The 71,436-nt window shown below is 44.0% G+C and overlaps 2 protein-coding genes across 14 annotated transcripts; both read left to right on the forward strand.

The window, feature by feature from the left end:
• The first annotated feature begins 1,508 nt into the window (after window positions 1-1,508).
• Window positions 1,509-44,666, forward strand: HORMAD1 (HORMA domain containing 1). Of its 13 annotated transcripts, XM_033924445.1 has the most exons (16): window positions 1,514-1,598; window positions 9,948-10,009; window positions 10,099-10,149; window positions 13,746-13,890; window positions 15,159-15,222; window positions 15,925-15,961; window positions 16,502-16,522; window positions 16,610-16,636; window positions 22,944-23,011; window positions 24,480-24,631; window positions 24,821-25,071; window positions 27,566-27,629; window positions 33,812-33,891; window positions 34,057-34,137; window positions 35,759-35,848; window positions 43,807-44,666. In XM_033924445.1, the coding sequence occupies exons 3-16, from the start codon at window positions 10,117-10,119 to the stop codon at window positions 43,891-43,893; spliced, it is 1,200 nt and encodes a 399-aa protein (XP_033780336.1). In that variant the 5' UTR covers window positions 1,514-1,598; window positions 9,948-10,009; window positions 10,099-10,116; the 3' UTR covers window positions 43,894-44,666. The 13 variants fall into 13 exon arrangements, with proteins under 13 accessions (XP_033780335.1, XP_033780338.1, XP_033780344.1 ...); XM_033924444.1 differs by lacking the exon at window positions 9,948-10,009 and having other exon boundaries at window positions 1,509-1,598; XM_033924447.1 differs by lacking the exon at window positions 9,948-10,009 and having other exon boundaries at window positions 1,509-1,598; window positions 24,483-24,631.
• A 2,539-nt stretch (window positions 44,667-47,205) lies between these two features.
• Window positions 47,206-63,430, forward strand: GOLPH3L (golgi phosphoprotein 3 like). The gene is made up of 4 exons (XM_033924457.1): window positions 47,206-47,510; window positions 56,244-56,375; window positions 59,911-60,025; window positions 60,584-63,430. The coding sequence occupies exons 1-4, from the start codon at window positions 47,283-47,285 to the stop codon at window positions 61,009-61,011; spliced, it is 903 nt and encodes a 300-aa protein (XP_033780348.1). The 5' UTR covers window positions 47,206-47,282; the 3' UTR covers window positions 61,012-63,430.
• The last annotated feature ends 8,006 nt before the right edge of the window (window positions 63,431-71,436 follow it).

A 71,436-nucleotide genomic window follows, 5' to 3' on the forward strand; every position in this document is an offset into this window, starting at 1 on the left:
CGTCATGATCATTGGATTTCCACAGTTTCGTCTGTTTGGGTTGTCCTTTTTCTCCTGTGGAAATTTGGGTCTTTTCTTCTTGTTGTGACTGTAAATATTGAAACCAATGTTTTGCATTTGTTTATATAAGTCACTAAGGGATAGTTTATGGCCGTGCCTGTTAAGTGTAATAAATGAATGACACAAAAATCTTCAAAAGAGTATAGAGGAAATTAAATTTTGGACTTGCTGAATGACCTAACAGATGGCGCTGAGAAGATATTAAACACCTCGTATATAGGTTGTGAGTCATGCTTTTGATATATTGCCTTTCTGTGGTACAACCAACGTGGTTTACATTTTTAGGTTTGTTACATTTGGTACGATGCCCTATCTTGGAGAAGTTCAGGGTGGTGTACAATTTTTTTCTCTCTCTGTCTGTCCTGGTGGGTTCACAATCTAACTATGGGAGTTGAGGCATTGGAGAGTGAAGTGACTTGCCCAGGGTCACAAGAGTGGTCCCGGAATTGAACATTGGTCCTCACAGTGCTAAGGCTGCAGCTGTAACTTCTAGGCCACTCCTACACTCCATAGTATATGTGGGGACTTTCTCTGTTCCGAGTGAGCTTACAGTTGTTGTTACTGAGGTGACTTTGCATATTTTAAAGTCATCTGCCTTGATATCTTTGGGGGGGGGAAAAAAAACCCTAATATAAATGATAATTAACATTTTCTCTGCCTCTGCTTTGTGGGTTTTTAAAAAAATTTTATGAATTTTTTTGTGTGTTTTAAATTTTTATTGATTTTTTCTTCATATAACAACAAGTGTGTCATAAAGATTCATACAATTATCTTAAGTATACACTTGATATATCTATAACATATTGTACATACAATATATCTTATATAATCCTTACTATAATTAGACATCATATAAAAATTTTTTAATAATGTTATCAACTATTATTCAATTATGAATCCCTTTCCCTCCCCTTATTTTGTTAATTGTACACAATATAACAACTATTATAATAATTTATTGATGTATTTATGATAAAGAGAATAAACCAACCCCCCCTCCTTTATCCAGTATCTTATTATGGGAAAAATTTTATCAATCATTACAAAAATCTGTTAATGGTCCCCAAATCTTTTTAAACTTATTATTATGAATTAATAAGATATTGTGTGCACATGAAAAATGAATGGAAAAAATTGGGGGCGGGGCTGGTCTCGTCAGAGGCGCGTGCTGCTGTCGCTCAACCCAAAACGTCAGTCGCTCCTAAGGGGTGGAGCGTAGCCGTGCGCGAGAGGCACGCAGCGAGGAGTTGGGAAGGGGCGGGTGTACAAAGAGAGCGCGCTCAGGCTAGAGAAGGGGGGGGGGCGGGGCATGTCCTCGGCCGTGGCGCGTGCGTTTCCCACTCACGTTCCCGCGAGACCCACCTGTTTCCGCCGCCGTGCGCCTGCGCGGCTTTTTTTTTTTTTTTCTCCTCCCCCCGGGATGTTAAAAAGGCGGGGAAATCAAAGCGGCCGACGGTTTGGTTATTTTCGCGCTCTCAGTGGCCGCCGCAGTAAAGGTAGTTTTGGCTCGCTGGTTCGAGGGGGAGGTAGACAAGAAGGTGAGGAAAACCGAGGCGGGGCGGGGCCGGGCCTGCCAAAAATAAACTCGAGACGCGGAAATGAAAGCTCCTGAGGCGTTTGGGAGCATTTAGTAAACAGCAACAAAGGAATAAAATTCCTGGCCTATCTTTTCCCTCCCACCACAGAAATAATAAAATAAAAAAAGTACAGACTAAACCTGTAATATAGGGACAGAGGGCTGGTAGCTCCCAGGGTTGGGTTACTCTACCACCTGGATCACTGCAGAGGGCCAAACCAGATCTTTCCACAGTGTATCTTCCAAACGACCCTGTATAAAGGGGGAGATTTTGACCCTGATTTGTTTTCTCTTGCCTTTCCAAACAGGGCTGAGGAGTCGGTAGATGAATCCTCAGTTTTTGGGACCCATAACTCCGACTCCGGGTACCCAAAATTGTCTCTGTGACCAAAAATTGCTTTCACAAACTCTTGCCTCATTCGATCCGTAACCTCAGTTCTTGAACCCTCTTCGATTGAGATCTTGATCCGCTTTCTAATTATCTCACACATAGACTACTGCAACTCTCTTTACTACGGTATTACACAAAAAGAAATCCGCAGATTACAACTGATTCAAAATACCGCAATCAAACTCATTTATAAGGCCAAAAAAATATGATCCTGTTACGCCACTCCTCCGGGAGTTACACTGGTTACCCGTCTCACCGAACTACATATAAAATTCTCCTAACTTTTAAAATTAAGACTTCTCTTCCTGGCTTCTTAGACAAATATCTCACTCCACATACTTCCTCTAGGGTCCTCAGATCTATGAACCAAAATTTATAGACAGTCCCATCAATAAAAGATCTATACTACACCAGAAACTCCATTTTTTCAGTAGTTGCACCTTCTCTCTGGAACGTAATGCCATTCCATCTTCGCAACGAAGACTCCCTAATCAAATTTAAAACAAATCTTAAAACCTTTCTCTTTAAAGATGCCCATCAATAATTAGGAAATTAGTGAATGAGACAACAACAAAACACTTTCATGAAGCAATATCCCTACTTTCCTTATGTTTCCTCCCTCCCCTCTAGCCCCCCTTTTATTTATTATTGTAATTAATTACTTTTCTATCCCCAAAAATCCTCTCGTCTCCAATCAGTCTCAGTTGTCATAGTTTTAGGTTTACCCCATATTATTTTATTTTATCTATTCATATTAAATTTGTGATATTGTAAACCGCCCAGATACATGTGATGGTCAGTATATCAAGCTATGAATAAACTTGACTTGGAGTTGGTAGATAAATCCTTTGACTCCGACGCATCAGTTTCTGGTACCCATGACTCCGACTCTAGGTACCCAAAATTGTCTCCCGACTCCTCGACTCCAACTCTACAGCTCTGCTTTCACAGTGCACTATGGGGATTCATTGCCCATTTTCACGTCTCAGTTACACTCTTACAGCCCCTTTAACGATGTTATATGCATTTGAAGGCGCCTGTCATTCATTAAAAGTGTATTACTCTCATTTAAAAGCTCTCAACCTCACACAGTTCCTTATTTCATTATTAGGAGTGTGTCACATTCATTGAAGGCTCTCACACTCTGATCCCATTCAGGAGTATATTACACTTATTGGAAGGCTCTCACCCTTTCTGATCCTATTCTTTTACTTGTTAGGAGTGTATCACACTCATTTGAAGGCTCTGAGCCCCTTCTCTTGATCATTTTTTTTGGGCAATATAAAACAACGGATCAATTCATCATAGACTTGATTGTCCGTCTGTGGGGTTGCTGAGATTTTAATCTATACTCCCCAAATGCAAGACAGGATAAATTTTATAAGAATCTGCAGGGCAAGTTAACTAGTTTAATCTCTATTTTTTTTAATTTTTTTTTTGCACCACCAGTTGTATTTCTACCAGAACATAATGTAAATATTTTTCATTTATTTAATAATTTTTCTTTAAGAAATATATAGAAATAAAACAAAAAGCAAAGGAAATAAGGTACAATAGGTAAGACATTAGACCATTGTCCCGCACACTAAACCTGGTGCTGCAGCTGGAAGGCATCCGGAAGTGCGTGGACATTGACATAATGACATCTGTATATGTACCGAGGCCCTCCGGCCAGATCCTGAACCTGTCCCTTTGCTGGTGGAGAGGAGGAGAGTCGTCAGCCAGCTGACAGCCTATAGGACATGCCTCTCGCTGCGAGAGGCATGTCCTGTAAGCAGTCAGCCTTCCTCCTTGCCGGCGTCTCATGGCACACAGTTTGCGATACACTATTCTAGACAGTAGGGATATTTCCTTATAGCCATGTGCTGCTGAAGAAGGAATCCACTCTTGATTTTTCACTCTGCCTCTGTTATACTTCACTGGGCTCTCTAGCTTCACCTTCAGTTCTGCACGCATGCCTGCAGGAGTATTTGTTCTGCTCTCCCCATTTTATTATTTTTAATTTGATTTAATTTCATCTCCTTTTCAGGTAATTTCATGCTTGGATCATTTTTTTGAAGCTCTGCCAGCTTGAGAATTCACTGACTTTGGTCTGTAGCTGACAGGCCGATCCCACTGGGTACCTGTTAGCCAGCTTGCATAGTTTCTCTGGAGCTCAGAGCCGTTCCTGAAGTGGTCTCACTTCCTGTTGTTCAGGGGTTGAGCGCACAATGTTAGGCACCCTTAGGCTCAGCAGGGTCTCGCAGTGTGCCAGCTATTTCATTTGCCTCCGCTTGTCCCAGTGCACATCCATTGGTATACAGGGGTGGAAGTGTAGTCAGACACAGGAGTCTGACTGGCAGCCCGAAGATCAGCTTTGCAGAAGCATTCCCAGCATTGTGGCAGTGAATTTTCTCATCCAGCTACTTGAGAGAATGGAAAGCAGGTTGCAGCACAGATCCTCTCTGGTCACAATGAAATACACAGGCTGACAGTCTGTGAGAGACATCGGGGGAGGTTGGAAAAGTGAAGTTTTGAAGGTTTCTGGATGTTCCCCTTCCTGAAAAATCCTAAATTTGCTGTTTTTATAGTTTAGGAAGTGTGAAAAATATTGCAATTTTGGTGCAAATTTTTTGATGGCAGCCATCTTGGATTTTTAGCTATCTTTTTCTAAAGTTCCCTGCTTCAAAACTAAATTTTGACTGGAAACCTGCTGGGATGGAGTTCTTAGGCTCTCCTCATGTGGATTCTTGACAGGATCGCACAAATTTAGCGCTTTTGGAGCGTCTTTTTGCCACATGCTGTGTGGTGCAGCTGGGGAGGCTACAGTGCCCAAAATGGCATCTCTGCTGAAGCAGGTGACCAAATGCTCAGCTAACCAGGCGGGGCAGCTATCGTTATTGGGTCTCGGCACGACTGATACTTATGTCAGCCAGGTTGCGAATCCTCTGCAGCCAAAGAAACATGAATGTAAGTCTTCTGAGAGTGACTTTCCACTCCTGGACCAAGAAACCTTTTCCAAATTTATGAAATTTTTGTGGTCAGAGTTTCAGACCAAGTGTTCTTCCTCTGAACAGTCTCAGTCTGCATCCATGGCGTCTTAGTGGTATGGTGCCTCTGGGTACATCCTCACCTCAGCCAGCTGTGGCTTTTGCGCTGCCTAATCCTGATTTGGGGGACCTAGATGCTTATGTTTCCCTTACAAATGCCTTGTTTCCAGATACAGTGCCTCCGGGAGCGGGAGATCCGGGGCTGTGTGCCATATCTGTGGATCCCTCTGTGCTCTTGGATCCTGTGGATGATTCTACTGTTTTGCACTTATTTAAGTTTGTGACCCTCAGCTGGCTCCGTCCACTTCTTCCTCTTGGCTATGTGGTGTGCGCTCGCAGTCAGCTACCTTTCCCTGGCACCCTGATAATGAGTGTTCTGGTCTCAGAGTAATTTGACTCTCTGGAGGGTTCTCTGAAAATTGCTAGAGCTATGTCCTGCTTGTATCCTATGGCACAAGAGTGTCAGCAGCTTTTGGGTCAGTCCAGGGTGGATTCTTTGGCGCAGGTGACTAAGTGCACCTCAGTCCCCAGTGAGGGTGGTGTTGTGTTAAAGGGTTCGGTGCTGGGGCCGATCCTGTTCAATATGCGAGTGACATTGCTGAAGAGTTAGAAGGAAAGGTTTGCCTTTTTGCTGATGATACCAAGATTTGTAACAGAGTAGACATCGAGGAGGGAGTGGAAAACATGAAAAAGGATCTACAAAAGTTAGAGGAATGGTCTAATATCTGGATGTGTGCAGAGTTCTGTGTTATTTGGAGGCATTACTTGGAGTTTTGTCTCTGACCATTCAGTTAAGTGGGGCGCTCCCACTTCCAAGGCCATGATTTCCAGATGGATCTATAGGGCCATTTCGTCAGCCTACATTATTTTGGGGAAATAGTCTGCTGTTTCTGTTAAGGCGCATTATACCAGGAGTGTGACTTCTTCGTGGGCCAAAGCTAGATCTGTCTCTCCTGAGGGGATTTGCACAGTGGCAAAGTGGTCTTCTCTTCACATGTTTGCCAAGTTCTGCAGAGTGGACTTGGCAGCAAGACAGAACTCTACCTTTGGGTCCTCGGTCTTAAAGGTCAGCACAGCAAGCCCGCCCTAGCTGTTTGGGGACTGCTTTTGTACATCCCTACTGTCTAGACTCTCTCACCTATTGCACTGGAAAAAGAGTTTATGTACATACCCTGGTAAGCTGTTTTTCAGTAGATAGGTAAGACATTCTAGACTCCAGCCCTGTCTTTCTTTTGGCTGCTTACAGTTTTCAGTCTGCTTATGCTTCTCCAAGTTGATTCTTGGATGCCTGTCAGCCCTTGAGGACTGGGAAGAATTTGTATATATGTTTCAATTTGTTGGGGAGTAGTTTCTGAGCTCCTTTGAAGCCTGCGTTGGCAGTTAACGGTACTATTTAATTACTTTTGAGCAGAACAATTTGTTTAAGCCTGTTGCTACAGGTGCCTCTACTTCACGTGTATTGGGTGGCTGTTTGTGCTTGGGTACTAACTGAAGGTGGAGCTAGGGAGCCCAGTGAAGTATAACAGAGGCAGAGTGAAAATCCAAAGTGGCTATAGGGAAATAACCCTACTGTCTAGTCTTACCTATCTACTGGAAAAGAGCTTACCAGGGTAAGTACATAATCTGTTTTTATGATGAGCTTTCAAAGGTAACCCTTCTGCTTCAGATCAGAAATAAGCAGATGTTGACAAATATCAGTATATATAAGAAAGATATGAAAGCATGAAACCTACAAACAGATGCAGCTGCCTCCAGAATTCCAGCTTTCACCCTTCACATATTAAAAGAATCCATTATACATAGCCAAGCCACATGATTCCACTGCATCTGCTCTGACCCAAGAAATAGAGATAAACGCCTGACTGAATCCTTCAAACAAAAAGAATACAACCTTAAAATAGTCTCCAAGAATATTGCCTCATCCTTTAAAACTCCCAGAGAAAACTTACTACCTTACAAGGACAAGAAAACCACAGACAGGACCCCCTTGGTAGTGACATACAATCCAGAGCTGGAAAAACAACAACAAAAATGATGTGAGATCTACAGCCACTACTCCAGGAAGATGAATTACTAAACGAAATATTCCCAGCTCCACCTTGCTGGCCTTCCATCAGCCACCTAATCTGAAACAAAAATTGTTAAGCAAGCTTCCCATACAAACTGATGAAGAAGAGAATAGCACATATCCTTGTGGTGTGGCAAACTGTTCGAGCATATCTCAAAGGAACCCATGGTCACTCATATGGGAAAAACATTTAGCATAAAGGGATCCTTTACATGGTCATCTTCTAATATGGTATATATCATTCAGTGCAAAAAGTGCAAAGAAGGATGTTACATTGGTGAAACAGGCCAAATGCCAAAGACCAGAATCGACTTACATAGATATATTAAAAGTTGCAATACTAACCAGGATGTCACCTCTGTCAGACAACACTTTGGAAAAACTCGCCACCGCACCAACAATTTTATGGTAAGAATACTAAATAGGAGCTTTAAGACAATCCAAGAACATAAAAACTTTGTAATGAAAATTAGGAAATATTTTGACATCTACCAGACAGGACTTAACAAAGATCTGGATTTCTTTTCCAACTACAAAAATATTTAAAAGTGTTTTGTCATCTCTCTGTCTCTTGCTCACCCACCCATGCCTCCCTCTTCGTGTGAAACTACAGTATTCCTGAAATGCTTTCATGTCTTCCATATATTTACTAATATTTATCAACATTTGCTTATTTTTGATCTGAAGAAGACAGGTTACCTTTCAGAGCTCACAATAAAATGCATTGTATTAGGCCAATAAAAAAGGTATTGCTTTATTTTCTTTGGTTTTTGTTTTATTTGTACATATTACCTTAAAGAGTGAACTAACATGGCCACCACACTGTTTCACTAAAGATAAATTACAAATCACTAACAATAGCTCTGCAAGTTCATTTCTCAATTATATAATTACTCTGAGATGTATACCATCGTGACCAGGTGATTTGCTACTATTGTCAAATTGCCCCATTACATCTTCCAGTGTTAACAGAGATTGTTTCAGTTTCTCTTATCAGCAATCCCCCACATCTTCCTCGGTGAAGACCGAAGCAAAGAATTAATCTCTCCACTATTTGCCTTGTCTTCCCTGAGCACCCCTGAGTCAACTAGACCTTGTGATCTGAAACCTGTGCACCTATTTCTAGCCACTGAGTGGAGGACAGTTTTCTAGAGAATTTACCTATTTTGTCTTCACGCTGTTTCCTCCCTCATTGTCTCCGCATACCTTTGCAACACACACACTGTTAGTACAATTCTTCCCCCTACTGTTTCAATGCATTATTACACTTTGCAACAACTAAAACCATACAACTTGTACAGTAGTACCTTGGAATCCGAACACCCCAGAACTCGAATAACTTGGAATCTGAACTATTTTTTAAATTAAATTTTGTTCCGGAATCTGAACATACGGAAACTGAAAGCGTTGCTCAGCCCAAAGCTTCCCTGATGCAGCTTCCTGTTTCCGCCTGGGTGGTTCGCGATAGAGAGAAGCTTTGAGCTGAGCACCGCTTGCAATTGCCGTTGCCGATCTTGCTGTCTATGCTGGCAGGGGCGCCCAATCTTGCTGTCTATGCCGGTTGGGGTGCCCGATTTTGCTGTCTATGCCACAGTGCATTCTTCCTGCACAGCCCAAAACAAATCCAGTGTGTTTACTGTTAAATTTATTTGAAAATGTGAGTTTGTAGGACCAAGAAACGGATTAATCCAGTTTCTATTTTCAATGGGAAAAATTGTCTTGGAACTCGAACGGGGTTCTGGAAGGGATTAAGTTTGGATTCCAAGATACTACTGTATTAGTATATGCACTCCCATTATATTGTAAAGTTATTTCTTGTTATGTTTCTCACAATTCTCTGAAAAATCTCATTCTGGCCTTCAGTCTCCATCTTTGGGGCAGTAAATCTCATCTTTTGGCATGGTTCATCTTTGACATCTCTGAAAATCGAAAGGACATTGCCACTGCAGACAGCAGTATGCATAACAAATCTAGGATTGACTCATCTGTTCTGGAAGACACCAATAACATGAAACAGATTTTCCTACTTGGATCAGCAGACACTTCCAAGCTAGAGGTCTGCACGGGAACGGGGATCGCGGGAATCCCCACTAGTCCACGGGACTCCCACGGGACTCCCACGGGGACCCCCTCTAGCCAATGGGACTCCCACGGGGATGGAAGGCTTTGGAAGCAGGGTTCGTCCATAATGGACACATCAGCCTTAGTAAAAGAGGGGGTTTATAAGTTAATTACCTGAACAGAAAACAAAAAAAGGGTTCCACCAAAGAGATTCTACAAGGGAAACAGCAATAGAAACTGTGGAATTGATGATCCTGTCAGAAGAAATTGCCGCTTTTTATGGGGACGGGCGGGGATGGAGGTAATTCCTTGTGGGGACGGAGAGGATCCTGACGGGGACGGAGAGGATCCTGGCGGGGACGGAGAGGGGATGGGTGGGATTCTGTCCCCGCGCAACTCTCTATTCCAAGCGACCCAGATTGACCACTTTGGGAAACGGGATGCTGGGCTCAGTGAACAATTCATTGGTTTGATCTAACATGCCTCCTCTTAGGTTCTTATTTCCCTCTTTAAACTGGAGGGTAGTTACTTGGGTAATAACCCTTGAGAGAAAAAAAAGTCTCTAGATGCCATGGGTGAAAGGGCAATAAACTAATGCTAACACAGCTCCCCTATGGTGACATGGAGCGAGTTGGGTACCTCTGTGCATGCAGGATTCAGGGCTGATCTGCCTCTCTTGGGAAGTCATTGAGACTTAAGGTTCATAAATTATTGGACTTTTAAATTTGATACATTTTTAACAACTGAATGCTTTTTATCTAGTAAAGGCACATTTAAGGGGGCGCTCCTGGCTGTGTTAATAGGCTTTTGAAGAACAATTAAAGGTAAATACTTTGGAAAACCTCAAATTTTATTTTGCTTCTTTTACAAAGTAGGATTTCAGTGCTAAACTATATCTTTTATTGTTGGACAGAAATCAGCTTTGGTGAAAATGGCAACTGCCCAGATGCAAAGGAAAACTATGGTATGTTACTGCACAATCCCATAGTTTCTTAGAGTTGATTTATAATATATTCGTAGGTAGATTTATAATATATTCATAGGTGTACTTGGTGTTATAATGTAACAGGTTGCACAAGTTCAATCATTACCTGCAGTTGCCAGTACAGTGCTGCTTTGGCACCCTAAGGTTGTGGGATCAAATTCCAGCGCTGCTCCTTGTTATCCTGGGACAGCAGGCAGATATTCTCACAACCCGCCCACCTTCCCTAGTGGTCTTCTGCGCTTGGGCATAGAACTGAACCTCGTGAGCTGGCATTGGGCAGGAAGGCACTCGTGCATTCGCAGGGTGGGCAGTCTAAAAACTTGTTAAAACTGACTGGAGGGGTTGCTCATGCCCTTTATCTGAAAAAATTTGCAGATTGCGACTGGAGGGTACAGAGCTAGTCCGTTCCAGTTTTCTTTTCTGTGATTGCCAGCTCGTTTTACTGTTCGCTTTTGTATTTCCCTATTTTTGGACCTTGTGTCCTTGTATTGTTGGATTTCTGTACAATCTGTGTTGCATTCGTTAATAAAAATTATTTGCTAAAAAAAAAAAAACCAAAAAAGAAAACTTAAAGTGATAGCACACTTTCTACTGCTGTACCCAGAATAACACTTTTTATGGTAAGTAACTGTTCTTTATCTGAGGACATCAGGCAGGTATTCTCACAACTCTCCCACCTCCTCTAGTTAGCTTCTTAGCTTTATTGCCGAACTAATGGTCCTGCAAGCCAAAGTCAGGTGGGAAAGCACTATTGCATGCACGGTATGGGCAATCTCAAGATTCTGAATATTTTTTGACAGTACACTTTAACAGTGTCTGTACTGGGCTCCATAGATGACATCACCCACATGTGAGAATATCTGTCTGCTGTCCTCGGATAGCACCTGTTACAGGTAAGTAACTGTGCTGTTCAGATAACTTCCTAACAGAAAAGCCAATAAACCATTATTAAGAGAGACTTGGGAAATCCACTGCTTATTCCTAGACTACTACTACTACTATCCATTCAGTCGTGTCCAACCCTTGAATACTCTGTAGGCCAGTCTTTGCTATGCTTCCCTGTTTTCCACAGCTTCTTTCAATTGCTTGATGTTCATTCCTGTGTCATTCTTGATGGTATCCAGCCAACGGACCTTTGCTTTCCCCTGCTTCCTTTTACTACTGACCATTCCGGGTAGTACCTTCTTTTCTAGCGAATTTGCCCTCATCACATATCCAAAATAGGTCAGTTTCTGTCTGGTAATCTTGCCTTCCAGGAACAACTCTGGGTTTATATGATCAAGAACCTCTTTATTGGTGATCCTAGCTGTCCATGGGATTCATAGATGTCATGATTGGCATACTGGCAGTGATCAGTCTTTGTTTGATGGTGACTGAGATGTCCTTGCACTTCCATATTTGGTCCATGCTCACCATGGATGCACGCCCCATTCCAGAATATTATTCCTAGAATAAGCAGCATAAAATCTGTTTTACTCTTTGGGATCTTGCCAGGTACTTGTGGCCTGGGTTGGTCACTGTTGTATACAGGATACTGGGCTTGATGGACCTTTAATCTGTCCCAGTATGGCAATTCTTATGTTCTTAGACCACCAGAATTTTGTTTTAAGTTTAGGCCTAAAGAGAAGGGGGGAGTTGGTGAGTGGCCTGGGAAGGGAACTGGCTTTCTATTAGTGGGGGAGAGGCTGGATAGGGGGTGTGGGGGACATGACCACAGTTTTTTAAAAATCGGTTTTGGTTCCAACCAAAACTCTGTGGTGGATTTTGGCCATGGATTCAATTTCGTTCAGAATCAAAACTCCTGGTTTTGGTTGGCCTCTAATAAAAAGCAGTCCTAACTTTGTCTAGTTAGCTATGTGGGTGGTGACCCTGAATATTGGCCAGCTCTCACATAACTTCTGTTCTTTAGCATCTCTCCAGACTGGTACAGTTCACTGATGGGTAATAGCTCACCTTGACCAGCTGGTGAAGACTGAGAAAAAAACTCTTGGCTGTAATACAAGTAGCTGTGCTTCCATCTAAAATAACCAGTCTGCCGAATAGCCAAGCAGAACAAAGAAGTGCTAATTATAACAGGAGGAGGGGTCACAATAACCTATAAGGGAGTTCTGGTGAGATGTTTATCTGGCACCCTTTATGTAAAGTTCACAGCAGTGCACTCTAAGGTGCCCCACTGTTCTGTTGCCATGTCTGCATAGCCAATCCATTACAGGACTGGCCCCTCCTACGTCCAAATGGTCTTGTTCTGGGCGTTTGGGACTTGGATGAAATTTTGGTTGAAAATGTAGTATAAAGATAGATGTCCAGGCGGTCTGGGCGTCCAGAGAGAGGATTTGCCTTTCGAAAACAGGCATTTTCTTACTGCCGACTTTGGACATCTAGCGCCATATATCCAAATCGGACTTAGACGTATGTTTTAAAAATGCCCCTCCACGTAGCTAGAACTGTTTTGCTGTTCAGAATTTTTCTCTTTTTTTAACGGGGCCATAAACAGTATACCCAGAAACTAAGCTTCAAATCAGATCAGAACTGGGCTGAACAGGCACTCACCATCTGCTGGAGACTGAGAAATATTGGCTAGTTCAGGGCTGCACAGGACCCTTATATGGTGATGTCATAAGAATAGCCTTACTGGGTCAGACCAATGGCCCATCAAGCCCAGTAGCCCGTTCTCATGATGGCCAATCCAGGTCACTAGTACCTGGACAAAACTCAAGGAGTAGAAATATTCCATGCTACTGATCCAGGGCAAGCAGTGGCTCCCCCCATGTCTTTCTCAATAACAGACTATGGACTTTTCCTCCAGGAAATTGTTCAAACCTTTCTTAAAACCAGCTACGCTATCCGCTCTTACCACAACCTCTGGTAACGCGTTCCAGAACTTAACTATTCTCTGAGTGAAAAAAATTCCTCTTATTGGTTTTAAAAGTATTTCCCTGTAACTTCGAGTATCCCCTAGTCTTTGTAATTTTTGATGGAGTGAAAAATCGATCCACTTGTACCCGTTCTATTCCACTCAGGATTTTGCAGACTTCAATCATATCTTCTCTCAGCCGTCTCTTTTCCAAGCTAAAGAGCCCTAACCTTTTTAGTCTTTCCTCATATAAGAGGAGTGCCGTCCCCTTTATCATCTTGGTCGCTCTTCTTTGAACCTTTTCTAGCGTCACTATATCTTTCTTGAGATAGAGACCAGAATTGAATACAATACTCTAGATGAGGTCGCACCATGGAGCAATACAGGGGCATTATAACATTCTTAGTCTTGTTAACCATCCCTTTTTTAATAATTCCTAGTATCCTGTTGGCTTTTTTGGCTGCCACCACACATTGGGTCTCATTCTCCATCTAGTGATAGGAGAGCACATACCCATTCCCAGGACTGGTCTGGAGGGTCTCAAGGAAAGAAAACTAGCAGGTAAGACCTAATTTCTCCTTTCTTATTATTCAGACTCTTTGTATTTTGAGGTTTCAAGTGCTTATGACTCTTATTTCCCTCATCAATAGCATTTTAAAAAAATATCACAATCTGTGTTCTTCATGGAAAATATTTACTTAGAATTTTTTTAATATTTTAGAGTGCAGTGACATTTCCCAATCGAGTATCTACTGAGCAGCAGTCTTTGGTTTTAGTGAAAAGACTCCTAGCCATTTCAGTGTCCTGCATCACATATCTCAGAGGACTCTTTCCAGAGTGTGCCTATGGAACAAGATATCTAGATGGTAACTTATTGGTTTTTCAGTTTTCCTGTTTGTTCAGCTTTATCTTTAGACAAGCAGGCAACATATTCTCACATGTGGGTGACGTCATCCACAGAGCCCTGGTACGGACAGTGAAAAGTGTAGTATCACTTTAAGCTTTTAGACTGACATCGGAAGGAAGCCTTTTGGTGGAGGGGGGCGGGCATGCAATATTCTTGGCGGCAGTGGCCAGTGCCGCCTACCCTCAACAAGCGTCTTGCGTACCCCATGTTGAGAAACACTGGTGTAAATCTTTTTTTTTTTTTTTTAAGTTCTTTATTTATTTATAATTTACAACAAGTGTACAATAAATAACAAACTACCATAACATAGAATTTTTTTTTTTTTAGGGATAATTTTTTTTTTTTTCCAATTCTTTATTCATTTTCATTTCTTACAAGTGTATAATATTATATCATAGAACTCATACAAATCACTTGACAATCTTATCTAATATATTTTTGGGTTTTTCTTGATACACCTTTATAGTTTTCTTTGTTCCCCAGATGCACATTTGCACTTTATATTCATTCATCAAGGTTAAATGTATAAAATTAAGGGGACTATGATGTACGGGGCAGGATTTATTTAAACTTTTGTCTAAGTGCTAGTCACTCATGAATACTTGCCCGGGGCCTTTGGTTACTCGTGGGGATAATTCAGCCCGTACTGAATTCCCTTATTTAAATTTTGGATTGTATTTATTGATCGAGCCTGTAGTGCAACTTTTTTCTCCGGTGGGTGTTTAACGAAGAAAATAATTTACCAATTATTTTGTATTTGAGTTATATTTTTATTGGTAAATCTTTTGGGTTTTTTTGAAGCCTATTGTATAATATATACACCATCTTGTCAGCTGCTTATTTATTATGCTTGTTATTGTTACACTATTGAATAAGAACCCTTTTCCAGATGAAAAGCAATTTACATACCAAAATGCTTTATAAAATTACCTACATTAAAAGCATCTGCACACTTGACACTTGCCATTTGTGTTGATGGCTAAGGAACATGCAAAATAATACATGTATAGCCCACAGGTATGCCTCGACATGTGCACACACTATGGAAACCATGTATATCGTTAGCTGTATTTGAGATGTCAGGTTCTGTTACCTGAATAAATGCCTTTGAAAATTGTTCTGCTCATTACGTGACTGGTCTTCAGTCTGTTGTAGATTAACATGTTCATAAAATATGGTAATAATTTTGGCTTCCTTTACTAGAAAATTACAAATTTTATCTTTTAGATATTTGTGTAAAAATTCTGAGAGAAGACAAAAGCTGCCCTGGTTCTACCCAGCTTGTGAAATGGTATGATGCCCAAATACATTTAAAAGAGTTATGATCTGCAGTTATAGCCAGGACACCTGGTCTCCTGCAATTACATTATGGCGGCAAGGGAAACAAAATCTGTCCCTTCCATAGAATTTCCTGCTCCCTATAGTATCACCACGAGAAGCAAGGGGGCTAAACAGAGTTGAGGGGTTCATCTGTTTCCATGATCCTGATTGTATTCTACCGTGTTTCCCCAAAAATAAGACCTATCTTGAAAATAAGCCCTAGTTAAGATTGATCCCCAAAGCCCCTCCCCCCTGGAATGTCACCGACACTCCCCGACTCCATCCCTGACACTAGTGCTGACTGATTCACCCCAAAAAATTGGACTCGTCGATTCAGCAACCCCCACCCCAGTGAGACCTGCCATGCCTCCGCTCTGAGGCCTCTTAAAGCAGCAGCAGCGCTCTGAACGGGCTGCTTCGCGGCCTTCCCTCTATCACATCACCGATGACATCAGGAGCCTCGGAGCGGAGGTATGACAGTGGATGTTGCAGGGGATGGTGGTCGCGGGGACAAATTTTTTCCTTGTGTCATTCTCTATTTCATATGTCAACCTTTCAAGTGTATGAGAACACTGTTGAGATTCACTTCTTGTGTCATAATGCAACCTTTATTTCGAGAGCAAAAAAAGTTAGGATAAATCAAAAAATAAACAGTAGGTGCTCATTTTTACAGGATGCTAGGATGCTATGATGCTTTGCAGAAAAAATATGTAAGTCTTCTCATATGATTTTATTGTTATTGTATATAACATTTCTTTTACAAACTGTGTTTGATTTCCTTTCTGTGCATCCTTACACCAATTTATTCTGTCTTGAACCTGTATCATAAACAAAACAAACTACAGAAAAAAAGAAAATACTCGGGATTGTTTTAGAAATGGGGAATACCCATGTGTATTTTGGGCCCACCCTAACCATGCCCAAGCCACATGTATATATTTACAATCTGCACATGTAAATGTCGGTATTTACATGTGCAGATTGTGAATAGGACTTCTAAAATAACCAACCAAGCATAATAAAAATATTTTTTCAGTTTGTATCTCTGGGAAAAATGTTTACTACTTCTGGCCAATAGCCACAAACATTTCAGTTATGATAACAAGCAACCTGGAAGTGCAACAACCCACCATTGTAAGGGATTCAGACAGAAAATTTACAGGAAGAGTAAACTAGCTTTCATTGTATTTATCAATTAAATATAAGTAAACTATCTTTGTTTTATTTCTTTTATATCATGATTTTTACAGCTAAGAATGGTTGTCCTAGCAGTAAGTATATTTAAGGCATTGAACTTGCCAGCTTTTCAAATAATCTAATTTAAGCATAGGATTTAAATATATATATTTTTAATGCAGATTTATACTAATCCAGAAGATCCTCAGGTAGGCATAAATATATTTTACTTAAAAATGTTTTTAGAATGATTAGAGAATGTACTGGACAAACAAAAAAGTTTTTTTTCCTTCAGCGCGTGTCTTCTGCTTTAGTTTTTGAATGATTGATAATTTCACCTGTTTAATCTCACAATACTGCCTCCACTGGACACTATTGCATTCTTAAACGTATTTCCTTGTCATTCAGTTAGGGTTAGACCAGTCCAAATCAAGAGGTTATATCCCTTGTCCAGAACATAGAGGTAGAGAAAAATGACAGTTCCTTAGCATCTCCTCTAGATTGGTCTACACAGCACAGTTACTTATCATAACAGGTATTCCAGTGCAATAGATGAGGCATTCTAGACCATAGGGTTATTTCCCCATACCCGCATGCTGCAGAAGGGATCCACTCCGGATTTTTTAGTATGCCTCCAGTGTACCTCACAGACTAGTTTAACTCCCTCTAGCAGTCTTTCCCTTCTGCATGCATTCTGCAGCTGTGTGTGTTCTGCTCTCCTCCTTTTATTGTTTTTACTTTGACGTAGTTTCATTGTTTTTGCAGTTATTTTTGTGTTTCCAATGGATTTGAAGCTCTGTCTGCTTAAGAATTCAGACCTTTGGGGTATCTGTTAGCCAGTCTGCATGGTGTTCTTTGGAGCTCAGGGCCATCCCTGACTTAGTCTCACTCCCTGTTAAGTGGGGGTCGAGCAAAGACTTTGGCACGCTTAGGAGGGTTCAGCGGTGTTCCGCAGCATGCTGGCTGCATTTTCACACCTCCACCCGTCCTGGTGTGCATTCAATGGTCCACAGGGGTTGGGGGCATAGTCAGACAGTGGAGTCTGACTGGCAGCCCGAAGATCAGTTTGGAGGAAGCATTCCCATCATTATGGAAGTGAATTCTGAACCGGCTATTTAAAAGGCTGGAAGCAGGTGCAGCACCAGTGTCTCTGGTATCAGTGAATACAGACAAGCTGACAGACTCCAACAACACATTTTCCAAGGATTTCCCCAATGAATATGCATTGAAAGCAGTGAATACAAATAGATTTCATGCATATTCAAAGATATTTTTAAGAGGCTTTTAAAGAGACAGCTTTTTGTTGATGTGTTTATGTGAAAAGATTAAGTATGGTTGAATGAGATTTGTAATATTTCCTATTATCTATGATATCCTGTGAATAAGTAGGAATATGGCCAGCAATGTGGCCCCAGTGTGAATACCAGAAAGTTCTGAGAGCCACCAAAAGATTTCAAATATACATATATTTATTTATTTAAAAAAGTTATATACCACTTACAAATCTGAGCAGTTTACAGTCAACATACAAAATATTTAAAACAATATATCTTATGGGAAGAGAGTATCTATAATATTCGAGTGGGTGCTCACCTGGGAAGTAGCGATCATTAAACGGTTTGGTTTGATATAACAGCTAAAGTGGAGAGCTTCTGCACAATACTTAAAGTCCTGGATTTCAAACGTACGGACTTTAGTAAAATGGGAGAGTACCTGAAGAAAGAGCTGTTAGGGTGGGAGGACATAAGAGAAGTGGAAAACCAGTGGTCTAAGCTGAAAGGAACAATAAAAATGGCTACAGACCTTTTATGTGAAGAAAATAAATAAAAACATGAGAAAAAGGAAACCGATATGGTTCTCCAAACTAGTTGCGGAGAAAATAAAGGCAAAAGAGTTGGCGTTCCTGAAATATAAAAAATCCCAAGAAGAGGAGTACAGAAAGGACTACCGGGTGAAACTGAAAGAAGCCAAGAGAGAGATATGTCTGGCGAAAGTGCAGGCGGAAAAGCAAATGGCTAAAAATGTAAAAAAGGGAGACAAAAATTTTTCAGATATATTAGTGAAAGGAGGAAGATGAAAAATGGAACTGCTAAACTAAAAGATGCTGGGAACCGATATGTGGAGAGTGATGAGGAAAAAGCAAACGTGCTAAACAAATACTTCTGTTCTGTGTTCATGGAAGAAAATCCTAGAGAAGGACCGAGATTGACAAAGAAACACAAGAAAAAGGAATAGATTTTGCGCTGTTCACGGAGGAAAGTGTTTATGAACAACTTGAAAAACTGAAGGTGGACAAAGCAACGGGACCGGATGGGATCCATCCCAGGATACTGAGGGAGCTCAGAGAGGTTCTGGCAGGTCCTATTAAAGACTTATTCAACAAATCTCTGGAGACGGCAGTGGTTCCCGGGGATTGGAGGAGAGTGGATGTGGTCCCTATTCACAAAAGTGGTCACAGAGATAAAGCGGGAAACTACAGGCCGGTAAGCCTCATTTCGGTTGTTGGAAAAATAATAGAAGTGTTGCTGAAAGAAAGGATAGTGAACTTCCTAGAATCTAATGGGTTACAGGAACCGAGGCAACATAGCTTTACAAAAGGTAAATCATGCTAAATGAACCTGATTGAATTTTTGGATTGGGTGACCAGAGAACTGGATCGAGGACATAAGCTAAATGTAATTTACTTAGATTTCAGCAAAGCCTTTGACAGGGCTCCTCATAGGAGGCTGTTGAACAAACTTGAAGGGCTGAAGTTAGGACCCAAAGTGGTGAACTGGATTAGAAACTGGCTGTCGGACAGATGCCAGAGGGTGGTGGTTAATGGAAGTCACTCAGGGTTCGGTGCTGAGACCGATCCTGTTCCATATCTTTGTGAGTGACATTGCTGAAGGGTTAGAAGGCAAAGTTTGCCTTTTTACGGATGATACCAAGATTTGTAACATAGTAGACACCGAGGATAGAGTGGAAAACATGAAAAAGGATCTGCAAAAGTTAGAGGAATGGTCTAATATCTGACAACTAAAATTCAATGCAAAGAAATGCAGAGTAATGCATTTGGGGATTAATAATCGGAAGGAACCATATATGCTGGAAGGTGAGAGGCTGATATGCACGGACAGGGAGAGGGACCTTGGGGTGATAGTGTCCGAAGATCTAAAGGCAAAAAAACAGTGTGACAAGGTGGTGGCTGCTGCCAGAAGGATTCTGGGCTGTATAAAGAGAGGCGTAGTCAGTAGAAGGAAAGGAAGAAGGTGTTGATGCCCCTGTACAGGTCATTGGTGAGGCCCCACTTGGAGTATTGTGTTCAGTTTTGGAGACTGTATCTGGTGAAGGACGTAAGAAGACTTGAAGCGGTCCAGAGGAGGGCGATGAAAATGATAGGAGGTTTGAGCCAGAAGACGTATGAGGAAAGATTGGAAGCCCTGAATATGTATATGCTAGAAGAAGAAAGGAGGGACAGGGAAAATATGATTCAGACGTTCAAATACTTGAAAGGTATTAACGTAGAACAAAATCTTTTCCAGAGAAAGGAAAATGGTAAAACCAGAGGACATAATTTGAGGTTGAGAGGTGGTAGACTCAAGAGCAGTGTAAGGAAATTCTACTTTACGGAGAGGGTGGTGGATGCCTGGAATGCGCTTCTGAGAAAAGTGGTGGAGAGGAAAACGGTGAGTTCAAAGAAGCGTGGGATGAATACAGAGGATCTCAAATCAGAAAAAATTAGTAAATATTGAAGAACTAAGGCCAGTAGTGGGCAGACTTGCATGGTCTGTGTCTGTAATATGGCCTTTTGGTTGAGGATGGTCTGGGGAGGGCTTCAGTGGCTGGTAGGGTATAGATGGGCTGGAGTGAGTTTTGATGGAGACTTCAGTAGTTGGAACCCAAGCACAGTACCGAGTAGAGCTTTGGATTCTTGCCTAGAAATAGCTAAGAAAAAAAAAAATTGTATCAGGTTGGAATGACTGGATGGACCATTCGGGTCTCTATCTGCCGTCATCTACTATGTTACTATGTAGTTGCGCATGTTGAATGGCACACTTAGGGTCACCCACTTATTCCAGCCATTGACCTGGCATAAGTCACTGTGCCTAACATTTGGTACATCAAGCAACGGCTTTATGCTATAATTTCTTGGGTGTGCCTAAGTGCTGTTATAAAATTGGCACTCATCATGCCCCATTGTGGTTACTAATTTGAGGCACAAAATTGTAGAATTACCTCTTCTAGTGCAATAGATATGTCATTCTGGACAAGTGGGTAATATTCCAGTGCCCATAAACCATGCAGAAGGAATCCACTCCAGTTTTTGAAGCCCTCCTTCCTCACCAGAGGGTCTGCTGCCCAGTTCAGTTTTTCCTTTTGCATGTGAGCGAGAAAGAGTCTTTTTGATCTGCTCTTTATATTTTTGGTCTTTTATGTGGTTTTTTTTGGCTTGATTTTAGTACTAAGAGTTCCTATAGTTGAGAGTCCAGTTCTGCCTGCATGGAGGAGAAGTAGACTCTTTATCTGAAAAAATTATCTGCAGCTGCAGGTCTGCAGCTGACAGGTCGATCCCTTGTGGTACCTGTTGGCCAGCCTGCAAAAGCCTTTTTGGAGCTCGGGGTCTATACCCCTTGTAGCATTGGTTGCCTTCTGCTTTGCAGAGACTTGAGTGCAGGCTATTTGGAGTCTGTATGGAGCTCAGCAGGGTCTTGTAGGGTTCTGGCTACGTTTCACCTTCCCATTTTGCGTCCGTGGGTTCACAGGGTTTGGAGGCTCAGTCAGACACCAATTAGACTGGCAGCCTGAAGAATCAGCACTGAAAGGCAGTGACTTCTTCTCCCAGTTCCAGCTACATTTGGAGCTGAGGTAGACTGCAACACATTGCCAGCATAGGTCACAGTGAGTAAGGGGAGCGGGGTCTGTAAATTGTATGTTTAAAGATTTCTGCCTGTTCCATGATGTTCCCCCACTTCTAAAATCCTAAACTTGCTAGTTTTGTTTTTTTTGAGCCATTTTTTGGCGTCAAAACGCTACCACAGTGGCCATCTTGGATTTCCTGATTTTTTTTTTTTTTTTTCAAAAGTTTGCTAGAAGCTCTAAATGATCTCATTTTGCCTCAAAACTGACAGGGATGGAGTCCTCAGGCTCTTTTGACTCTAGATCATTCCGGGTTTGCGCTAGATGGGTGCCCGAAAAGCACACTTGCGCCATGTGCTGCACAGCATGTGAAGGGAGGACGGGAGCAATTGACTTAGCCTCCCCTTTGCTCTCTAGGGCCAAGAAACAGCCAGTCAGTCTGTTTAGGGTTAAATTCTTTCAACAGCCCCAGAATGGCAGTCTTTCTAAATGCAGGTGTGTGGAGGCCACGGAAGCCAAGAGATGCAAGCTGGAGTCATCTAGAGGAGACTCTGCGCTGCCTAATAAAAGTTCCAAGAAGAAGGACCAGATTCTGTAGCAGTTTGACATTAGAAGAGTGCTTCTCCAATATCTTGAGGCCACCAACGAGTTCAGGCTCTCTGAACATCTCGTTGTGCTTACTTATCCAGCTGCACTGATGTCCAAGGTCACAATTTCCAGATGGGTCCATAGGGCCATTTTGTCAGCGTATTTGCGTGTGGGAAACGGTCACCAATTCCCATAAAGGTATATTTGACTAGAAGTGTGGCTCCTTCGTGGGCACGTACATGGGGTGGTCTTCCACAGAGGAGATTTGTAGGGCAGTGCCTTGGTCCATTCGACATACATTTCTAAATTTTACACAGTGGATGTAGCGACCAGGGAGGACTCCGCCTTTAGGTCCTCAGCGTTACGGACCAGTGCAGTGGTCTTGTCCTAGTTTTCTGGGACTGCTTGTGTATGTCCTGCTTTGCCAGAATGACACACTTATTGCATTGGAAAAAGAGATTAAGTTCTTATCTTTCTAATATCTTTTCTAGTAGATAGGTATGTCGTTCTGGAGCCCCGCCCTGTCATTTGTGTCCTGCACCTGTCTACTATCTCTGTCAGACAATTTGGGTGCAAACTGATGTTTGCATGCCTGTCAGGCCTTCAAAATCTACAGCCTATACTATTGCCTATACCACATAAATGTTTCTGATATCATTATTGAATGATAATGTTTAACCTGTTCTTGATGATTTCAGAGCAAACATCAATGTTTCTGGTTTGATCGTTGGATGACAATGTCTAACCTATTTATGCTGATTTCAGAGCAGAACAGAGTTGGTGTCAGGGCATTTCCCCGTACCCCTCCTTCACATGTCTTCAGGGCTATCGCCTGCTTTGGGACAAACTGAAGGGGTCAACAGAGCCCTCTGGTGAAAAAGGAGGGATTAAAAAACTGGAGTGGATTCCTTCTGCACAGCTCGCAGGCACTGGGATATTACCCACTTGTCCAGAATGACACATCTATATACTAGAAAAGATATTAACAAGGTAAGAATCTAGTCTTTTTTTATATGTTGCACATCTACTTTAAGCTCTGGATGGCTTATATCTTTAGAGACCGCTTGAACTCTGCTTTGCTTTGTTTAGACTATAACAGAATGTTACCACTTTAAATTCAAATACACAACTGATGGACCAGTCATGGACTTCACAAGGTAATGTCAACTGCATTTTACCTCAATGCTAAAACCAGAAAGATGGGTAATTCTGACTTCAGATGTGAAGACTTTATAGCACATGATACACCAAGGAAATCTTATCTGTTCAGTTTCTTCAGGAGCTCTTCAGAAATTGTTTTATGTACATAATATCTCATAGTCACAGTTCAAGATGTTTTCCATTTTGAGTCTGCCTCACTAAGAATTTTTCTATCAATCTCTTTCAACGGAAAAGAAGCCTAGTACATTAGGCCTCATGTGTATAAAGATCCCTTTATAGAAGGCATCCAGAATTTTCAGAAACAATCCAGAACATTACTGAATGATTTCTTTAAAAAATCTGCTTGTGTTAAAATAACTTTCAAAGAAAGTAGTGGACTTTCCTTGAATATATTTATACATGCTTAATTTTTTTCAGGGAAATTTATACATATAGAGGGGCATAATCTAAGTCTGATTTGGATGTATGGTGCTAGACATCCAAAGTCGGCAGTGGGAAAATGCCCATTTTTGAAAAATGTCTATCTGGGACATCCAAGCTATTGTTCGTCCAGACTGCCAGAACATCCATTTTTATACCACTTTTTTTACCAAAATTTTGTCTAAGTCCCAAACGCTCAGAACAAGACCATTTGGATGTGGGAGGGGGCCAATCTTGTAATGGACTGACCACCCAGATATGGCAACAGAGCAGTGGGGCACCAGTGCCGCCATCTTGGCCACTCCCCTGGGCCTTGGTATTTTTACCTTATCAATTGTATTGGGCTCGCCATTGGTGTAGCTAGAGAGCCAATTTTGGGTGGGCCCAAGCCCAAAGTGGGTGGGTATCTTTCTTTCCCTCCCTTCCCACCTCCCCCCACCAGTCCGTGCAGCATTTTTATTCTCTTCAGGTCGCTGGCAGCAATTCCGGAAGCCTTCCCTTTGATGCAAAATGTCTCAGAGGGAAGGCTTCTGGGTTAGTCGCTGGCAGCATGAAGGAACGGCTGCTGTGTGGCTGGGCCTGAGCCTAAACTGGGCAGGACAGGCCCACCCTGTGGCTGTCGTTGATGTCCAAATGAAGGCTGACTTCATTGGATGATGGAGTAGAGGAGTAACCTAATGGTTAGTGCAGCTAGATTCAATTCCCCTATGACTCTGGGCAACTCACTTAACCCTCCTTTGTCCCAGGTACAAAAATTTAGATTGTGAGCCCACTAGAGACAGGAAGTTTCTGCATATAATAGTAAATGTAAACCATTTTCATTGTACCACAGAAAGGCAGTATATCAAATCCATGACCCATTACCAAGAGTCAGCCATAAGAAAAGTTTGTAGGCCAGGTTTGCTTTAATAAGAAGTATTGACCTGTGGATTGGTGTGAAGTTACAAAAAATGTTTATTCATTCTGAGGTAACAGAAATATGTACATAAAAACATCAAAACTGTGATTTATTTCTATGAGGATTTTAATAACATCCATTCTTAGCAGCAGTAAGAAGAATGACTCCAGCACGATATCTGCGGACATCAGGAAATCTAGCATTGTTCTGGTTCGTAAGCTTTATGTTCTGATGCAGAACCTGGGCCCTCTACCTAATGATGTCTGCCTAACTATGAAACTTTTTTACTACGATGAAGGTACCATTTCCATGTAGTTTCATTTGTCTTATTGGTGTCCTATGATTGGCTAAGGCTTTTTCTCTGTTGTAGCAGTGAAATGTTCAGAGTACCACTAGGAATCTGTAGTAGACTTGCTCAATGAAGCCTGTGTGACAGTACTAAATTATTTCTTTTCATTTATTTTACTTTGTCCTATCTTGTTTACAGTTACACCACTTGACTACCAGCCTCCAGGATTTAAAGAGGGGGATTGTGAAGGAATGATGTTTGAGGGGGATCCTATGCACTTAAATGTAGGGGAGGTGGCTACACCATTTCATGTCTTGAAAGTCAAAGTCACAACAGAGAAGGACAGAATGGAACACTTAGATGCAGCTCTACTGAAAGAAGAAGGAGCCAAACTGCCTCTAAATACAATCAGTCTGGACAAGGATGAACCAAAAGACCAGCTCCTGAACGTAAGAGTGATATCAGACTTCAACCATTTCCTGTAATAAGCATCCAAAATCATCCAAGCTCCTACAAAACCAGAGTGTGTCAGAAATACTTAGAACATAGCTCCTTTTATAAAATGACAGTACCACTTTCTAGATGGACAAAGTAGCTTGGCTTTCTGTGTGCTAGTGGTAGGGCAAGGTGGGAAAAGTTATGTCAGTGAGGTTTAGGCAGCAGGAGTGAGTCTTCCTAGGAACTGAGAAAGAGATCAAGTTTAATGTTTAATTCTCATTATATTGCCCATCATAATGTAACATTCAATTAAATAGGAGAGACAGTAGCAGAGAGAAGCAGAAAGGGAAAAAAAAAAATACAATAAATGACAGGATTGAAGGAGAGAAGACAGAGAGAAGATACAGTACAATAGTTCTTCACAGGCTGTCAACCCGGCCACACTCGAGTATTTGTAAGAAGTATGGAATTTTCAAAGGGGAGATGAGTTTTAACAACTTTGAACAGTTTAGTGTCATTGCAAATTTAATCACCTCACTCGTCGTTCCAATTTCCAGGTCATTTATAAATAAGTTAAATAGCATCGGTCCCAGTACAGATTCTTGTGGCACTCCACTGTTTACTCTCCTCCATTGAGAAAAACAACCCTTTGTTTTCTATCTGATAACCAATTCCTAATTGAACTTTGCCACCTATCCCATGATTCTCTAATTTCCTCAAAAGCTTTCTGAAAATCTAGATATATTACATCAACTGGCTCACCTTTATCCACGTTTAATCACACCTTCAAAGAAGTCAAGCAATTGGTGAGGCAAGATCTCCCTCGGCTGAACCCATGCTGACTCTTGTCTCATTAAATCATGTTTGTCTACTTGTTCCACAATTTTATTTTTTATAATTGTTTCCACCATTTTGCCCAGCACTGAAGTCAGGCTTCGGTGTCTGTAATTTCCCATATCTCCCCTGGAACACTTTTTAAAAATCTGCATAACATTGGCCACCCTCCAGTCTTCAGGTACTACAGACGATTTTAGCTACAGGTTACCGATCTCTAACAGCAGGTCAGCAATTTCATGTTTGAATTCTTTTAGTACTTGGGATGTATACCATCCAGTCCGAGCGATTTATCACTTTTTAACGTGCTGATTTGGCTTGGCACTACTTCCAGATTCACCGAGATTTCTTTCATTTCCTCTGCATCATCATCATCATCCTTGAAATCCATTTCCATTTCAGGTAGATCTCTTACATCTTCTGCCAGGCTAAGGGATGCTCCTCTAAAGATAGGGGGCAGACTCTCAGCATTCCCGCTCACCTGGGTTCACATTTCATCTGAACATTATTCTGTTGGGCTACAAGCTGGAATTTACCCGGCTTCTGACAGATTAGTTTGTGGAATCTCTCGCAGGTCAACCGGACAAGGCACTCAAGGTTCAAGCCACTATTCAACACTTGCTGGATATTCAAGCTATAGAGCCAGTGCCACCTGACCTCTCGGGCTAAGGCAGATACTCTATATACTTTATTGTGCTAAAGAGAGGCTCCAAAGATTAGAGGCCTATTCTGGATCTTCAGCATGTGAATGCAGCGCTCAAAGTTCCACGCTTTCTCATGGAGACAGTTCGATTGATTATCGCAGCGGTGGCCCTGGGAGATTTCCTCACCTCTCTGGATCTCACGGAAACTTTCTTGCACATTTTGATATTTCTGGCCCACAACAAATACTTGCAGTTTCATGTTTTGGAAAATCATTACCAATTCTCAACTCTGTCCTTTGGGATGGCAACAGCTTCACCAAGGTGATGGTGGTCATGGCGGCTTATTTATGGAAAATGGGTTTGCAGGTACACCTTTACTTGAACAACTGGCTGAATTGTAGGATATGCAGAATATAAATTATTAAAATTAAAAAAAAAAATACTGGTTCCAGAACACAAGATCGCCTTTTGAAGAAACTTGATGTGCGCAGAATACTTCTTCGTTATCTGGAGGGCACTAACGAATTTCATCTCTCTGACCATCTGTTTGTGCTGACTCATTCTGTCAAGCGGGGTGTTCCCACTTCATAAAAGGAGCCCTTAGTGACTCGGTTCTTGGGTAATAACTGTAGGTGGAGCTAGAGAGCACAGTGAAGTACTGCAGAGGCACACAGAAAAAAATCTGGAGTGGATTTCTTATGCAGATGGCTTGCAGCCATTGGGACAAAACCCATCTGTCTGGAATGTCTCTGCTATCTACTGGAAAAGAACTTACCAGAGTAAGTACATAATCTCTTTTTAAATATAAAATCATAACTTTTTTAGGCTTATACAGATGGAATAAGACTGAATTTGCAGGGATGGGTACAAACTTTGTCCCCATGTCATTCTCTAGCCTCATGCTTTTTTCAGTTGTAACTCAAGGCGAGTTACATTCACAGGGCCCCACATATGGTAAGACAATATGTGTTCTATCTTTATTCTTACATGTGCTATATTATTTATTTTCTTTGTCATCACCTTTTAGGAAGATCTCATTTCAGATAAAATGGAGAGGCAGAGAATTGATAGTGAATCTTTGAAAGATGAAGGTAAGACGTCAATTTTTGGTTCTTTTTATAAATCTTTATTCATTTTCAATCTTTCAACAAGTGTACAATAAAATCATCATTTAATATACAACATCACTTGAAGCTCTACATTTTATGGGAGGGGGAGGGTTACATTTTCTTGTTGAAAGATTGCTGATTTTCAAGTGATGCTGTATCTTACGTGTTTGTTATTTATTGTACACTTGTTGTAAATTATAAATGAATAAAGAACTTAAAAAAAAAAAAGAAAAAGATTATATCCTACCCCACCCTCCCAAAAATTATATTCAAATATAATCTATATCATATAATAATTTAGATCATTTTACTATATCAGTGTTATTCAGGCAGGCATTCATAGATTTTCACCTTCTACGTATAAAATAATGAAAATGGTGTGTTAACTAGAAGGAAAGTGTTGTTGCTCCATATACAGCAGGATACTATAGCCACACAAGTGAAGATGTCACCACACACAGCCGAACCAGGTTTACTGTTCCAGAGCTCATAAATCTTGGGAAGGTTGTTCCCAGTCTACGTCCCTTGACTGTTCCTCTTAATCTTTTTTGTGTCATCAGTGGCGTACCTAGGGTATGTGGCACCCGGGGCCCATCATTTTTTGACACCCCCCCCCCCCCCCCCTCATGTAAAATTTTTTTTTTTTTTTTTTGCAATAACCATGAAATGGAATAAATGGTCAGAATAGAAACAGGCAGTGAAAATTTTCTTTTTTTTTTTTTTTTTTTTTTCCAAAGTATTTTTATTGAGAATGGCAAAAGGTCCAGACAAGCAACCATGGTCTGTACAGAAACTTATACATTATCAAAAAGAACACAGAATGAGAGTAACAGCAACAACAAGCATGAACAAGCCTCTCCCAAGAGAAAATTGCCAATGAGAGGCATAGCAATACACAACAAAAGGCCAAAACTTGGGGCAAGCAAACAAATCCCACCCCAGAACCCACAAGAATAATAAGCCGGACTAGACCCTCAGCCATATTTTATAATGAAAAAACCCCCCACAAGCAACAACACCCAGACCGCTCACCAGACACACCAATCCGCACAACAAGCACCCAAGAAACACCCAGCCACCACCCAGACAAAACTACCAGACACACCTACCCCACCAAGCCCAGACCCAACCCCCCCTCCCCAGAGAGTGCAAGCTCAAAGTGGACCGTGAAAAGGGCAGCTGCAGAAGTGGAAAGCCCCAGATAAGTAGGTTAGCTAAAGAAAGCCCACAGATAGAAGAAATCAGGATAACAGAAGTTCCAACAAATGCTCCCACAGAAAATTTTCTTTTATTGAACCTCATTTATGTAACCATTATTCCAAACATAACATAACATAAATTATGTCTGAATTGTCATGACATCAGAAGTACATATGGAGTAGTTGCAGGTGATGCTTGGGACAGTTCTGATTATGTTAGTTTGGTTTTATGTGTTTTTTTAATAGAAGGGTTTTTATTTCTTTTTTTAAGGTTTTGTAGTTTGTGGTCGAGGTCAATAGGTTGTAGAGTTGGGGGTCAAGTGTTGCAGCTCGAATGGCTAGGAGGTTGTCGAACAGTTTTTTTCTTTTGACGTTTTTGGTTGGAGGGTGTGTGAATGGTGCGTGAGTTCTCCTATGTCTGTTTGAAGTGGATTGAATTATTTAGCTGAAGAAATTAGTTACCCCCCCCCATTCCACACACATTAATTCTCTTCCATTTTTGTTCCCATTATAAAAAAACACTGATAAGTTCCCAGGAAAAAAATACATTAAAATAAGAAGTGAAAACAAAGGCCCCTACAGATGAGAACATAACATAAGAATAGCCTAACTGGGTCACACCAATGGTCCATCATGCCCAGTAGCCCATTCTCATGGTAGCCAATAGTGCTGCCCGATTCAGAGAAAAATATTTCATTCGATCCGATTCACCCTGTTGAATCGATTTTTCGATTAGATTCACTGTTAATGACACCGCTTTTTAAGTTTAAACAAAGTATAACAATAAATTTCACAACAACAATAAATTTCACAAAGTACTTAAAAAAAAAAAAAATCACATTTTTCCATTAAAGCAGTTCTGGAGACATTTGCTTGAACAGTCTTTTTTCCCAGTCCATAAGCAAGCAATATGAAAAAGATTTCCTTAATTATCTACTCAAACATTTTTGCTATTTACTTTCATTGTACCTATACTATTATTCAGTAGAAAAAATGGACTTAACTGTGCAGGAAATGAATCTCCTCATACACCCACCATATAGTGCAAAAATGTGCAAAGGTCTGTTTTTTTCTTTCGATCACTACATAGCCTAATGCCACACAAGCAGCGCTGTTACAAACATATTCTGAAGGTCAATGCTAAGGTTGACAAAGTTTCCTTCCTTGGACCAGAAGGAGATACTGACAAACCACTGGAAGAGATTCTAAAACAACTACCCAGAAATAACACCCAAAGACCCACTCAGTGTGTGAACCAGTTGAGTGGAGTGGACTAACTGGGGGTGGAAATGGGCCCAGAGTTTGCTCAGCAGAATTTCCCAGACTACCTCTTCCTCTCAACACACTGACATGCTACCACCACCACCAACACTAGGAACACCTCACCGAGTATGCCAGCAATGCTTATAAACTTTATAAAACACATTATTATATTTTCTTATAAAGCATATATTTTAACTGAACTCAGCCTTGCCATTCACAAAAATAGAAAAGTTCCCATTTCAAGCTGTCTCATGTACACTTTTCAAATCTAACATATTGTAATCACAAAACAGAAAATAAAATTATTTTTTCTACCTTTTGTTCTCTGATCAATATTCAAATCTTGTTGGTCCCAGGCTCTTGTTGTCTTGCTTGCCAGGGTCTCCTTTCTCCGTGCTAACCATCCGTCTGCCATCTCTGTTCTCCCCTTCCGTTTCCCTTCCCTCTCCCGGAGATCTGGCATCTTTCCTTTTTTTTGTCTCCATCCACAGATTCACCTTTTCTCAACTCCCCACCACCCCAGGATCCACCATCTCTCCCTTTCTGTTCCCAACTATCCTCCTATCCAGTATCTCTATCCCCCCTCCACACCATCCCCTGTTTCCAAGTTCTCTCCCTTTCTGTTCCTTCCCTCCCTAAATCCCATTATGCACCATCTCTCTCCCACTCCTCTGTTTTTAGACCCATTATTTCTAACCCCCAAAGTCTGGCATATGCATGTATCTTTGAACCCCCCCTTCCCTCTCTCCCTCTGTGTACTTTTACACCAGGACCCCCCTCCCCCGAAGGTCTGTCCCCCCTCCGAAGGGCTACACCCCACCCCTGAAGACCTGCACCCCCCGAAGGACTTTACCTCCCACCCGAAGGTCTGTCCCCCTCTGAAGGCCTAAACCCCACCCCTGAAGGACTGCACCCCCCCCCGAAGGCCTGCACTCCCTTGAAGGTCTGCACCCCCCCGAAGGCCTGTCCCCCCCTTGAAGGCCTGTCCCACCCCCTTGTAGGCCTGTCCCCCCTTTAAGGCCTGCCTGCCTGCCTTTCCCCCCCTTGAAGGCCTGTCTCCCCCTTGAAGGCCTGCACCCCCCTTGAAGGCCTGCACCCCCCCTTGAAGGCCTGCACCCCCCCTTGTAGGCCTGTCCCCCCCTTGTAGGCCTGTCCCCCCCCCCTTGTAGGCCTGTCCCCCCCTTGAAGGCCTGCCTGCCTTTCCCCCCTTGAAGGCCTGCACCCCCCTTGAAGGCCTGCACCCCCCCTTGAAGGCCTGTCCCCCCCCTTGTAGGCCTGTCCCCCCCCCCTTGTAGGCCTGCCCCCCCCTTGAAGGCCTGCCTGCCTTTCCCCCCTTGAAGGCCTGCACCCCCCTTGAAGGCCTGCACCCCCCCTTGAAGGCCTGTCCCCCCCCTTGTAGGCCTGTCCCCCCCCCTTGTAGGCCTGTCCCCCCCCCTTGTAGGCCTGTCCCCCCCTTGAAGGCCTGCCTGCCTTTCCCCCCTTGAAGGCCTGCACCCCCTTGAAGGTCTGCACCCCCCCAAAGGCCTACACCCCCCCCCCGAAGGTCTGCACCCCCCTGAAGGCCTGCCTGCCCCCCTTGAAGGCCTGCACCCCTTGAATGTCTGCCCCCCCCCCCCCCGAAGGCCTGTCCCCCCTTGAAGGTCTGCCTGCCTGCCTGTCACCCCCTCCCCCTTGAAAGCCTGCTTGCCTGCCCGCCCGCCCCACCCTGAAGGCCTGATGCCCCGACCCACCCCGAAGGACCGCTCGCCCCCCTGGCCTCCCCGCACCACCTATGAACAGCCGCAGCAGGATCGCGAAGTCAGCGTCGGGTACCAGCCCTAAGGGGGTGTTCCCGGCCTTGCCGTTCAGTCCCCCGCCACCCCCGAAGGACCGCTCGCCCCCCTGGCCTCCCCGCACCACCTATGAACAGCCGCAGCAGGATCGCGAAGTCAGCGTCAGCGATCCCTGCTGCTTCCTGCGCCACGGTCCCGCCCCTCCTCTGACGTCAGAGGAGGGGCGGGATCGCGTCGTAGGAAGCAGCGCAGGGATGCTGACGCTGACTTCGCGATCCTGCTGCGGCTGTTCATAGGTGGTGCGGGGAGGCCAGGGGGGCGAGCGGTCCTTCGGGGGTGGCGGGGGACTGAACGGCAAGGCCGGGAACACCCCCTTAGGGCTGGTACCCGGGGCGGCCCGCCCCCCCCGCCCCCCCCTAGGTACGCCACTGTGTGTCATGCTTCAACTTGGAGTGAGTGAGCAAGAGGGATTAGGTGGATGTAGGAACTTGTTGATAAAAGAGGGCCATAGTTATTTAGACTTTATGAGGTAATGTGAACGTTAACAGTCAACGTACAGTAGTGACCATCAAATGAACTGAGAGCACAGTCCTCGTCTCAAAATGGTATTTTCTGTGTTTAACACAAGAACTAATGCATGCTGTTAATGGTGATAAATGGGCCCCTAATGTTTCAGCATATACTAATATATGTATAGCATGCAAGCTTAAAATAATGTATGATGAAATAAAACGTATTTAACATCTCGGCTACATGAATCTGTATGAATGGGTCGTGTCTGTTTCCTATCAGCAGATGGAGTTTTCCAGTGACATCACCAGATATAGGCTAGTGCTCTGCTGGAACTTTCTAGTATTCTTTAATGTCTCTCCAGACCAGTCCAGCCACTGCTACCAGCAAATGGGATCTGAAAACATCAGACTTCTGAGTGAGCCTATAACAGGCCTGTACAGAAAGTCAGTATTTCCTGTAGACTTACCAGGGAAATGCAGGTACACTCATAGGTGACGTTTTCCGACAGAGCCTGGGTATTGAAGTCGTTTTTCAGTTTAGAGCTGTCTGAGTTTGACATCTCTGCACATGTGCGGGAGTTCCCATGCTGCTTCAGTCTCCCTCGTCAGTCTTTAACATCCATGGGTTGCACCAACAGGTTCTTCAGCTCTCAGTTCTCCCCTCAAGCATTTTGTCAGTTAGTTTTCTTGGGGCAAAAACAGTAAGCTGTGATTTTAATTACGGGCTTTATTTTCACTTTCATTTTCTATTTGCATCATAACACTCCTGCGGAGTGTTTTTCAGCATCATCACAGCTTCAAGGGAACAATCTGCTCTGCCACAAAAACAAATTGTTCAGCAAGCCAGTATCTTGCACATAGCAGTTGGCTCTGGATCTGTTGCCTAGTATGATTGGGACTCAAGGTCCACTCCTCCTCCCGACCAAACACAAGGAAAGGGTTTTGCCTTTGAGAAGAGGAATTTGTGACAGGAGTTCTTGCATGCAAGTGATTGACCGTCCTTGATAACTATGAAGATAAGTACCTGGCTGTATGTGATCAACATTTGGGTAATTTTGACATATAAATTAAGAGTGGAGTTGCTTTGAGAGATCAATGACTTTGCTAAGCTCTACTACAGGACTTGGGTGTACTGAAATATAGAGCAAATTGATTATCTGAGGTCTTTTGATCATAATTGTCGTCTTCTACTATATTATGTTGATTTTTCTAGTGTAATAGTAGAGGTTCATTACATATTGTTGAGATATATCCAACAGCTCTCTGTCCATCTGCTGGTAAGAAAGGGGCACAGTCCATTCATACAGATTCACATGGCTAGACTATAGGAAAGGAAATTAACAGGTATGGCTAAATGTTACCATTTCCTGTCTGTATACTGCTACTAGTTTCCTATACTGCCTGAATGTTTTTTTTAGAAGTAAGTTTAACTTGTGAAGAAGATATAACAGTGAAGTCTGGAGAAAGCCACAATCTACAGCTGGATTCTAATTTTCAGGTATAAGAGAGAGCTTATTTCATATTCATTTGGGGAAGGGTCTTTTGAATTTGTTTTTTTGCAAAAAAATATTTTTGTCTTTAGTTGGATCTAGTTGACTTTAATTTTGATAGCCTTGAAATTTACTTTCTTGAGGCTTTCACAGTTCATTATTTCCTCTTGTAGGTTGAACAGCTGGTAAATAAAACTTCTGAACTTGAAGTATCTGTGCCCAGAACAAGAAGTGGTAAAATATTTCCAAACACTGTTAGTAGCAATTTTGTTCCAAATTTCAAGCTTAAAGTTAATATTTCCTTGGTGTCAGCACCAGACCAGTCCAGGAACTTGTGGGTTGTCTGCCTATCGCCCTACAGGTGGAGGTAGAGGGTACCAGGACCAACTTGGCAAACTATTTTAAGGAACTGGTACAGCTCAAACAATTCAGTATTCCAATAGGTAGTGGAGAGCTGACTGCAGCTACAACCCTGGAATTTCTTCTACTGCTACTATTTATTATTTCTATCAGATGCACATGCAAGAGACAATCCCTACTCAAAAGAGATTACAAACTAATTATGACAGACACACAGGACAAAAAGGTTGAATCTATACATACTGCTCAGGTAGAGACAATAGAGGGAATGACAAACAGATATGGGGTTTTGCTTCCAGTAAGTCAGTTTGTGCTGTTCTCCCTTCTAATTTTCTTTTTAATTTTATTCTTTTAAGAATTATTAACCGTTTAGGTTTATATTTGATAAACCGTATACCAAAGATTAAATAAACTTGGATGTTTTTGCTAGACAGAAATCTTTTTTTGAAATTTCAGCCATCAGGGCAGGAGCATCTGTATTCCTCCCTATTTGAGGACTACTTTGTTACATTCCACGAGTTACTGGATTGGTCTGGTGCTGACACCAAGGAAGGAGAAATTAGATCTTACCTGCTAATTTTCTTTCCTTTAGTTGAGCCAGATAATTCCCTTCCCATACTAACACTTGCTCTGCATTTTCTGATTATTCTTTGAATATTCTGGGTTCTATGTTGAACAAGTGGTTTTTCTTCATTTTTTTTTTTTTTTAATTCTTTATTCATTTTCAAATCTTGCGACAATATTGTACAATATTCAATCAATTAATTTGTATAAAATCACTTGACATTCTTAACATTATTATTATCAAATGCATATAAAAGAGACCCCACCCACACCCAGCCCATTCATCAGGAATAAACCCATTAAAATATAATATAATTAGTCTTGTTTTAATCATTTTCCACTGCTTTGATAACTACACTGGAATTATTTGAGCTGCAGAGCACAGTTTGTACTCTTCTGTCTCTATCTGCTGGTTGATGGGCACACAACCCACAAGTTCCTGGTCTGGTGTGACTAAAGGAAAGTAAATTAGCAGGAATAAGAAGGAACTTCAGCAGTCTAAAACACTTGCATCCTAAAAAATATCATTGGATAAGATGAGGGGGGGTGGGATTATGAATGATAATAATAGATAACTGTTAATTATTAAGATATGGGTGGGAGGGGTGGGATTCTTTTATATATATATATATATATATATATATGTATATATATATATATATATATATATATATTTGGAGGTATACAAATAAGATTGTCAAGTGATTAGTTAATATATTTCTGGATGGTTATTGTACACTTGTTGTAATTTTTGAAAATGAATAAAGATTAAAAAAAAAAATATATATATATCATTACATCATATTGTTCAAACTTGTTACATTGTATGAGGTGAAGAGATACAAGCCTTTCTTGCTTAACTGTTACCACAGGATAGGATGTAGCACTAATAGTGCTGATGTGCCATAAAGATCCAGTTTGCATTTTTGTCTTTATTCTGTCTTTATAAAGGTTAGTGGATATCAAGCTCAGAAAGGTGACAAAAATCAGCCTACCACAACCTCTAAAGCAGGCAAGAAAAGATCAAATCTAAGCAAACAGGTAAGGGGTTATATAGCATTTCTCCAGACAAGCAGGGGATATGCAGGCACTCTTGGTGAAGTCCTCTGACTGAGCCTGAGTGCTGGTGCTCACCCCTAGATAGGTAAGCTTTTGAGCTTACTGGGCATGTGTAGGAGCCCCTCCCCTCAGCTTTTCAGTTTTTTCTTCAGCCACTCCTGACAGGTCGTAGCTCTCCCCTCTCTTCTCAGAAAAAAAAGAATAATAACTTAATTAAGGAAGATTCCTCGACTAGTAGGGAACTCTCAGCGCATCCCTTGGAGCAACACCAACAATTTTGATGTCCTTCCTCTTCATTTTCTTATCGTAGAGCATACTATCAACAGTTTTTCAGCAGTATTATCCATGATGCAGATTTTCTCCTTATAATCAATCTGCCCTACAAAGATTGCAGTCTTCTCCTTACACCCTGAAACAGCATACGAGGAAGCAGAAGCAATCATCTATATTTGAACTTCCTATTCTTAAGCCTAAACCTAGTTTTGACCATCTGCCAGGGGGAGGGAGGGGGGCAACGAACTCACTTCTTTTCGGCTTGGCAGGCCATAACGACAGACCAATGGGTCCTCTGCATAATTTCTCAAGGATATTTCCTCAATTTTCTTCCCAACTCTATACCCTCTCAACCACCTCTCCCTTCTGCAGTACCATACCAGCACATTTGGCAATTTGCAGCAGAGGTCTTCCTTCTACTGCTCAGCAATGCCATCAAAGAAGTTCCAGATGCCCAAGTGAACCCTGGAAGACGGGCTGATCTGAGCAAAGTCTTTTCAGGAGAGCTCCCGGGTTATGGCTTCAGTTGTGGAGTTTCTGCAGTCACTGGGAAGGGTGGTCAACCTGTCCAAAAGCCGGTTGACTCTGTCTCAGCATTTGGAGTACCTCACGGTTCTCTTCGACATCAGACTGGGGAAGGTGTTCCTCCCAGAGGCCTAAGTGGGTAAGTTATAGTCGCAGATTCGCCTTATGCTGGAGTACCAGTGTCCTTGGGCACATGATTTTCTCCAGGTCTTAGGGTCAATAGCGACCTCCCTAGATGTGGTTCGGTTGACTCGGGCTCACATGCAGCCACTTCAGTATGCTCTTCTTCAGCGGTGGTCACCTCAGATGCACTCTATGGACTCTCCCGTTCCTCTTCGGGGGTTAATTTGACGCAGTCTCTTTTAGTGGCTTCAGTCTTCCAATCTGATACTAGAAGTGAGTCTGGATCAGCCTCAGTGGATTCTGCTGCTCACGGACGCCAGTCTCCTCGGTCGGGGTGCTCAGTGTCTCAGTTGCACAACCCACTTGTACTACAGCCAAAAGTTTATGTCTCAGTCTCCACCTGCTGATCATGGTGAGCTATTACCATCAGTGAGCTGTGCTGGTCTGAAAGAAAGAAAATTAGCAGGTAAGAACCTAATTTATCCTTATGTATATTGGTAGGGTTACTGTGTGGCTCCAGAGAGGGAGAACGGATTGAGACATCCAGGTTTTGCTTTTGCTGGAAGCAATGGAGATAAGGAGCACAGCTAGAGACATCTGGGCTTTGCATCCATTGAGGGCACTGGAGGTGAAGCCTGGATGTCTCTCTGTTCTCCTTTTTCCGGAGCCATAGGTTAAATTCTATATATTGGTATTAGATCCCTAATATGTGTCGAGTTAGGTTAAAAACTTGTACTGTAACTGTGGTACGTTGTAACCTGTTAAACAATAATAACTTTATTCTTCTTTAGCACTCTCCAGACCAGTAGAGGTTAACTTTACGAATGGGTATATATCTAATCATGACCAGCAGGTGGAGACTGAAAACAAAACTTTGGGACAGTATATACTATCCTCCCTTCTCTATTTCCCTCAGTCTTCTTTCAGTCTCCAGCAGGTGTTGAGTGATCTGTACCCATCTCTCTTGGTAGGGCTGTTGGAATTTGTTTAGGGGTTTATTGTCCCTGTTTTTGGCCGGACGGAGCTTGGTCGGGCCCTGTTTGGGGGTCCGTCCGACCTCGGGGGTGTCAAACCCGGCGGGTCACGAGCGGGGTCCCTCCCCCCACTTCCTCCACCTCCCCACATTTTTTTAGAGGAGCCTCAGCAGTAAGCCTTGCCCCCTAAGTCAAGCAAGGCATATTGCTTCGAGAGCCTGTGGAGTCTGTTCTGTAAAAAAAAAAAAAAAAAAAAAAAAAATCCTGAGGTAGTGCTGGTCTGAAGGGTTGTTTCCCTTTAAGAAAACTGTATTTTACTGTATTTTTTCATGTAACCAGCACTTTTTTATAGCTAGGTCGCGTCTGGAGCAATTGTGCCCTTCTCCGGGGGAGTAGGCCACAATTTTAGTCCAGCCGCGAGGCACTCGCGGCCGGCCTGAACTCGGCGGTTTGGGTCGGTGAGGTGGTGGAGCTCCGTCGGCAGCGGCTGCAGGCGCCCAGAGCTCCCCGCCGATGGTGCCTCGCGAGTCGGCTTGGAGCAGTGGGGAAGCCCGGTCTTCCACAACCGCCCACGGAGGGATTCCCCGAAGGATTCCCTCTCAGCTGATTTTTTGACAGCTGATGCCGACTTGCCTGTCTTAGCGGCTGGGACTGTTCAGTCTTCTCAGCCGCTACAGGCCATGGAGGGAGCATTTTTGGCGGGAACTTCGCCATTTTCTTTGTCTGGCCCCTCCATTTTGTCTGCAACCTCAGGTGACCTTCCCCCTGTATGGCGAACACAGGGGCAGGTTTCAGCTTGGACCCCTGCTGGGGCAGGGAGTCCCTTGGGACCCCCAGGGGTTTTTTGCCCCCAATTTATTTTCTTTCTTTGTGCGGACTTTTGGGGGTCCCACGTGCGCCTGGGGGGTTTCGGGGGGGGTTTCCCTCCGCGCCCCCTATGGCTTTGCCTCCCTCTTTTCGTTTGGCGTCCCCTCTTCCTCCTCCCTCATCCAAGCGCCCGCGGGGGGGCTTGGATTGCGAATTGGTGGGCGGAGGAGCGTGTTGGCCTGGTTGAGGACCTGGCTGCTTTGGCGGGCTTCCAGGATCCTCTAGAGGGGACGCCTGTTGGCAGCGGGGCGGCGGGTTTCCCGTCTTCCAGAGCAGATGCGTCCGTGGTGCGCTTTTTTATTCAGAGGGATGAGCTTTTAGACCTGTGTAGCAGGTCTCCTTGGTGCTGCATTTTTGCAGTGGCGCCGCCGGAGACCCCGCGTATGGGGGCCCCTCTGCTTCAGGGGGTCTGTCCTGGTTCCCGCTCTTTTCCTGTGCGTCAGGATTTGCGGGATTTTGTGTTGGCGCAGTGGCCTATGGGCGCAGTTTCGTTTGGTGTGCGCCTTGGCTCTTGGGTATCCCGTCCCGGAGGGAGGTAGGGCTACCTTAATTTCGCCAATGGGGAACGCGGTGGTCTCGGCACTTCCTAAGCGGCATACCGTGCCTGTTATGGACGGTTCTGCTCTTAGGGTCTCGGAGGCGCGTGCGTTAGAGACTCTTCTTAAGTATGATTTTGATGTCTCTGCCTTTGGGGTCCAGGCGGCTGTTTGTGGGGAGCTAGTCGCTCGCGCCGTGTTTCGGTGGGCTGAGCGTGTCCTGGATCGGGAGTCTGATGACTGGTCTCTAGTGGATCAGGAGGTAGCGAAGATTGCGATGGCTGCCTCGTTCCTCTCAGATGCTCTTTATGACTTGGTGCGGATTTCGGCTAAGTCTATGGCATGGCCGCGCGGCGTATTTTGTGGCTGCGCGCTTGGGCGGCGGATTCTGCGTCCAAAGCTAAGTTTACTAAAGTTCCCTTTAGGGGGTCTTTTTGTTTGGAGAGGAATTAGATGAGTTGATTCAGACTCTGACGGACTCGAAGGTGCCCCGTCTGCCTGAGGACCGTGCCCGCCCTGCGTCTAGGTGTGGGGCTGCCCGGGGGCGTTTGCGGGAATTTCGCAAGTATCGCCCGGGGCGTGGGGCTGCTTCTTTCCCGGCTCAGGGTTTTTCCCGGGGTCGGTTCTTCCAGCGCATGCAGCCCTTTCGGGGGGCCCGTCGGGGGGCAGGGAATCCCTCCGCCGGTTCCCCCGCTTCCCGTCCTGCGCAATGACTCCTTGCCGGCGCCCCCTTTGGTTCCGGTGGGGGCCCGGCTGCGCAAATTTTTCCCCAAATGGGCCGAGATCGCGTCCGATCAGTGGGTCCTTGAGGTGGTGCGGGACGGTTACGCTCTGGAGTTTACCCGCTCTCTGCCGGACTTTTTCCTCGCTTCTCCATGTCAGACTCCATGGAAGACGCAGGCTTTTCGTCAGACCCTTCAGCGTTTGCTAGATCTCGAGGCAGTGGTGCCGGTGTCCCCTACGGAGTGGGGCACCGGCAGGTACTCCATTTACTTTGTGGTGGCCATAAAGGAGGGGACCTTTCGGCCCATCCTGGATGTCTCTCGATCTGACGGAGGCCTACTTGCAGGTTCCAATTCGGGCCTCTCATCAGCACTTCCTTCGCTTTGCGATCTTGGGGCGGCACTTTCAGTTCTGTGCGCTTCCCTTTGGTCTGGCCACGGCTCCTCGGACGTTCACCACGGTAATGGTGGTCGTCGCGGCAGCCTTGCGGTCGGTGGGCATCCTGGTTCTCCCCTACCTGGACGACTGGTTGATTCGGGCAAAGTCGTTGCAGGAGAGCTCCCGGGTTACGGCTCGGGTGGTGGAGTTTCTCCGGTCGCTGGGCTGGGTGGTCAACCTTTCCAAGAGTCGGTTGGTCCCGGCTCAGCGTCTGGAGTGCCTTGGGGTTATGTTCGACATCTCCTTGGGGAAGGTCTTCCTTCCAGAGGCCCGGGTGAGCAAATTGCAATCTCAGATTCGCCTGCTTTTGGCGTCCCGGGGTCCTCGGGCGCGAGATTTCCTCCAAGTCCTGGGGTCAATGGCGGCGTCCCTGGACGTGGTGAGGTGGGCGCGGGCCCACATGCGTCCTCTTCAGTATGCTCTGCTCCGGAGGTGGTCTCCCCGGAGGCAAGATTTGGATGTTCCGGTTCCCCTGCGAGGCTTGGCGCGCTGCATTCTGCGCTGGTGGCTCCGGACCCCTCACCTGGTTCAGGGGGTGGGTCTGGATCTCCCGCAGTGGACGGTGCTCCTTACGGATGCGAGTCTCCTCGGTTGGGGGGCTCAGTTTATGGGCCACTCAGCTCGGGGCACCTGGTCCGCGGAGGAGGCCTCCTGGTCGATCAACGAGTTGGAGACCAGAGCGGTCAGGCTGGCGCTGTTAGCTTTCCACTCCCTTTTGCTGGGCAAGTCGGTCAGAGTCCTGTCGGACAATGCCACGGCGGTGGCTTATGTCAATCGTCAGGGGGGCACCAAGAGCACTCCTGTGGCGCAGGAGGCGGCTCGGCTCATGGTTTGGGCGGAGTCCCATCTTCTGGACCTCTCGGCTTCTCATATAGCCGGGGTAGAAAATGTTCAGGCAGACTTCCTCAGTCGTCACTTCCTGGATCCAGGAGAGTGGTTTCTCGGCGCCGGAGCGTTTCGGTTGATAGTGCAAGATTGGGGGCAGCCCCTGATGGACCTGATGGCCACGAGTGGCAACGCCAAAGTGCCCCGCTTCTTCAGTCGTCGCAGGGAAGGGCTGGCCGAGGGTCTGGATGCTCTGGTCCAGCCGTGGCCAACGGAGGGGCTGTTGTATGTGTTCCCTCCTTAGCCGCTGGTGGGCAGAGTGCTTCTTCGCATTGTTCACCATCCTGGTTTGGTGGTGCTGGTGGCTCCGGATTGGCCTCGACGTCCGTGGTATGCGGATCTGGTGAGACACCTGGTGGCGGTTCCTCTTCCTCTGCCTCTCTCGGACGACCTTCTGATGCAGGGTCCCATTCCCTTGTTCGACCCGTCTCTCTTCTGTCTTACGGCGTGGCTCTTGAAAGGGGTCGCCTTAGCAAGAAGGGATATTCAGACAAGGTGATCGCTACACTGTTGGGGTCCCGGAGGCTTTCTACCTCTCGGGCTTATGTGCGGGTTTGGCGTCTCTTTGAGGAATGGTGTCGGGCGCGGGGAGTGACCTCTTTTCGCGCTTCTCTGCCTAACATTCTAGAGTTCTTGCAGGATGGCCTGGATAGAGGCCTGGCTTGGTCTTCTCTCCGGGTTCATCTTGCGGCCCTGTCGACCTTTCGAGGGTTGGTGTCAGGTCAGCGTTTATCGGCTCTTCCTGATGTGATTCGGTTTCTGCGGGCGGCCAAGTTGCTTAGGCCTCCCCTACGGCCCTCGGTTCCCTCTTGGGATCTTAATCTGGTTCTCTCTGTTTTGGTGCGCCCGCCTTTCGAGCCCTTGGACGACTGTTCTTTGAAGGACCTTACTTTGAAGGCGGTCTTTTTGGTGGCCATTACTTCTGCTAGGAGTATTTCTGAGCTGCAGGCTTTCTCTTGTAGGGCTCCCTTCTTGGAGTTGTATAGGGAGCGGGTCGTCTTGCGGCCTGTTCCTTCCTTTCTGCCGAAGGTTGTTTCTCTTTTCATGTCAATCAATCGGTGGTTCTCCCGGTCTTGGGTGGTCGGGAGGGCTCTTCTGAGCAACGGCAGCTGCGCAAGTTGGATGTCGGTCGGGTCCTTCGCTCTGATGTGCAGCGGACCCAGGAATTCCGGAAGTCCGATCATCTCTTTGTCCTCCTGGCTGGTCCTAGTCGGGGAGCTGGCGCTTCTAAGGCTACTATTGCGCGCTGGATCAAGGAGACGATTGCTTCCGCTTATCTTCTGAAACAGCAGCCTGTTCCGGAGTTTCTCAAGGCTCATTCCACTCGGGGTCAGGCGGCTTCTTGGGCTGAGTCGTCGCTCGTGCCTCCGGTGGATATTTGTAAGGCTGCGGTTTGGTCCTCCTTGTATTCTTTTGTTAGACATTATCGGGTAGATGTTCAGGCGCGTCGGGACGCGGTGTTCGGTGAGCGTGTTCTGGTATCGGCCCTTCGGGGGTCCCGCCCGTGAGAGGGACTGCTTTGGTACGTCCCATTCGTAAAGTTAACCTCTACTGGTCTGGAGAGTGCTAAAGAAGGAGAAATTAGGTTCTTACCTGCTAATTTACTTTCTTTTAGCTTCTCCAGACCAGTAGAGGTCCCCACCCTGTCTGTTGTTGTTGTTGTTGTTGGGGCTGTTTTCGCGGGCAGTTTTTGTTTTTTGCTGCGGGTTCTAGTATTTTTCTAGGGCCGGGGAGAATTAAAGAACAGCGGCTGTGGCTCGGCTGGCTTAGCTGGCGAGCTGTGGGGACATTTTCCTTCGGGTATTTCTCCTCTGCATTTTCCAACAGCATTTGGGTATGTTATTTGTTACTCCTGTTCGGAGTATTGTTTTCTTCCTGTTTTCCAGTTCTTGGTTCTGCTTGGCTATTCGGCAGACTGAGGGAAATAGAGAAGGGAGGATAGTATATACTGTCCCAAAGTTTTGTTTTCAGTCTCCACCTGCTGGTCATGATTAGATATATACCCATTCGTAAAGTTAACCTCTACTGGTCTGGAGAAGCTAAAAGAAAGTAAATTAGCAGGTAAGAACCTAATTTCTCCTTCTATACCGCCACAATCTTGCGACTTCTAGGCGGTTTACATTCAAGAGAGCTGGACTTTCAGCGATTTACAATATGTAGAAGGAGTACAGAGACTTTAAGAAAGCAAAATTACAAAATATACTGTTTGATAAGAATTTCAGAGAGGACCTGTAAAGAAAGTTCACAAATTTCAAAAACAGCGAAAATTACAATATACAGTTTGTTTAGAGATTCAGAGGGGACATATTAGAAGAAAGGTCCTGAAATTACAAATACTGTTCGATTAGGATTTCAGAAGGCATATTGGGAAAGTGAAAAGAACAGAGTGTTTGGTGAGATTCTGTTTAGGTGATACATCTGTCGAATAAGGTAGTTTTTATGAGTTTTCTAAAAGTATGGTTTGTTCATTCCATACGGGTATGTCAGATGCATCCAAACACTCCTTTCCTTTCATTGTAGATCCAGGAAGAATGAGGCATAAGCGCCAACATGCTGTTTAAGTGTGTCAGACATCTATCTGATTTTCTTTTAACAGGTCCAACCATTTGACATTCCCTGCAGCCAAGAAGAAGTCTCTATGCCAAAAAGAAAAAGATTTAGCGAACCAAAGGAGCGGATTTAAGCATCAACACACTCCTGCTGGGGTGTGCAATTCTAAGAAGAACTGCTTTGACCTTAAAACCGATTGACAGTAGCTTTGAGAAGTGAGGTGGAGTTCCCAAGCAACTTTCATATACATCTTTTATGTAACATAAAAAGCATTTGGGTCTTGGTCTGGAGAAATATTGTGAATAGTGCATTTATTACTAGGCAACTGTGAGTAAAAAGCAGGTACAGGAGTGTAGTTTCCCATACTTTATCCATTCAGGATGAAATCAATGGACCCAAAAGAAATTTAGTATCTTTTAGGCTGTTTCAAGCTCTAAATATTGACAAGCTGCAATATTTTGGCAAGAATTTTTAAAACAGTTATAAATCTGTTTTACGTTAGGTTTCCTAAATGATGTTCAGTTTTTTTAAACATGTGTCTGAAGCCTCCTGACTCAGTTTTGGAACTGCTGCAGTATCTCAAATGGGAATACCCTCTTGTCTGTTTCTGGGCCAGGAAGAATGAACTTCTGCAAGAATATTAGCAAGAAATTCAACCAAATCGAAATGTGGCTTTGAAATCTAACAGTTCTAATAGGAAATGAAAAGCTAAGTGATGGTTACAAACTTCTACAATTATTCCTTTCTTTGGATTCGTTTTCTGGTGTAACTGCACAATAAGAATTAACAAAGGAGTGAAAAACAGTAGCAACCTGGAACCTGTATTAGGAAGCAGCCACTTTTATTCCCAAAGATTTGTATTGGCCACCACACTTGTAACAGAATAATTAGACAATATTACACTCATATGTTAGTTTTATTTTCATTAATTTTGGAAATAAGGATCTCTTATTTGATGAAGTACCCTTGGCCCAAACTTTCTAGAAAGTTAATTAATTCCTCTTTTAAAAAAATGTTTTGGTATATACTGGTTTGTATTCCTTTTTCAAACAGTTCTGCCATCCCAGTAGTTTATTTTGAGGTTTAGACGGTGTCAGGTCAAAGGCGCGCCCAGACAATTGAGCGCAGTGCGGAGGTGCGCGCCGCTCAAAATTACTGTTTTTAGGGCTCCGACAGGGGGGCGTGGGGGGGGAACCCCCCACTTTACTTAATAGACATCATGCCGCGTTGTGGGGGGTTGTAACCCCCCACATTTTAATGAAACCTTCACTTTTTCCCTGTTTTTAGGGAAAAAGTTAAGTTTACAGTAAAATGTGGAGGGTTACAACCCCCCATAACGCCGGCGCGATGTCTATTAAGTAAAGTGGGGGGTTCCCCAACAAAACCCCCCGTCGGAGCCCCTAAAAACTGTAATTTTTTGGGCGCGCGCCTTTGTCTTTCGCGCCGTTGTCTATGAACTGGTTTAGACACTTAATCCTACTCATGTTATATATGGAAAATCAAGCAAGTTTGGAAACAACTCCTAGATGTGTCCTCCACTAACAGCAGAGATTCTGTTGACATGTTTTTTTCTAGTTTTCCTGCTTTGTGGCTTTATCTGGTTCTCCATTTTATGTCCCAGCTCTTCTGTTGCTGAGCTTCGCACATCGTCCATTAGATGTGTGCAATGCCTTTAGGGGCTGATTTTGTAAGCAGCAGGCACCTAGAAAACTGGCACCAACCTCGTGTCAATCATGGACAGGCACTGCTTACAGAATCGTGGCTAGCAAGGACTCTAGGCACCGGAAATGTAGGCTGGGGTTTTACAAGTATACATTTCCAGTGCCTAGAGTCTTTGTAGAATCGCAGCCAGCAGCTCTTAGTGAAACCGACGTCCGGTGCTGCCCCTAAACGTGCCCACTTATGGGTTTTGGCGTCACTTGGTGCCATGGACTCAGGCGCCATTTTCAAGTTTATTTAAAAATTTGATTAATCGCCTAATCATATATTCAAGGCAATGTACAGTATTAAAATTATTTTACAACTTATAAGGGGCAATACAAATGCTACAGACATGACTTACAAGACTGACTGAACCACTAGGGAAGGCAGGGATAGAAATACATGCATTGAAAGTAAATAAGACAATAAAGGGAAGCAACACAAGGTGGGGTTTAGAAAAATCTGAAATTTAAAAATGGGCTAAAAAATGGGTTTTTAAAATAAAGTATGCGATCTTGACTAAGGGAAGTAAACAGTCAAAAGCATCCATTTTAATTGTTTTTTAATGACATGATCAATTATTTCACCACTTAAAACCAATTTAGGTTAGGTGATCATGCTTGCCAGTGGTTTGTTTGAAAATGCAGCCCTTAAAGTGTGGCGCTTAGTGACACTAAAGTTTGGTGCCGCCCCTAAACACGCACATGTCTGGGCTTCCAAGTTACCCAGTTCTAGGAGGGATATTTTAGGCCAGTCCTGGATTTCTGCCAACCTCATCCTAGTGATACAGCTGTCGCCTCAGCAACCTGAAGCTGTGGGATCGAATCCCAGCGCTGCTTCTTGTGACCCTGGGCAAGTCACTTAATCTTCATTGCCCCAGATACAAAATAAGTACCTGTATATATGTAAAAAGGTGGTATTCAAGTCCCTTTCCCTTATCCTGACTTATGGGACGTACAGCATTGATTGTAGTGAGTAGAATCAGGGACTACAGCTAACACGATGCTTTAGTACAGTGGTTCCCAACCTTGTCCTGGAGGACAACCAGGCCAGTTGGGTTTTCAGGACAACCCTAATGAATATGCATGAGAGAGATCTGCATATAATGGAGGTGCCAGGCATGCAAATCTGCTCCATGCATATTCACTAGGGCTATCCTGAAAACCCGACTGGCCTGGTTGTTGGGAACCACTGCTTTAGTATGTATGGCCAAGAAGTCTCCCTCCTGGAACTGAGCAATTTGGCAGCTCTGAGATTGCTTGTAGTGTATCTTTGCCCAGGATCTATGAAGCCTATATGGAACCCAAGAATCCTGCAACATTATTCCCCTCAATGTTTGGCTCAAACAGAATTAAACTTCTATAAGTTTTCCTAAGAGTGAAGAAAGCAAGGGCATGTCTGTGGCAGGAAATCAAAATTCAGCTTCAGTTGGCTATCATTTTGAACTAGTGGAGTCTAGACCCTGAAAAACACAGCTTGATATGATGGACCCTGGGTTTTGTATTACGTATAAGACAGATTTTCTTATAAGTGACCCCAATGCAGTGTTATGAGGTTACACTGGGGGGTTTTCAAGCCTTGTGATCCCTAGCTGCATGAACAGACCTTGTCCCCAATTGTGTGCTTAGAAAGAAACCTGGTAGCAGCTGATGGAACGTTTGGCAACCAGGCGTGTCCGCATTCTTCGGCTTATTAGGCCTCCTTCCAGCTCCGCCCCTTTCCTTCCAGTAAAGGCTACTGTCCGTTCGCTCATTGGCCCGTCTGCGCCCCGCCTTTCGCTCGGCCATTGGCGCTCGCGGGCCCGCGCCCGTTGCCTAGGCGATGCGGGCGGTTGCCTCCGCGCTCCAGGAAGTGCAGAAAGTTTCAGGGCCCGAAGTCGGCGCGAGGATGAGCACCCTGACCCGGCGGCTGCGGCCGCTCGACGGCAGCCAGGACAAGAGGGCCGAGGCGGACGAGCAGGCCCGCGACGAGGCGGACGACGAGGACTGCAAGGCCCTCCGCCTCACCCTGATGGAAGAGGTGCTGCTGCTGGGCCTGAAGGATAAAGAGGTGAGAGAGCCGGAGCCCCTGCCCCCCCCCCCCCCCCCCGAGGCCTAGCCGGGAGCTGGAACCGGCCGCTTCCATTCTGGGCTCCCGAAGAATTCGGCAGCTGAAATGGCAACGGTGCAGTGGCCAAGAGTCGGTCGGAAAGATTTCGAGCCCAGAACGGGTAACAAGTTTACATCCACACTAGATGTTTACACACAAGGTTACAACAGTCACATACAGATGTTTAGCCACAAGGTTACAACAGTCACATACAGATGTTTAGCCACAAAGTTACAACAGTCACATACAGATGTTTAGCCACAAGGTTACAACAGTCACATACAGATGTTTACACACAAGGTTACACCGTCACCGACACATACAACAGTCACCTACAGATGTTTAGCCACAAGATTACACCGTCACCGACAGATGTTTAGCCACAAGGTTACAACAGTCACCGACAGATGTTTACACACAAGGTTACAACAGTCACATACAGATGTTTAGCAACAAGGTTACACTGTCACCGACACATACAACAGTCACCTACAGATGTTTAGCCACAAGATTACACCGTCACTGACAGATGTTTAGCCACAAGGTTACAACAGTCACCGACAGATGTTTACACACAAGGTTACAACAGTCACATACAGATGTTTAGCAACAAGGTTACACCGTCACCGACAGATGTTTAGCCACAAGGTTACAACAGTCACATACAGATGTTTAGCAACAAGGTTACACCGTCACCGACAGATGTTTAGCCACAAGGTTACAACAGTCACATACAGATGTTTAGCAACAAGGTTACACCGTCACCGACAGATGTTTAGCCACAAGGTTACAACAGTCACCTACAGATGTTTACACACAAGGTTACACCGTCACCGACAGATGTTTAGCCACAAGGTTACAACAGTCACATACAGATGTTTAGCCACAAGGTTACAACAGTCACATACAGATGTTTAGCCACAAGGTTACACCGTCACATACAGATGTTTAGCCACAAGGTTACAACAGTCACCGACAGATGTTTAGCCACAAGGTTACAACAGTCACCTACAGATGTTTAGCAACAAGGTTACACCGTCACCTACAGATGTTTAGCAACAAGGTTACAACAGTCACATACAGATGTTTAGCCACAAGGTTACAACAGTCACCTACAGATGTTTAGCCACAAGGTTACAACAGTCACCTACAGATGTTTAGCCACAAGGTTACAACAGTCACATACAGATGTTTACACACAAGGTTACAACAGTCACCTACAGATGTTTACACACAAGGTTACACCGTCACCGACACATGTTTAGCAACAAGATTACAACAGTCACCTACAGATGTTTAGCAACAAGGTTACAACAGTCACATACAGATGTTTACACACAAGGTTACAACAGTCACATACAGATGTTTAGCAACAAGATGACACCGTCACCGACAGATGTTTAGCCACAAGGTTACAACAGTCACATACAGATGTTTACACACAAGGTTACACCGTCACCGACACATGTTTAGCCACAAGGTTACAACAGTCACATACAGATGTTTACACCGTCACCGACACATGTTTAGCCACAAGGTTACAACAGTCACCTACAGATGTTTAGCAACAAGATTACACCGTCACCGACAGATGTTTAGCCACAAGGTTACAACAGTCACATACAGATGTTTACACACAAGGTTACACCGTCACCGACATGTTTAGCCACAAGGTTACAACAGTCACGTACAGATGTTTACACACAAGGTTACACCGTCACCGACACATGTTTAGCCACAAGGTTACAACAGTCGCATACAGATGTTTAGCAACAAGGTTACACCGTCACCGACACATGTTTAGCCACAAGGTTACACCTGGTCACCTACAGATGTTTAGCAACGTTACAACAGTTGCATACAGAACAAAAAACTTGAGGAAAAACGCTTTATGTTGACAAAAAGTTGACTTTTGCACTATTTACAGCCTCCACACCTACCTAACAAATATTTGAGTAAATGTTCAACCACAAAGGTATGTAACATCTGATCTGATATTACAATCGATTCATTGTGACATGGATTTCCAGTGGTCCCAGACTTTACACAGAATATTGGGGGGGGGGGGGGAAACCCTTCAAGAGCTGTGGTAGTCGTGTTTTGATGACTGCTAGACGTGTCTTGTGCCAGAAAAGTCTATATTGACCAAGTCAATGTAATCTGGGTGAACCCTATGATTTTGTCCTGAGATTTTACTCTGCAATGAGGGCAACCATTGTCTCATATAGTCAAATGTATTTTTAGTATCCTTTTGAGTTGGGAATTACAGCATAGGTAAGTGGATGTGAGAGGAGGGGAGAGCCATCAAAATGATGCATAGATAAATTGAGTAGAGAGACTGAATTTAATGTCAGCTGTGATACTTCAAAAAAGACTGATACGAATAATCGGGTCTATAGGTCACAATGTTGGACCTTTCCGGACTAGCACAAAACTGTTTTGGGGTGGGTTTTTTTTTTGTAGATTCACAATTCAAGTTGCTAGGATTCGAGCACGAGTCGATGGCACCTAACAAAAAGAATAGGTCATAATAGTGTCGGACCTAGCTGTCTACCCGCAGGATGCTGGCCATTTCTCTGGCATCTATTTCCGAATCTTGAAAAGTAACTGAGTGGGGTGAAAATGGAAGTATATCGGAATCAGACCTTTTTTTTAACTGATTTTTGCTCAAGCCAGTGAGTGAGCATTTAATGGAGGACAAAGAGAAAAAGTGAGTAATGAACATATAGGGAGCAATACCAGAATTAGAGGAGAGGAGAAAGATAACGTATACAGTCTTTTCTATCCTGCAAATTTCAGCCAGGATTCAATGCAGTTTACAACAAGGTTAAGAACAAGCCATGAACATTGAAGGAAGGATAAGGAGGGTGACGAGAAGAGATTTTGGAATCAAGCAACTCTGACCGGATACTATGATTATGAAACAAGATCCGGATCCTGGAACTGAATTCTTGTCTCACTGGAGCACACAGCTCTCATATTCTGTTCTCTCCCTTAGTGCTCAAACTTTCTCATACATTGTCAGAAATTGGGAGAGGGGGGCCTTAATAGGGTTCTAATCGTTAATAGGGTTTTAATCGTTTTTCTTTGAACTTTGTTAGGCACTTGGCTTGTTCTAAGCTACTTTCTGGCTTAGCTTGTTCAGCGGGTAACTTGCAGCTGCTGCTCTTGGTTCCCTTATGGTGCTGGGACCATCTTGCCGCAATACATGGAGGAATTGCAGAAAATTTTATTATTGCACTGTAGGTCATGAATTTCACCGCTGGCGTTCCTGTGTTAGTCACAGCTAAAAATATAGTCATCAATATTCAAAGCAGTTGAACTGGCTTTGAGCTGGTTAAATCTTTTGTTCAAGGCTAACTGCCAGTCATTTTTGGCAGCACTTGACTGAACTGATGCCACTGAAAATATTTGGTTAGGGCCCGATTCTATATAGTGCGTCTTAAGAAATCAGGGCAGACTATTGTGGCACTAAGCGCGATTCTATAGAAGTTCTGCACAACTTATAGAATCGTACTTGGCGTTGGGTATGCGTCGTAACTTTTAGGCGCACTCGAGCCTAAATGCCTGCGTCTAAGTTATGCATGCACGGCGCATGTGCTTTTTGACTCTGGAGCCTCCCTACAAATTGAGTTCTCTTCCAAGGTTTTGGGAATGCTTTTCGACTTTTCCCTTACCTTTAAGGATCAAATAAACTCTCTGGTTAAGAAAAGTTTTTTTCAGGTTAGATCTCTTTTCCATCAACGTCATTTTTCTGTCTTGGTCCAATCAATTATACTATCTGGGCTAGATTACTGTAATGCTATTTATCTTGGCATCAAAAGATCTGCCTCCAAAGACTACAATTGATTCAAAATACCGCTGCGAAGTTGATTTATGGAAAGAGCAAATTCGACCACGTGACTCCATTGGCTCCCGGCTTATCTCAGAATCCAGTTGAAATGTTTTTGTATTATTTTCAAAATTTTATATGGTATTTTTGTTCCTCTTCTATGGAATGTTTATAGATTTTCATACGCGAGAGGCACTCAACGGTTTAAACTTTCCCTCCCTTCTAGAAAAGGAATTAAAGGAGTCAAGAATTTCAGCCTTTCTCTGGCTTTTAAATTTCCCCAATTATGGAATGAACTTCCTTTAATTTTGAGGTGTCCCAGCTCTTTCCATAAATCTCTAAAAACTTTTATTTGCTAAACATTTTGAAAACTAATCCTCTTGTATTTTAGCTTATCTTTTAACTTATTGTTAATCGCATCGAGCTTCCTCTGGTTGAAGACCAGTTAAGTTTAAGTTTAAGGTTAGTTTTGTTTTTTTTTTAACTTAAAAGAATGCTCAAACTCTGTCCTTAACCACGCTCCTTTTTCAACATTGCACACTTGAACTGACACAACTCTTATAGAATCACGCCTTCCACATTAATAATACTAATAATAATAATTTTATTTCTTATATACCGCTATACCATAAGTTCAAAGCGGTTTACAACAAGTTACATACAATGAGAGTAAGAGATGTTTACAACAAGAAGTAAGAGATGTTTACAACGAGCTACATACAATGAGTGTATGAGTTGTAAGGGGAACTTTCTGGGATACAAATTGCAAATGGAAGAGAACCAAGATGGTTTGAATCAAAAGGAAGTATCTAGTCAGAGATTGGGGTGCAGGGGAAAACAATTTGGATGGAATACCTTTACAAACGGGAAGAAGGATGAGTTAATCTAAAATGAAGAGAATTGGGGATTGGGCAAGAATTGGGAATTAGAATTTGTTAAAGAGACGGGTCTTCAGTGATTTTCTGAAGTCGGCGTAAGAAGTGGCCTCGAGAATGGGTTTTACGAGCCATGTGTTCAGTTGGGCTGCCTGGAATGATAACATTCTGTCTAGGAACTTCTTGTAAAGACATGATTTCAGGAATGGGTAATTAAAGAGATTTATTCTGCGAGAGCTCTTATTAGAGCTGTTGAGGATGAATTGAGAGGCGAGGTAAGTTGGTAGCATCTCAAAGATAGCTTTGTAGCTGATGCAGGCAAACTTGAAGAGTATTCTGGATTCCACCAGCAACCAGTGGAGTATCCTCAACACTACCGAAAGGACGTGCTGAGGATCGAGTCGGTTCAGCGAACGGCCACCAGGATGGTCTTGGGGCTCAAGAAGAAAGATTAAAAAAATTGCATCTGTACTCACTTGAGGAAAGAAGAGAACGGGGAGAAATGATTGAAACATATAAGTACATCACGGGACGCATCGAGTCAGAAGATGATATCTTCTGGCTCATGGGACCCTCGACCACCAGAGGGCATCCGCTGAAAATCAGGGGAGGGAAGTTTCAAGGCGACTCCAGGAAGTACTTCTTCACCGAAAGAGTAGTGGATCATTGGAACAGACTCCCACTCCAGGTGATATAGGCCAGCAGCGTGACGGATTTTAAGAGAAAATGGGATACTCACGTGGGATCTTTAAGGGAGTAAATTCAGGGGAGGGGATACTTGGAATGGGCAGACTTGGTGGGCTATAGCCCTTTTCTGCTGCTTTATTCTATGTTTCTATGGGGTGATATGTTCCCATTTTTTTTAAACCAAAGATGAGCCAGTGTTCTGAATTAATCTCAGCTTGTTAAGTGTCTTCTTATAAGCTCCCAGATATATAATGTTGCAGTAATCCGAGCTCTACTTCCGTGGTATATAAACTTAAGGTTTAGTTTAGTTTACTCAAAATGGATGATTGTACAAGTAATAGAAAGGATGAATCATCGAAGTACTTTTTAATGGTGCGGAGCTTCCATAGGACTGATATACTTTTTTTGAACGTTAAATCTGTATGCTTTTCCAGAGTTAGGTGTTTGCTTTTCCAGGGTTAGGTGTGTATAACATAAAACTTAAACATAAAATTTTATTTGTATACCGCAATACACCGTGAAGTTCGATGCGGTTAACAAGAGTTAAGTAGAACACCGTACATAAGAGGTGAGGATTCGAGTACAAACAACATAGGATCGTAACAAGGTCAGAGTCAAATACAGTAATGATAACATAATACAAAGAGAACTGTTGGAGAGGAAATAAGTAAATAGAGTACAAGGGAAAGGCCACTAATATAGCACTACAAAAATTATAACTTTCGATTAATGCTAACTAACATCAATTATGAGGTGTGAATTGCCAGTTATCTTCCAAATAGGCCTATCAATTAGAAACATAGAAACATAGAAAGATGACGGCAGATAAGGGCCATATAGCCCATCAAGTCTGCCCACACTATTTACCCACCCCCTTAAGTCTTCTGACCCCTTAAGTATAATTGTAATTATACTGTCACTCTACTGACCCGCTCATTCAAGTCCTAGTGACCCTATCCTTGGCATGACCCCGTAGGGATCCCACATGGGTATCCCATTTGTTCTTGAAGTCTGGGATGCTGCGTGCCTCGACCACCTGCACTGGAAGCTTGTTCCAATGCTCGATCACTCTCTCCGTGAAGAAGTACTTCCTTGCATCTCCACGAAACTTCCCTCCCCTGAGTTTGAGCGGATGTCCTCTTGTGGTCGAGGGTCCCCTGAGAAGAAAGATATCCTCTTCCACCTCGACCCGTCCCGTGATGTACTTAAATGTCTCAATCATGTCTCCCCTCTCCCTACGCTCTTCAAGAGTGTAGAGCTGCAATTTGTTCAATCTTTCCTCGTACGGGAGACCCTTTAGCCCCGAGACCATCCTGGTGGCCATCCGCTGAACCGACTCAATTCTGAGCACATCCTTACGGTAATGTGGCCTCCAGAATTGCACACAGTACTCCAGATGAGGTCTCACCATGCACATACCTTGGCTACATGAACTGATGTATACATACAACTTCAATACTACTACTATTAGTTCTCTAGCGCTACCAGACGCATGCAGCGCTGCACAGAGTCACAAAGAAGACAGTCCCTGCTTGAAAGAGCTTACAATCTAAACAGCCAAGACAGACAAACAGGATGTCATGGATACAGTTAAGGGAAACGGTTAATCTGCTGGATAGGTTGGAGGGCAGAGGGGAGTACAGGACAATCGAGTCATTGTGACATCACTGATGAGGTTGGCTCTTATTGGTGGAATGAGGCATTATGACATCAGAGGAGTAGGGTTAAGGATCGAAGGTTATATCAAAAAGGTGGGTTTTCAGTCTGCTTTTAAATACGGGAAGGGGATTGACGGACAAACTCGGGTAATTTATTCCAGGCATAGCAGCAGAAGAGGACCCACCAACACATACACTAAAGGTGCGTTGGGGAAGGTTAGGAGGCAAACCTAGGAGAGGACAGATTCACAAAATCCAAACGAGGACAGCGTGTCAAGGAGTAAGCTGTGATTAACAGTATCAAAGACAGCTCAAGAAGGATGAGGCTAGAGTGCCCTTAGATTTAGATGAGTTCTGCAAACAGCATCAGTCCGAGCTGTTTTAAACTCTGGAATTCATTGATGGAGAATATGGTGAAATCAATTAGCTTGGCAGGGTTTAAAAAAGGCTTGGATAATTTTCTATTTAAAGAGAGTTCAAAGGCCATTATTGAGATGGCTTGGGGAAATCTACTGCTTATTCCTAGGGTAAGCAGCATAAAATCTGTTTTACACCTTGGGATCTTGCCAGGTGCTTGGGACCTGGATTGGCCACTGTTGGAAATGGGATACTGGGCTCGAAGGACATGTGGTCTGTCCCTGGCAATTCTTAGAGAACTTAGTGGCAGGCAGCTCATACAATACAATAAATCAATTTCTAGACCGCATAACCAGGTAGTTCTATGCAGTTTACAAAAGGTTATTAAAAACAAAAATGCAAACAGGTCTAAGAGTAGAGAATCTAGTTGCCTATGAATTTATCAAAAAGAAATGTCTTCAGGTGCCTTTTAAACTGAAGATAGGAATAGGAGATTAAGCACAAATGCCTGGAGCAGCTTGAAAGGAAAGTTGTCGCTCATGAAATCTTTTCAACTTACAAACGTTGGCTGCTGGAAAACCAAGAAAGAGAGTGGGGTTTTCTCGGGTGTTTCTGGGATGAAAAGACAAATAGATCGATCAGATATTGTGGTGCCTGGCCAGTGATAACTTTGAAATACAAGCAACCCAATTAAAAAATAATACGTGCCATCGTAAGACTAGCCACAATGGAAACTCCCCTCGCCAACGCTCCCAGGCTTCCAAAGTGGAAGTCCCTTTGAGGCCTGATGGTGGGCGATGGCAGCATTGAGCTCTTTGCACATGGCTCCTGTGTGGAAGATACGGAGGTCTCTGGGTAGTTTAATAGCCCCTCAACAGGAGGAAAAGGCCTCCGAGATGGAGCCTACGCACAGTCATAGACTGGGGAATTCAGCGTAGTTTGTCAGCTCCTGGCTCCAATCATTGGCCAAAAAACCTGTATTTTATTCCCTAACTTTTTAATGAATTATTTATTTAAAACAGGAGCTGACAAACTACGCTGAATTCCCCAGTCTATGACTGTGCGTAGGCTCCATCTCTGAGGCCTTTTCCTGCTTAGTGCACTCCTCCTGTTGAGTGGATTTTTGCTACTTATAGTTGATATTGTAATTTACACCACTCAGGGTATATCTATATAGTTTAATAGCCCCACACTTCTACTGTTGTCATCAGCCATAGTCTATGTTATTGTCCGCAACCTTGGTGTTTCCAGCAAAGACAGGCATAAACATTCTCTGTCCTCTCAGGGCTACACCTCCTTCTGGAATGACTGCATCTCATCGGGCCTGAGGGGCGGCATCCTGATTGAACTGGCATTAAGAGGCCGGGTGCAGTTGGAACCTGCTACCCTGCGTAAAAAAAGGCTGATTGACAGAAAGGTAAGACCCCCAGATGCACATATTCCCCTCAACGATGCCCATGCTGTGAATAATACCAAGAGGTTCCCATTCCTGCTCTCCTGGCTCTTCTGTTTGTTACAGGAGGCTGGATGAGCAGTGTTTTATTTATTGGTTAAAGAGAGGTTGATATTTTTCACAGGATTAGATTACCCATTGTTTGAAGGTCTGTGCCCTTTGTCAGATGTAAGAACTCTGATCCATATAGTTGCCACCAACCTGGGAGGCCATGGAGACTAAGGGGAAGATTCTCAAAACTTTAACGTGGTCGCTAAACCAGTTCCAGCCAGTTTAGCAGCGAATTATCAATGACTTCCCGTAGTCTTTTCCGAGCTTCTTAGCAGTCTCTGACTCTGCCAAGCAAATGTATTACAATAAGGTTATTAATATTTAAACGAGCACTTCTGGCGATTCTCTATTATCAATGGGTGATTCCCTAACCTCGCTGTCCTACATTTACGAGCAGAATTTTCTGGCAGGTCTGAGCTGTTGTAGCCTTACTTTCTGGTCAATTAAGTAAGGCTTGACAGGTGAGACCTGCCAAAAAATTTTGCCATCGTCAAGCAACACCCTCCCCAGCAGAGGAAAGGATGGCTACTCTCTCCCTCTGTTGCCATTAAGCAACCCGCCCCCCCTCCCACCAGCGATTGGAACATGCAAATTTAGCGACCCTCTGCAAACCTCATTTGCATGCATGGTTTTCTAAGAATGCCGAGTCTTTTTGAAATTGTTACAGTAATGAATTTTACCACAAACATTTGAGAATCTTCCTCTAAGATGGCTCATCCTGGTTTCTCCAACATTTCCCTCCTTGTCCCTTTCTACCTCCTGTGTATCTCTCTCTCCCTCTTATTTACCCCATGACCAACACCTCTCTCTCCCTTCCTTGTGCCTTGTGTCAAATCTCTCTATCCCCCTCCAAGCACCATCCCTCCTTTCCTCCCCATGCATGTCTTCCTCTACTCCCTCCCTATCTTTCCTTCTTCTCACCCTCCTCTCCCCTCCCCTGTGCCACCAGATTTCCTTCCACTCCTTCCCTGTACGCCAAAAGTTGCTTCTTCGGGTCGCGGTATTGGCAATGACTCTTACATGCTGCCTACCACTAACTTAGAAATCTCACCTCTGCCGTGGAGAGATTTCCGATACTGCAACGAGATTCGATGCTGATTCGGCGGGTGAAAAGGGAATTTCATTTTTCCCTCCCATCCCCCTGTGCAGCACTTCTCAATTGACCCCCTTTCTCCTCCCCCCCCCCATGAGACCACTACTTTTGGGTCTCCTAAATCAGCAGCGGTAAACAGGTTGCTCAGGGTCTGCCCACTTGGGCTTCCCTCTGCCGTGTCGTGAGGTTATCGGTGACGCATTAGAGGGAAGGCCCTGGCGGGCAAGCCAGGAACAGCCTGTTCATCGCTGCTGCTTTAGGAGACTCAGGACTCACTGAATCGGTGAGTGCAATTTTTTTAAGGAAATGAATCAATTCGAATTCGATTCACCAAAGTGAATTTATTTGAATCGGTGAATCAGGCAGCACTACTGCCCAACAGAATGCTTTGCACTGATTTTGTTGCTTAAAATATCCAGTTCAAAATGCATTCAAGTAGACGTATTTTTCAGTAATTTATACAAGAGGCTGTTGGCTTTTTCAGCATGAAAGAATAATTAGGGAGCTAAAGTCTTGCGTGAGTCTTTGTATCCTTTTCTCATAGCAAACCCAAATTAGCTTGGATTCCTATATCTGGCATCAAGGCACAGAAGTTAAATAGAGCCCACTTATGTCCAAACCACTTTGGATGAAAAATTACAGCTCTCCTGACAATTCAGAGGCTATTGTCAAATCCATTCCCAAGTGGAAACATTTTGGCACTAATTAGGCCAGGGATCTCAACCCAGGGCTAGATGCACTAAACACGGTCGCTAAGACCCTGCAAGTTGCTGTTGGCCGATTTTTTTTTTTTTTTAAAGGTTAATTGTGCAACAGTGCACAATGTTCCAACAAGTTTCCATGCAAATGATTTGCCCAGAGGTTCGCCATAATCCCGATCGACTAGTCACTCAGAGAGAGACTTTGACACATGCGCAGAGCAGTTTGGGGAAGCGCGAACAGCCCTTTGTTAAAAAAAAAAAAAAATCAGCAGACAAAGACATACAGGGTGCCTACTCCCTCCTGCTACCGGATGCACCCCCGAACCTCCACTGTACCTTTAAATTAGTTGACAGCAGTTGGGATGCATGGTCTGCCACTGCAAAATGGTGAGCCTCCCCCTTACCGGTGCCATGGGGAGGGGCCTAAGGCCCTGATTGGAGTCAATTAGAGCCATAGGCCCCTCCCCGTGCATCCCAGGATGCACTGGGAAGGCCCACTATTTTGCAGTGGCAGGCCTGAGGAGTAGGAGGGACTGGGCATCCCTCAGTTGGGGGGGAGGGCGGCAGGGGGCATCCGGTGGCAGGAGGAAGTAGGTATCTCCTGCCTCTTTTAGTACCAGGTTGTTGAGGAGAAGTGTTTCGCCATGGCAGGAGGGGATTGGCCATCCTTTCTGCCTCTTTTGGTACTGGGGTCGTCGGGGGGGGAGGGGGGCTGGCATGGCAGGCCATATATATATATTTTTTTTTATGAGCACAACATCTGTGCCCATAGAAAAAAACCCCAAAACAGGCAAACCTGTCAGCTTTTCCGATCTGATTTTGGCATTCAAAGTTAGGGCATCAGTCTGATGGCTGGATTTAATATTAATGTCCTCATTTCCATGCCAGAATCAGAGAATGAGCAATCATAGGGAAAACCACGTGGTGAGCCAATTCGTTCATCGGGTTGGCAAATACGATCGGTTGCTAAACCAGTCAATCCGGAGTAGCGACGATCGGAGACTTTAGTGCATCTAGCCCCCCAGTCCTTAGGACTGGGGGAAAATTGCCTTTCAGCAGAACAGGGATACCGAGAACATCCTTGTGTGTACCAGACCTGCTTGAGGGTCCCTCAGTGCAAAGTCAGTAAGCATTTAAAACTGACTGATTCCCGGCTACAGCAATAGGGGCTTCCAGTATTGAGTCGAGGGTTGAGAAGAAGACTCTGGCAAGCGAGAATTTGGGGTGTCTTTTGTCTTTTTGTTATTTCTGTACTTGTTCTTTTGTGTTGAATGTGTTAAGTCAGTGAAAAATTCCTACTCAAATGCATTTTGAATTGTGTTTTTAAAGACCGCAGAAGACGGTAGAAGATGTTTATATATCAGACTCTGCTAATGTGCTTTTCAGGCCCTGGCATGGTTTGAAGATGACGTGTCAGGGAGGGGCATGAACCGAACTAGTACATATGTGCAACTGTGCACACGGAAGAGCCGGTGACTTCCTTCACCTCGTCTTTGGTCTTCAATGGACTAGGTCCAAGCAGCCTGACCTATTTACACACACTGGCGTTTTCCTGTAAGGTGGGGCAGGATCAGGTTCTACAGGCTAAACAGGCTTTTGAGACATTTGGTTAGGCAGAGGCAGCTTTCAACTCTTCCCTTTCCTTTTCACAAAGGTGCTGCTAAAGTCGGACACCCCGACAGGTGACATTCTATTAGATGAGACGCTTAAGCTTATGAAGGCCACTGAACCCGCCGAGACTGTGCAGACCTGGATAGAATTGCTGACAGGTAAGAGAACAGCTCTCGGCCTCCTGTGGGCACCAGTCGGAAACCATGACAGAGAAAAAGTCTCAGCCCAGCAAAAAGTCAACAACGCATTGAGCGCTGTAGCCTTAAGACGGCTCACTGCCATGCCAGAAAGTGCCCAGATGCAGATACGAGGTGACTCATCTTCCCTACTCCCCCCCCTCCCCGCTACTGTATCATTATGTAAGAGCCAAATGCCAACTTTTCAGATTCAGTGTCCGGTATAATCCCAAACATACTCTACAATAAAACAGTAGCCAGGGTGAGCTGTTTACGCAACACCATCTGTTCTTCCTGGAAACCAGCCCCCAGCAGCAGCCTGGAACGCCTTTTCCCTCACCCAGTAGTCGACCGTGCGTGAAGGTACACAGATGCTCTGAGAAGAGTGTGTGTGTGTACGTCATAAGTCTCTCTAAATGAAACCCCTGGGAGCTTTGTAAATATGCCTGGGAGGTATGTGGAAGCAGTGGCCAAGAAGCCACATGTACGTTTTGTCAAACGTTGTTACCGTTCTAATCATAAACTCTCATTTTCCCTCAGGCGAAACCTGGAATCCTTTTAAGCTCCAGTTCCAGCTGCGCAACGTCCGGGAGCGAATTGCCAAGAACCTGGTGGAGAAGGGTATCCTCACCACGGAGAAGCAGAACTTTCTGCTCTTTGACATGACCACGCACCCGGTCACGAACACCACGGAAAAGCAGCGGCTGATCCGCAAAATGCAGGACAGCGTTCTGGATAGGTGGGTGAAGGACCCCCACCGCATGGACAAACGGACCCTAGCACTCTTGGTCCTGGCTCACCACTCGGATATCCTGGAGAATATCTTTTCCTCCCTCGCCGATGACAAGTACGAAGTGGCCACAAGCAGATGCAAAGAGCTGCTGGAGCTGGACCCGGAGGTGGAGGCCTCGAAGCCTACTGCCACTGAGATGATCTGGGCTGTTATGACCGCCTTTAATAAGTCCTAAGAGAGAATGACCTGGGGAGGGAACTGGGCGCTGTGGAGGGACAAGCCAAGGCTCAGCCTGAACGCATCCTAGGGGGGGGGGTCTGCACCCTGCATGTCTGTGTCTAATGACCAGATACTCGCAGACATTTTATGTATCCAACATCCTGGAAAAATGAAGGCAAGCAGAGAGTCACTCATTCACTTTGAGAAATCTGTAAATACCTAGCCATATTATCACTGACATGTTTTAAGGTGTGGGTTTATAGATGCACGTGTCTGCATCCATCTATCTGTCCACTTTAGAGGTAATGCAGCTTTAAAGGCTCTGCTGACCTGCTTCTTCTCCCCATAGGCGCTGGGAAAGAAAATACTTTTCAAAGCTGCCTGGAATGAGTTGTGACGTTTTACAGCGCTTGAACTGAATTTTAAGTGACAAGAAAGGCGGAAAGCACTTTTCTTAATGAAATGGCTGAGTGTTTCTACATCTGATGTCCCATTCGTAGAAAGTCTTATGTATATAAGGGCAGTCTTACTCCTTGTAATATATACCTTTGAGAGTGGGTGGAGGGTGGATATTCAATCCTCGCTTTCCTTTTTTTAACGTGATCGAAGACGGGCTTTGAGAAGCTTATGTGATTATGGCTAAACGGTCCGCTAAGAATCCCTGGCCTGGTAGTATGTTATCGGTTGGTACATGGACACCGCTCTGTTGAGAACATTGTAGCTAGACGTGAGGAAAAAGGATGTCCACTCGCAATCTGCAACAATATTGGTGAGGTTTAGAGCTCCTTAGGAGGGTCTGTTCTTCTAGCCAGCATTTGAAAACTCCAGCCACTGACTTTCTGGTGCCCACTGGATTTTTTGTGTGTGTGCAGACGAGGCAATATCTTCCTCAACCAAATTGGGGTGAGGATATGGGAAAGTGGCCTGCAGTAGTGGGCCAGGGATGAGGGGGGGGGGGAGTGTACACTGCCCAAAGATGAAGAGCACTTGCTATGTATTTCTGCAGTCGACCAATTCCATTCCCCCCCCCCCCCCAAACAGGATGTGGCAGCAGGTATATACAGAGTGCATTTCAACATTAGAGCTTATGTCCTGGACCAATTTTTTATCCTCTGCTTGGGCGGTTTAATTTGTGCTGGCATTCCGTGTGCCAAATGCTTTGGGGTTGGCTCTTCTTCCAGTGTGGTGGTCTCCTGTAATAATAATTTTATTCTTATATACTGCCATAGGCGGTTCACAACAAGGTGAGCTAATACATGGGATGCAGATTAATACAAATTAGAAGAATAGACTTCTTTCCAAAAGTTCAGCCAGCACCTATGCATGCTTTCTGTTTAAATACAGCCTATATGGATACTTGGGGGGGGAGGGGGGCTGTACTGCCTTCTCTGAGGAGACTACATATCCGCCACAAAGTGGCGCTGTGGTTCTACACATAACTGATCAGCAAACATTGATTTGGGAGAAAAAAAATGGAATTCAGTTGCTTTCTATGTATTCAAGATGCACTTATCAAAATCAGAGTCCTATTTTCGGCTCCCTCCCCCCCATTTCATTTTATTTCTGCTTTATTTTCTTGTTCTCGGGCTCACAAAAGCAGCACCTGCATTACTTAGCTCTTCAGCCAAGTGATCATATTAGTATCTACTCCCATCACTGTCAGATTTCCTCATGTGATGCTGCTCCTGGCCTGGAGAGCTTATGGAGAGGACATCTACTGGCGTTTAGGCCTGGGTAAAGATCCCATTCCTGGAGCAGAGGTTCTCATAGGGCCCTCAGACAGTTGCACCTCTTTAAAGCCTGACATGTGTGGGGGGGGGGTCCTGCTTGACCATTATAACATGGCTATCATAAGAAAGGTGAGTTGGACATATTGCATTCAAGACTGGGCCTTGTCTTCAGTGACTTTTGAGAGATGGTAGACCTCTTCTCTCGGAAACTTCAGCCGAAGAGAAGTGCTATTATTCCTGAAAATAAAGTCAAATACCCCCTCCCCATGCTAAATCTGGAAAGTGGGGTCCAAGTGGACTGTTGCCACAGGAGGAAGCCACTTGGGCCTGGCGCCAGTCACTACTGGTTTGGGTGGAGGGTTTCTTGTTCAGTGCGTCTCTGCTGCTCTGTCGGCAACTGAGAGCTGCTTCTAATTTAAGCAGCTTTCCAGTGACTAGCAACATCCGTGAGGTATTAAGAGCGAGCCGTGGTTCTTTTAATGAATGTCTGGAATGAAATATTGATGGTTATTAACTGGGAAGTTATGTGAATTAATTTGCTGTCACTGTTGGGTTTTTTTTTTCATTTTCAGAGCTTGAGCTCTTACAGGGCTTCTAATATTCGGTGCCAGAAGAATACAAATTTTGGGGGGTTTTCTTTGTTTTAATTGTAGCTGTTTTTACCCTGAACTTACCCTATATATTAAAAAGAACTGTACTTCTGTTCCTTCCCCTTCCTGTTTTTCCTCCTCTACTCTGCAAGATTTGGTAAGAAAAGAGGTGTTTCATGGGTCATTGTTAGAAAGGAGAGGGAGGGAGGGGGAGAGAGGCTGTGGGATGGGCTCCTGTCCTAGATGCCTACAGGTTGATGTTGCTACTGGCACCACTCTGCACTGGAAGATTTTCCTGGCTCCAGCACCTTTGACATCTCGTACAGTGATGGTCAGCTATGATTGCAAAGTGCTGTCTGGTCTAAAACTGCCAGGCTATACCACTCTCCTATTGGCAAAAAATAAAACAGGAACCGGGCCTAGACTGGTTTGTAATGGTGGACATGGAGTTGGCCGAGAGAGGTAATTTTTTGAAATGCCAGGATCTGTTCCACACCAAGGCCCTCCAGCACTTTGGCATTCAGACAGAAGCCACTTCCCCTCGCAGTCTCTGGGGACTTCTACTGCCCCCATTCCCCCATGTTCTGCATGGGATTAGGGCCTCCACCACTGACAGATGCCATGTATGGGTTCTAGGTGCCAGGGGGTCTGCATTTTGCATCTCCCTGCAGTTTGTTGTAATATTGGGGGAGGGGGGGTTAAATTCTGGTTTAATTTAGCAGTCTGCAGCATTGCTAGTGGGTACAGTGTGGTGTTGGGGGGGGGGGGGGGGTGGCAGGGATATAAAACTTTGGTCCAGTGTAAGAGCTGGCACACACTTTTAGACAGCTGCCCAGGAGATGCCAGTTCCACTTCTGCAAATCTTAACTGGGAAACAGTGGTATCCCATCCTAGCCTTAAACAAAAACAAGCTGCCTCGTCCGAGAGGGAAAGGTTATTTCTCCTTCCAACTAAGCAGACCAGAGTGCCTGGTCATCCTTCGTTCAGTTTGCTTCCTATACCAACTCTTAGCCATAGTAGGAAACTGCCAGCAGGTCTACAACTGATTTGGGAGAGTATTTCCAAATCTTTATTATTTTTAAAACTTACAGTAAGTGTAATCATAAATACCACATTTTATACATCAATAACACACACTTAATATTCCATTAATATCCATGAACAATCACAGTGCAATTACATAAAATTTATATAATGAACCCCAATATATCTAAATTTATTAATCTAACAGACCCCCCCATCCTCTCCCCTCCCAGATGTGCATGACATAGGGAAAAACATTAATTAAACATTACAGTATTTTGCTAATGGCTCCCAAATCTCCTGAAAGTTCTTAAAATTCACTTTCTGAATGGCTAATATTCTTAAAACAAAAGAAAATTAACCCCAAAATATCCACAAAGAAGAAAATCCAGAGAAAACCAAAAAAACTCTGTGGAGTGATGATGTTCCTAAATGGACTTTATTTGAAAGTGTCAAAGTTCCAAAGGTACACTGAAATCATCCACATAAAATAATTCCATCCACATAAAAATAAATCATCCACATAAGAGCCTTAAAGGACCTAGTCTGCTAGGGATACAGGACCCAACATGGTCCGCGTTTCGTCAAAAAGTCTTCTTCAGAGGTCCTATAAAGGTGAGTACGTGAGAAACAATTGTGTGGTGAGCAAGCAGTGTCTCACTTCCGGCTCACCACACAATTGTTTCCCACGTACTCACCTTTATAGGATCCCCAGGGACCCCTGAAGAAGACTTTTTGTCGAAACGCGGACCGTGTTGGGTCCTGTATCCCTAGTGGACTAGGTCCTTTAAGGCTCTTATGTGGATGGAATTATTTTCTGTGGATGATTTCAGTGGACCTTTGGAACTTTGACACTTTCAAATAAAGTCCATTTAGGAACATCGTCACTCCACAGAGGTTTTTTTTGGTTTTCTCTGGCTAATATTCTTTCCATTTTATACACATGACACAATGAATTCCACCAAAAACTATAATTAAGCCTCGTCCAATTCTTCCAATTGCTCGTAATTTGTTGTATGGCAACTCCTGTCATTAATAAAAGCCTGTTATTATTAGATGATATTTGACTTTTAGCTCTCATTGACATGCCAAAAAGCACAGTATCATAGGATAATGCCACTGGATTTTCTAATAAGCAATTTATTCTAACAAGCTCGCTTCTGTCCCTGCTCTTTACCTGATTGATGTTTTGGGAAAAGTCAAAAGGTATCACTGGACAACACTCATTTTGGTGCCTTAAATGTTAGACCTCTTTCTGGGTACATTTGACCTGCTGATTCCAAAATGGCAGCTCACTATAGTACTAAGGCCAAAATGTACTGTATTCATAATTGGCTTGACTTGTCTTTGTTGCCAATTACAATGAGAATCAACTCAACAAACTCAAAAAACTTTAATAAGTTATACTATGCTCAATACTCACCTTGTTACTCAGATCATATGATCTCTTATAATGTTATTCCAGATCCCCATCCTGGGATCACAGCTCTAATCATGTATACACCACCCTCCCTTACTGATATCAAAAATCAAAACTAAATTTAATCACAGACACTAATCTCGATTCCTTGTAACAATGGCATCAAAATCGGCACAGTCAATAGACCATTAATGTGACTAATGTTGGCAACCATCATCTTAAGTGGTCAACACCGATTCCAGTGTTGGCAGGACTTCAACAACTCCAAATGCTCAACCTCATTTCAGCGTTTCAATCTAGTAGATCTTCAGGAGAACCTCTGCCTTCATTTCCAAACAAATGTTTTAAGAGCTTGTTGCAGCGATGGCTTCTAGCACAGATTCCAAAAATGGCACCAGTTTTCTCCTGTCAGCTGTAGTTTTTGAGATAAAGAACATGTGCCCTGTACCACTCTTCTCGCCCATTAAAAAATCAGGATATTTTAACGTAGTGTTTAATATCTTTTAAGCATGAAGGAAGCATAATAAAAATTAAAAGTGTACAACATGAAAATCTACTTATTTCATACCAAAAGCACAAGTTTATGATACAAACTTTCCAGTCATTCAACACACAAAAAGCTCCTTTTGTAAGACTTCCGAGAGTGGGGTCTGCCAGGACAATCCCGCATAAGATTCCGACAATAGTCTGCCATCATGTGTGCATCCCATCTTCCTTGGGATCTGGCTTCCATTGTGGTGAAATCTCTCCCCTTGTTCTTCGCATAAGTCACCAAGGTTCTCTGGAAAGCAATCTAAGCGACTGTGGACCTTAAAAACTAAAGTTACAGCCCAGCCTGTTGAAATGAAAGAGCATATCCTATACTTGTGTCTAGTTGTCTGCCTTCTTGTTGCCAAGAAAGTTATTCCACAGCACGAACAAATGAAGACCAGGCACATGGTTCGATGTACTTCATTGATGCTATGAAATGTGGGTTATTTATAAGTTGTCTTATCTGTGGAGCATCGAAAATTCCTGCCTTCAATTTTTCCATGGTAAGTCCAGGTAAAATATGCGCATTGGGGTTCATAATCAAAACTTTTAAACATCCAAAAACCAGCAGGGACATCCAAGTGGCAGTAGATCAAATCCAACTTTCTGGATGTGCAGCAGTACTTCTAAGCTCCTGTGCGTCCAGAGGTCAAAGGGGCATCTTGGGAGGTGTGTTATGGGTGGGCTTCAACCTGGACGTACCGCAGCCATAATCAAAGCTTTCCTAGAGGGAACTTAGATGCAACTCATAAGGTGCCCAAACTGACAAGACCACTGGAAGATTTAAGGCATGACACCCTCCCATTACACCCTCACTGGTCACGAACCCCTCCCACCACCCAAAGAGCGAAAAAAAGCCATCGGCTGAGTTGGTTTTGGGGATTCTTGGTAGCTCAGCTAATGGGGATTCCCCCTACTTGGATCAGCTGAGCAGCGGAGTCTGGGAATGTACCACTAATTATTAGTTTTGAAATTTTGTTTTATTCACTGATTTTGGCATACACTTCCCCCTCCCCATTTGCGGTTTCTGCACTCGCGATTTCATATAATCGCGATTTTTTTCTGGGGAGGGGGAAAATTTAAAAAAACATTTTTTACCTCCCTGACGCCTTCCCGGCCTTACCTGATGGTCTAGCGGGCTTTCGGGGCAGGAGCGATCGTCCTACACTACTGCCCCTTGCAGATCGCCATGAGGAAATGGCTGTAGGGAGTTCCCGTCGTAGTCTTGAGAGACTACGGGAACTCACAGCAGCCATTTCCTCATGGCAGGGAGGTGGGGGTGGGTCAGAGCCGGATAATCGCATTTTTTTGCCATTCGCGGTCCAGCTCTGCTCGTATCCCCCGCGAATAACGAGGGAGAAGTGTATTTGCTTTATTTACACTCGTATATTCCGGCGACGGTGCGAAGCATGAAGTTGGCTAAAGAAAGCCACCTTTGATGACGGGGCTATTCAAAAGCAAAAAGTGCTCTTGACCTTAGGGCAATCTGCTCGCATAGCTTATGACTTCACCCTGAGGGATATGTGCCACTTACTGAAAATTGTGCATTTCTTGAGTGTTTTTCGGTACTTGTTCAATTTTTCAAGAACTTTATCTGGTCGTGTTGATCATTTGGAGTTATCGTATATTGATACTTTGCCAGGTGGTGGCAACTGACTTACCCTTACAAAAAACTGCCATCACACTAGTTATGAAATGCTGAATCAGCATATCTAATAGCTTCCCCCCCTCTCCCCCCCCTAGGCATGCGCCTAGGTCCCAGTGCCTTAATCCTGCCCTAAATTTTGTGCTCTAAGAAAGGGTGCCAGCCACCTTCATGTATTTGTGCAACTGATTCGAACCCCCCCAGTTCCTGCTAGAACTCAATGGGTGCAATAAAACCAGAGACTCGATAAGCCTGCTGTGAAACAAAACAGAACCATGGCTAATAAGTGCTTCTCCAGTTCTACCCATACCCAAAGGGAATAATCAACTATCAATGTGACTGATTAGACTAAGCCCCCTTATGCTAAAAATGTATTTAATATTTAAAAAAACAAAACAACCCACCAGCAAGACGGGAGTGAGACTGTCTGACTCCAGTGCAACAGCCACTCCTGATCTTTAAAGAGCAGGATTTAATAAACACAGAGCTGGCTCCACCATAAGATAGACTAGGTAGTGGTCACCTTAGGGCAGCGGAGAGGAGGGGAGGGCCAAAGAACAGCTGCAGTCAAAACAATGTAGGTCTTGGCAGCTGCACAAATGAAAAACCGGCAGCGCATCCTGTTACCTGCAGGGAGTGTGGGCAGCTTTTAAGGTTTCAGATTTCAGGTTTATTCATTGCTATACCGCCCTTAGGTCATACCATCAGGGCAGTTTGCAGTAGTCGAAAATACAGCTAAAAGCCCACTTTTTTGGGGGGCAGCTGTTTTTAAGTCCTGACTCCAACCCATAGCTGTGTCATTCCCTACCTGATTCACTCTTTTTGTCCTGTCAGTCCCTGCTCGAGAGAGCTTACAATGTAACTGACAGACAATCTCTTGCGTGCTAACTTACAGCGCTGCGTGCATCTGTTAGCGCTATAGAAATGATAAGTACAAAAAAGTCTGATAGGGTTTACACCGTTATTTTTTAAATATCTCGGGTTACCTATTTCTTGCAGGGTTCGATTTAAAATATTAGTGTAGCCTCATAAAGCAGTCTTCTCAGTTACTGGGCTCTTTACTTAACGCTAACCCATTCACCAGCTAGAACGCTCAGGTCGTTGCAAGATAACAGATTAGTAATAGCATCCGCTACTCGTAAAGAGCAAAATTGGAATTGACTAGGAGCACGGCCTTCGTTTGCCTGGCCCCTTTGCTTTGGAACCTTTGCAGACTTTGTCTATGACGTGTACCATTTGTGGAAAATAGGAGTGATCGGACAAAACACATTTATCCTTAACATATTTCAAACTGAACCATTATTCGTCACAGAATAGCGCAATCATTAAAAAAGCCATAGCCTTGAAATAATGAAATGGTCCTGCAGTCCGTCTCATTTACGGTCTTAAGAAATCGGATCATGTAAGTTTGGATTGCAACAAACTCCACTGGCTGCCAGTGGAAGCAAGGGTCATTTTAAAGTTTGCTTGCCTTTGCTTCAAAACCATAACAGGTTCATCCCCAATCTATCGATCTCATCATTTTGAATTGCCCAGCACAACCTGTACATGTAATGCTTACTTGTTCGCCTTCCCATCCTTGAAGGGTTGCATCTACAAGAGATTCCTTGATCGAGAAGCAGGCAAATGGAATAAATGTTTAGCCAACTTTATTTCAAATGCACTTTCTTATCAAACTTTCAGGAAGTCAATCAAAAACTTCTCTCTTTGATAAATTTCTCTGACTCCACTTCTGCCTTGATGTATTTTTAAAATACTTCCGTGCTAATGTAATTTTGAAACTTTTTTGTAATATCACTCTGTATACAGTCTCTTCCTCTCGTTTTGCTCTGAACTGTTTCTGGTATTGCGGTATACAAAAATAAAGTTACTCAAACTTTATTTATTTTTCAAAAGTTTGACTATCCTTCATTCTTAATATCGTATATTGTCCCCCTTTTGCATCAAGCAGTTGTGACCTTCATATTCTCAAGTGGTAAAGCTGCCCCCTCTTCTTGGCAGAAAGCCTCCAGATCCTTGTCTAGCACGAACTGCGTGTTTGACTTCTCCCCAGAGTGACTCAATGATGTTGAGGTCAGGAGACTGTGATGGCCACTCCAGAACCTTCGCTCTTTTCTGCTGTGGCCAGGGCAGGATTAACCAATAGGCCCAGTAGGCACGTGCCTAGGGCTCAAAATGGTCAGGGGGGCCCGATGAAGGAGGGCATCAACATTGTTTTTTCCAAACGGCGATGGGCCCCTCCAGCATTGATCGGCAATATGGGCCCCCCCCCTATCGGCAACGGGGCCCCCCCATCAACGGAAAGCAAGCAACGTGGGTAAGAAAGGCAACGGGAACTGTAATTTTGCAAGCGGTGCTACCCTCTGACGCAGCTTCCTGTTTCCGCCTGGGCGCATGGTGGGGTGGGGTGGGGCAGGGGACCCAGTGTACTTGTGTGCCTAGGGGCCCTCGACGAATTAATCCTGCCCTGGCTGTGGCCACTAAAGGGTCGACTCGGCCTTATATTTCAGATCATTGTCATGTTGGAAAGTCTTCTGTCAATCTGCGCTAGCAGTTTGCAGCGCGGTGAGCCACGCTGAATGGCCCGCACTGCTCCCGACGCTCATCCCTACATAGTTTCCTGGCAGTTGTGCCTGAAATCTTTCCTGGTCTACCTGACCACGGCTTGGTATTAGCTGGAACCATAATGTTCCACTTCTTGATCAGAGTTTGACCAGTACTAATTGGTATATCTTTCTATATCCTTCCGCTATAAAGTTGAACTACTTTTGATCGTGGATCCTTTGACAGTTCTTTTGCTTTCCCTATGCTTCCGTAACCAGCAAAGTCAGTGCAGCGCTCGATGAAATGCGCAAGGGTTTTCCAAGAGCTCATTGCCTAATTACAATCAAACAAGGCGCAGTTGTGGATACTTACCCTTTACCCCCTTCCTTGTCATCTCAAGTTGTGTGCGTCAACTTGACTGTATGATATCGGCTCATCCATTCAAGGGTATGTAAACGTTTGATCAGGGCAATCTGTGTGATTATTAAAGGACACTCATAATTCTGTGATGATAAATAGCTTCATAGACAGCCACATCTCCAATCTACTGATTTCAGCACCAAACTCTAGAACCTTCAGGAGGGGAACAAAAAACCCCAGGCTGTTCAAGAAATATGTCGAGACAAACTCCTGATATAACCAATTATCCTCACTCCATCACCAGACTCCAAATGTTACAGCCAATAGCTTCCCTGTAATCTTCTGAAAATGACCAGAATCTCTTCCTTATGTAATCCGCCTGGAACCGCAAGGTATTAGCGTTATAAAAAGGCTCAGCAAAACAAATCTCAAGAAAAACGATCTAGCCCACATTGTAATGGCTGAAAAAGCCGCTAATAAGAATCAAATCATAAGAAAGTCAAATACTGTATTAGCATCGTGGCAGGCACATCCTTTAAATGTCGTCAATTATCCTCCTTAGCAAATAAAACATTTAAGATACTATCTGCAAAGGTTT

The sequence above is a fragment of the Geotrypetes seraphini genome, chromosome 16 (genome assembly GCF_902459505.1).
Source record: "Geotrypetes seraphini chromosome 16, aGeoSer1.1, whole genome shotgun sequence".
Lineage (NCBI taxonomy): Eukaryota > Metazoa > Chordata > Amphibia > Gymnophiona > Dermophiidae > Geotrypetes > Geotrypetes seraphini.

What these genes read in the sequence shown, in the direction of transcription:
- HORMAD1 (XM_033924444.1), top strand. Translation starts at nt 10,117, where the DNA reads ATGGCAACTGCCCAGATGCAAAGGAAAACTATG. An exon ending in CAAAAGACCAGCTCCTGAAC is followed by an intron (nt 25,072 to 27,565) that starts GTAAGAGTGATA and finishes ATCACCTTTTAG; the next exon opens with GAAGATCTCATTTCAGATAA. An exon ending in TGAATCTTTGAAAGATGAAG is followed by an intron (nt 27,630 to 33,811) that starts GTAAGACGTCAA and finishes TGTTTTTTTTAG; the next exon opens with AAGTAAGTTTAACTTGTGAA.
- GOLPH3L (XM_033924457.1), top strand. Translation starts at nt 47,283, where the DNA reads ATGCGGGCGGTTGCCTCCGCGCTCCAGGAAGTGCAGAAAGTTTCAGGG. An exon ending in AAAGGCTGATTGACAGAAAG is followed by an intron (nt 56,376 to 59,910) that starts GTAAGACCCCCA and finishes CTTTTCACAAAG; the next exon opens with GTGCTGCTAAAGTCGGACAC. An exon ending in CTGGATAGAATTGCTGACAG is followed by an intron (nt 60,026 to 60,583) that starts GTAAGAGAACAG and finishes ATTTTCCCTCAG; the next exon opens with GCGAAACCTGGAATCCTTTT.